Below are 57,251 nucleotides of genomic sequence, written 5' to 3'. Positions count from 1 at the left end.
ATCGCATAGCACTCCGAAAGCGAGCCTCCATTTCATCCACCCTACCCCAATACAATGTGTGACATCATCATCAATCTCCCCGTTGCCTTGTATAATAGACCCAAGATACTTGAAACTACTTTTCTTCTGGATGACCTAGGTACCAAGCTTCACTTCCACGCCAGCCTCCTGAGGTGCTTCACTGAACTTGCACTCCAAGTACTCTGTCTTGGTCCTACTCAGCTTGAACCCTTTAATTATATTTATTAATTTTCATAAGAAGTTATAACAAAAGGACATTACTAGAAATAACTAATTGTAATAGAATAGGGTTGTAAACGTGGATGAAGTGGAGTTCAAATTGGTTTTGGCTTGAGGGATACATTAGTGAGATATATAATTGTTATTATATTGGAATATGATATACATACATATTAGAAGTCATAGTATAAGGGCTAAAGTAGTTGGTAGTGCGAGTTGTGATATAGATGTTCTTTTTCAACAAGAATGGCAAATTAGTGTGGATAGAGTAATTAGTTCGAGCATATAAGGTTATTGAACCCAAATATCCTTTATAATTTGACTTGAGCTAAATATGTTATCTAAGATTCGATAGACGTGGAGATGTCTGTATACGGCCAAATCGAGGGCAAGGTTACCCTCGATTTCCCATCGAGAAACTTAAGATTACGATGGTCGTTACTGGCTCGGACGAGCCCCAATCTGGGTCAAGATCAGACGAGGGATCGTAACAAGATCGATCATAGCTGAGCCCGGGTTACTGAACTCGGTTGGAATTGGATACCGAGATAGGACAAGAGGCGGTTAACAGTGATAAACGAGAGTCCGTAAGATCCGCTATCAGCCGGATATGGTGGCGTCGATTTCGCTAATCAGTAATTGAAGATTTTTGTACCTTATTTAGACTTGTACTAGCGTTAGGACTCCTCTACTATATAAAGAAGAGGACCCAATTTATTTTTGGCTGGATTCTTTTCATGCACAAGCATACTAAGCAATACAATTTGGTTTTAAGTGTTCTACAATTGTTCATTCATTGACCACTGAAACACGAGCCTGGTTCTGAAGACCCGAGCCAACCGGTCGGTCGCTTCTAAGGATCAATCGTTGTTTTATCGTGGTTTGATTGTTCTTATTCGCCTTTACATTATTTATTTATTTCCGGATAATCATTCATATTGAATTGACCGCATATCCTTTGAACGGCGTATAAATTTAATTATTATCCAATTTTAAGCGTAAACAGTTTGGCGCCCATCGTGGGGCCTAGGATAATAGTGGTGGTTTTATACGAATTTCGATAACGCACGTTATTTTACGCTTGCTCTTTGAAGTTTGATTTCAGGACTATTCAACATGTCAGACTCTCACTCCGTTAACTTTCATGCTGAATCAAGCCACCACGAGGAAAACGACAACGGCGTACCTAACAACAACGTGCCCCCAGTTGATCCAAATGAAGCCGATGCTCACTCTCAAAATGCTGTGAACACCAACCAGTCATCGGTGCATGACGCGCATGCAGATGAGGGCAACGGGGCCACATTGCAACAACTCAGGAATCAATTGGAGATGGTTATGGCACAATTGCAGGCCCAACAAGCGGTTATAGCACAATTACAAAACCAGAATCGAGCACCCAACGCTGTTAGTCCGAATAGATAGAGGAAACCGCCCTGAGGGAGGAAAGGACCATTGCTGAGAACAACGGGAATGGACCCAGGAAAACCGCTGAACTGATGAGAATGCTCGAAGAACTGACAAAGCGGGTAGAGGCAAATGATAAGAAAGTGGAAACTTATAATTCGAGGGTCGATCAAATTCCAGGAGCACCCCCGATATTAAAGGGACCGGATTCCAAGAAGTTTGTTCAGATGTCTTTCCCCCCAAGTGCTGCACCGAAGCCTATCCTGAAGAGATTTCGAACGCCCGATATTCCCAAATACAACGGGACCACTGACCCGAACGAGCATGTGACCGCGTACACATGCGCCATTAAGGTCCATGACCTTGCAAAGGACGAGATAGAGTCGGTGCTACTCAACAAATTCGGGGAGACCCTGTCAAAGGGAACAATGGTATGGTATCACAATTTACTCGAACATTCTATTGATTCATTTGCTATGCTTGCAGATGCCTTTGTCAAAGCTCATGCTGAAGCCACAAAAGTAGAAACAAGGAAATCGAACCTGTTCAATGTCAAACAACGGGAGAACGAGACACTCCGAGAGTTTGTGGCCCGGTTTCAAATGGAACGTATGGATCTTCCACCGGTCCAAGACGATTGGGTCGTTCAAGCGTTTACTCAGGGACTCAACCCAAGAAGCTCGATCACATCTCTAGAATTAAAGAAAAATCTGGTAGAGTACCCAGCAGTCGCCTGGGCCGATGTACACAATAGATATCAGTCAAAGATCAGGGTCGAGGACGATCAATTTTTAAGGAATGCATCGAGATCGTTACGTCCAGACAAAGAAAATGATCGATCGAGGAAGATGACAGATCGAGGGTCAAGACAATCTCGTGATGGCTATCAACTTTATCCACCCGATCGAAGAGGCAACGGACACGATTACGACTTTACCAAAAACGATAGAAGGAACGACCGCGGTCCGAGTAATCGAGGACTGATGAATAAGAATGGGTCCAACAAACCATCGGGAAATAAAGATGCCCCGAAAATATCAGAGTACTCTTTCAATGTGGATGTAGCAGGCACAACAACAACTCTCGGTCGTATGGAGAGACAAGGTGGCCGAGGCCTCTCCAGAACCACCCAGAGCGAAGAGATAAAAGCTTGATTTGCAAGTTCCATGGTACTTACGGGCACAGAACCGAGGATTGTCAGCAATTAAGGGAGGAAATTGCTCGGTTGTTTAATTTGGAATATCTTCGAGAATTCCTAAGTGAACGAGCTAAGACTCACTTCAAAAACAAAGATGCCAACAGGCATGCCAAATAGGAAGAACCTCAACATGTGATCAACATGATCATTGGGGGAGTGGACATTCCCCAGGGACCGATATTGAAGCGCACTAAAGTTTCCATCACAAGATAAAAGAGAACTCTGAGTTACGATCTCGAAGGTTTCATCTCATTCAGCGACGAGGACATAAAAGGCATCATTCAGCCTTACAATGATGCACTGGTAATATCTGTACTTGTCAATAAATTTCGAATTAAACGTGTGTTAGTTGATCCAAGTAGCTCGGCTAATATCATTCGGTGGAGAGTCTTTGAGCAGCTGGGATTATTACGCCAGATCGTGCCTACAGTTCGAGTACTTAGCGGGTTCAACATGGCATGCGAAACGATGAAGGGTGAAATCACCCTGCCAGTCAACATGTCTGGAACAACACGACAGACTAAGTTCTATGTGATCGAAGCAGACATGAGGTACAACACCTTGTTTGGAAGACCGTGGATACATAACATGAGGGCAGTACCCTCAACTATACATCAAGTGCTGAAATTCCCGACCCTAGAGGGAATTAAGACGGTCCGTAGTGAGCAGTGAGCTGCAAAAGAAATGTTCGCGGTCGAGGAAGTAGCTCCGGCCCCTAAGGCTCCGGTACTGAAGGATGGGAAGCCGACCGAGGGAAAATACGCTAAATAGCAATCACAGGCCCTGATCCCGATGGCCCCGGAAGATCGAAAGGAATACGTTGTAGACGAAGAGATCAACTATAGTGTCCCAAGATCATTTGTGGTACCCGATGATTCAGACGCTACTAAGTCCATGATCGAGAAGCTGGAACAAGTCATACTAGTTGTACATCTACCGGAGAAGAAGTTATACCTGGGCACGGGGTTAAACTTCGAGCTTAGGGAAAAATTCATTGAATTCCTTAAAACTAACGCTGATTTCTTTGCTTGGTCCCATTTAGATATGACAGGTGTTCCACCAGGGGTGACAACTCACAAGCTGAGCTTGGATCCAAATTGTCATCCGGTTAAGAAGAAAAGAAGGCCGCAGTTCGAGATCAAACACGCATTCATCAAGGATGAGGTATCTAAACTCTTAAAAATAGGGTCCATCCGGGAAGTTAAATATCCAGATTGGTTAGCCAATGTAGTGGTCGTGCCTAAAAAGGGAAATAAGTTCAGAATGTGTATAGATTATAAGGATTTGAATAAGGCATGCCCAAAGGATTCATTTCCTTTGCCTAACATCGACCGAATGATCGACGCAACGGTAGGGCACGACGTGCTAAGTTTTCTCGATGCTTACTCCGGGTATAATCAAATACACATGAACTCGGAGGATCAAGAGAAAACCTCTTTCATAACTAGGTTCGGTACGTACTGTTACAATGTTATTCCTTTTGGATTAAAGAATGTTGGTGCCACATATCAACGCCTAGTTAATCGCATGTTCGAACACCAAATAGGGAAACCAATGGAGGTTTATATTAATGACATGTTAGTTAAGTCCCTGCGAGCAGAGGACCATTTAAAACATTTGCAGAAAACTTTCGATATACTGAGGAAGTACAACATGAAGTTGAGCCTGGAAAAATGCGCCTTCGGTGTCGGTTCGGGGAAATTTCTCGATTTCATGGTATCCAACCTAGGAATAGAGATCAATCCGGATAAGATAAAGGCAATAGAGGATATCACCGTAGTAGACGACATAAAGGCAATGCAAAGATTGACCGGACGAATAGATGCGATGGGTCACTTCATCTCTAGATCATCAGACAAGAGCCACCGATTCTTCTCGCTATTGAAAAAAAAAACTGACTTCACCTGGACCCCCGAATGTCAAAAGGCTTAGAGGGGCTCAAGAAGTACTTATCAAGCCCTCTGTTACTGCATACACCTAGAGCGAACGAGCAGTTATACCTTTACTTGGCAGTATCCGAAATAGCGGTAAGTGGAGTCCTAGTTCGAGAAGAAGAAGGTACGCAATTTCCCATTTATTATGTGAGCAGAACCTTAGGCGATGCTGAAACAAGGTATCCACATTTAGAGAAATTATCAGTTGCTTTACTGAGTGCATCTAGGAAGCAGAAACCTTACTTTCAGTGTCATCCTATATGTGTTATAACGTCATACCCTTTAAGGAATGTCGTGCATAAACTCGAGCTCTCAAGCCGATTAGCAAAATGGGTCGTGGAGATCAACGGGTATGATATTGAATATAAAACCCCGAACAACTATCAAGTCCCAAATATTGGCAGACTTCGTGGTCGACTTCACGTCGGCCATGGTCCCCGAGGTCGATAGAGAATTGCTGCTCGCCTCGGGGACTAGCTCGAGAGTCTGGACCTTGTTCACGAACGGTGCCTTCAACGTGAAAGGGTTCGGCCTGCGGATCGTTCTTAAACCCCCCTACTGGCGATGTAATAATACAATAAATTAATTTTGTGAAATTGACTAACAATGAAGTCAAGTACGAGGCTATTATTGTATGTCTAGAATTGGCTAAGAGCTTGGGAGCCGAGGTCATTGAGGCCAAATGCGATTCCCTCCTCGTGGTTAACCAAGTAAACGGGACATTCGATGTCAAAGATGACTGGATGCAGAGATACTTAGAAAATTTACAAGTGGTATTGCAAGATTCAAAGAGTGGACACTAGAACACATACCTCGGGATCAAAACAGTGAGGCCGACGCCTTGGCAAACTTAGGCTTGTCGGTAGAATCTGAAGGATTTAATTCCGGGACAGTGGTGCAGTTGATGAGTTCGGTAATAGAAACCGGCGACGCTGAAGTAAACTCGATCGGCTTAACTTGGGATTGGAGAAATAAATATATGGACTACCTCAAATTGTGGAAATTGCCTTCCGATCCCAAAGAATCAAGGGCCCTTCGAACCAAAGCTGCAAGATTTTGTTTGATTGACGGCCAGTTATATCGAAGATCATTCTATAGCCCCTTGTCAAGGTGCTCAGGCCCCCGGGAAACCGACTATGTGATGAGGGAAGTCCACGAGGGAACTTGTGGAAACCATTCGGGTGTACAATCGTTGGTACGAAAGTTGATCAGGGTCGGGTATTACTGGAGTGAGATGGAGAAGGATGCGAAGGACTTCGTTCAAAAAATGCAATGAATGTCAAAGACATGCCCCTTCGATACATCAACCGAGGGAATTACTTCATCCGGTCGTTTCCCCCTGCCGTTTATGAAATGGTGAATGGATATAGTAGGGCCTTTACCCTGGGCTCCAGGCAAGGCTCAGTACATTTTTCTTATGACGGACTACTTCTCTAAATGGGTTGAAGCACAGGTGTTCGAGAAGGTTAGAGAAAAGGAAGTTATTGACTTTATTTGGGACCATATAGTTTGTCGACTCGAGATGCCAGCAGAAATCACATGTGACAACGGGAAGCAATCCATAGGCAGCAAAGTTAGTAAGCTCTTAGAAATAATAAAATCAAAAAGATATTGTCAACTCCATATCACCCAAGTACGAACGGTCAAGCGGAGTCAACAAACAAAACCATATTACAGAACCTAAAGAAAAGGCTGTTCGATTCAAAACACAGATGGAAGGAGATTCTGCCGAAGGTCTTGTGGGCATATTGAACGACTGTAAGATCTAGCACTGGGGAAAACCCGTTCTCCCTAGTATATGGAGCTGAGGCATTGATACTAGTCGAAGCCGGTGAACCGAGCTTAAGATTCCGATACACTACGGAGGCTTCAAATAATGAGGCAATGACCGCCATTCTAAATTTAGTGGACGAAAGACATCAGGCTGCCTTTATTCGATTAGCAGGTCAAAGTAAAGGATGAGAAAATACTATAACCGGAGGGCCAACCTCAGACATTTTCAAGTCGGGGACTTGGTCCTGCGAAAAGTCACGCTCCATACCAAGAACCCCAACAAGGGAAAATTAGGCGCGAACTGGGAAGGACCGTACAAAATCACTGATTTAACCGAGAAGGGTTCCTACCAGCTAAAGTCCGAAGACGAAAAACAGCTACAAAACAACTTAAATGTTGCCCATTTGAAATGATACTACTGTTGAGGTATGAATTATTCTTTACATTTCAAGTTTTTGAGGCTAACCCTTGTAGATATACAACAAGGATGGACATCGAGAACAACACAATGGAAGACAAGAGGCCATAGAGCTAGGACTGAAAGCACGTGCTGCACTCTTTTCCCCTTCGTTCGGTTTTGTCCCGAGGTGGGTTTTCTGGCAAGGTTTTTAACGAGGCAGTGCCGTACAGCGTGCTACCTAAAGTTAGAGAGATCGGTCAATAGTACTCGAGCCCTCATACTTCAGCCTCCAATAATTGAGGACTATCATACCTGGGGAAAAATGCACAACCTCCAAGGCAACCATGCTCGGTACCTATTCAAAGCCAAGGCTTGAACGGTAGGGTTCATTGTAAGGGTCAAACGATCGATTGAATCATGCCCACTTAGTCTGTTCTTGCCATGGCAACTATGGTAGGCATGAATGTAATTGTTCGCCCTCGATCCGATCAATAAACTTAGAAATTTCCTTAAAGTATCATTCTTCTATGACTATTTCTCTTACATTACATTTGTATATTCAGTTGCCATGATGCATCTAAAGGTTACCGGGCCTCAAGAGTCCGAGGTATAAAAATCGAAGGCTAAATCCCAAATTATTAAAGACTACGGTCTAAATTATTAAAGACTAAGGTCAGAATTATTAAAAACTGTTGTTTAAGACATCAAAGGCTATGGCCGAACGAGATCCGAAGCCATAAAGACTTCGATCTAAACACATAGTCCAACTCGAAGACGTCTGAGTATGCAAACAGGAAAGTAAGGCTCTTACATATTCGATAAACTGCCACTGGTTAGAACTAAGAGACTACCGATCTCAGAATTGTCTCTAAAACTTCTTGCCAAGGCAATATTGCACACCGGTCTGAATCAGAACCAAATGGCCGATTGTTCTAAATCCTAAGCTGAAAAGATAAACGAATATTGAACAATGAGAGATATTGAATAAAGCCGAACAAAAACTTTTGTATATATATATATATTCAAAATATTTACAAAGGCTTGAAAAACGGCCTGAAGCTTAAAAAGGCGCAAAAATTACATATAGACAAAAAAAGGAGTCTAAGGCTTTTAAGCCTATTCTTCATCCGAGCCACCGGAACTTCCGTCCGACCAGCATCACTGTCTGAATCCTCGGGCTGATACTTAGCCTTCGCCTCTACCTCGAGCCTCTTGGCCTCTATGATCATGGCTGATACATCTACTCCCCCGACTTGGACCTCTTCTAATGTCTCCCTCCGGTATAAGCACCGCATATATTTTGCTCTGTAACTGCTCCAGCTGTTGGTCGCTTCGACATCGGCCTTGTACTGAGCCAACATCTCATCAACATCAGAGATTTGTTCTGAGGCCTCATCGAGTTTGAGCTTCGGCTCGATATTCTCATGGCCAAGAGTGCCACGCTCTAACTCAGCCGAGGTAAGCTTCTTCTGGAGTTCTCCATTAAGCTGAGACCATTTATCAGCCTTATCCACTGCTACCCGGAGCTCCTCCTTGAGTGACGCTGGACCATCCTTAAGGGAGTCCCTATCTGAAGCCAGGTCGCCCGTCTTGCTCTTGAAGGCTCCGAGCTCAGCTTTGAGTTCATCAAGCTAGATCGGAGTTGCTCGATCTGGGTAACTTTATCCCGGGCCTGAGACGTGGTGGTATTAGCATCGGTTGTTAACTGATTGTTGTAAACTTCAAAAATCCTTACCTTCTCGGCCAGAAGGTCACGTTCTTCTCGGGTTTTCTCTAAATCTGATCGAAGGGTGGAGGGGTCGGGAATACCCCTGATGTACTCCTCTGTTTGATTTGCTCTCGAAGCCTATTCCCGAGATGGTCCACCTCTATCCTTAATCGAAAAAAGCTTTCGTGATGAAGCACGGAGGCCTGAGACAAAAGGAGTCAATTATTAGGACGAGAGGAAGAAACAAGAACTTAGTATAAAATAAAAATAAAATAAAACATACCCAGTTCATGGCCTGCTGGGCCTTCTTAAAGAGGCACGATTCATCGACCTCATTCATTCTTCACAGGTCCTCCTTGGTCTCTGAAACGCACAAATAGTTGGCCACTCCGACTGGACCGGATAACATGTTCACATCTGCCGGCACCCAAAAAACGTAACCCTCTTCATATGATTTGGATATGTGCTCGGGGCAGGGAACTACTTCTATAACGGGGGTCTAGAGGTGACCCCAAATAGGGCGGCCTTCCTACGAACTGTCAGGTGGCCAAACCCGGAGTAGTCGTCTACCACGCCGGCTTCCCTACTTCCAAACCGGTGATTGTTGGTTTGATCGAAAGACCGAGATGGATCCGTTGGTTTCTCTTCTGCACCAACGCCCTCGGAATGGGCAGGTGTTTGTCGAGACGATGACTTCGGTTTATGTGTGGTGGCCCCAGCCAATATAGATACATCCCCGGCCGGGAGCAGTAAGTCTTTCTTGTGAGGATATTGGGCCGGGGTAGGAAAAGCCCCCTTCGGAATAGCAGCGGAAGCATCCTCGGGGGCTCCCTTCTTTTGGCCAGTGGTTTCCGGAACCACTGACGGGGGAGTTGCATCCTTTGAGCTTTTCAACTCTTGGTTGGTGTTCTCCAAATTTTAGAGGTTCGGGCCGACGTCTTCCGATATCAGGGGATACACCATAAAGGTTAACATCACATCCTCGTCCTCATAATGGTCTTTGAGCCTACCCTCGGTGTTATTTTGAAAGACGCTCCTTTTGGCCTTGATCACCATCCTTCTTTTCTTCTTACTTCAGCAGGATCATCGGAAGGATCGGGAGACTATTTTTTCCTCTTTATGAGTTTCTCCTCCTCTGTAGTGGCTTCTCCCTTGGAAGATGAGCCCGATGCATCGGCATCGGCGCTTCTCCGAAGTATGGTGGTCTTCGGCAGGCCTGCAAAGCAAAAAAAAAAAAAAGACAAAAGGCCCGATAAATACCGATGTATTGGGCGAGGAAATAAGGGATATATTGGCCTAAGGTACTTACCATGATGAAGAGCCTCCCATCTGTTTTTTGAAAGTAGGCACCACTTGCACTCGACATAAGGGAGCTGGATACATATGCTCTCGATCCAAAGGTTCCATTTTGGAACCACATTAAGAACTTGAGGAGTGGCTACAAATAAAAGCAAAGTTTGCGGTCTTAAAAATACGGTACCAGAAGGATTTTCATTTGCTTGGAGGGAGATGTACTTACCCTTTGGATTCCACTTCTCGGGAAATGGAAGCTGATCGGAGGGGATGAGGTCATCGGTCCTCACTCGAATGAACCTGCTCTGCCATTCTCGATCCCTGTCCTCGTCGATACACGAAAAAGGGAGCTTTCTTTGCTCGTAGGGCGAGCTTGATTAAACTACCCCGGAACACTCGGGGACTGTATAACCGGATGAGGTGGTCAACCGTGAAGGGCTGTTTCGCCTTGACCGTGAAGTAACAGAGGAGTGTTACAATTCTCCAAAAGGAGGGGTGAATCTGACCGAGGCAAAGGTCATACCTCTTGCAAAATTATACGACCACCGGATCGAGAGGGCCAAACGTGAAGGGATAAGTGTAAACACTTAGATACCCTTTCACGTACATCGTGATGTCCTCCTCAGGGCCGGGAATGACGATGTCTCTCCCTTTCCAGTCATAATCTTCCCGGACCTTTTTGAGTTTGTCCGGGGTAATGGTGCAAAGATATTTCCATGCTTCTTCACCCTGATCTCCTTGCGTCGAGCGTTTTTCGATCTTAAAGTCATTATCCGATGAGTAGTTGCTGGGAATAAAATCCGACATGGGTGGTTCCAGTTTAGCAGTCGAGGAAGTTCCCTCTGTACTCGAGGCCGGAGCAACGTCTTGGGGTTTGGTTTTTGAAGCCTTCGCCATTTTTCTAAAAATAACAAGAATTGAAGATTGGAAGATGAAGATATGAAGATATGGGGAAAACTTGATAAAGATACGAAGAAGATCTGGGCGAAGAGGATGAATATATGAGTGTATGAGACGAAGGTATGAAGATTTGAAGATTTTGAGAATGGATTGAAGAATGACGGTAAATTAGGAGAACTTGAGATCAAAAGTAAAAAAGGTGGAGGTAAAATTTTTGAACTTTTATATAGCGGAGCCGAGACGGTTGACATTCCGTAACTGTTGAGGTAACCTATCAGAGTTTGATGTGTGTCCGGTGTCCGAACAATGTGACTGATGCGACGTTTGGTCTTATCCACTTGTGTGAAGCTTACAAAGGAAGGAACCAAATCGGATCAATAGTACTTGAGCCCTCATACTTCGGCCTCTAATACTACGGGACTATCTTTATACAGGCCAAATCGAGGGCAAGGTTACCCTCGATGCTTCGTCGAGAAGCTTAAGATTACGATGATCGTTACTGGATCGGACGATCCCCAATCGGGGTCAAGATGCCCGGATTACTGAACTCGGTTGGAATTGGATACCGAGATAGGACAAGAGGCGCTTAACAGTGATAAACGAGAGTCCGTAAGATCCGCTATCAGCCGGATATGGCAGCGTCGATTTCGCTCATCAGTAACTGAAGATTTTTGTACCTTATTTAGACTTGTACTAGGGTCATATGTACGAATTGGATGTTAATGCATTCTTTTGTCCAGCTCCTACCTGGCTGTGGGATCAATAGATACACCGTCTTGCTAGATAGCTTTGAACAGTGGCGGATCTAGAGCATACGATATGGATTCACGAAAAGCCAATATAGAAGAAGGTTACAAAATTTGGCGAACTTCTCAAAAGGTATTATCAGTTCTATCATCTCTATTTATATTTTTCGTCGTCAAAATTGTGGTTTTGGTTTATAGTTATAAGGGGTCATATATATATGAAGTAGATGTTAATGAATACTTTTGTTCGGTTCCAGCCTGGCTACCAAAGGATTAGTAGATATAGTGTCCTGCTAGGTAGCTTTGGACAGTGCAAATCTAGAACACAGGTTACGGGTTCACGAATATTAGGTAGCTTTTGCACAAGTTTTGTTTATATATAGTAAGAAATTCACTAAATATCTTTAAATATTTGGTGTGAACCCAATTATTATTGTACATTAATTTGAAATAATTATAGAAATTCATTAGCTTCAAATCATGTATCTGCCTCTAACTTTGGATTTTCGTCCTTTTTTTAGGTGTCCAATATTGGATTCTCTAACCACATTAGGCGTTTTTGTTTCTCTCTTTCTCCTTGAAAGAAAAATATCTATTTTTAGATTGAAGCACTTTAGGAGTCCTTATATGTTAAAAAGATATTACTATATTGAACTCAAATATTGTTTGGAGAAAAAGAAAAAAGAAAACTCAAATATGGTATCTTAGGAAAATTCAAATTCCAAATCATCTTGGACACGTTCATTCTCCACAAGAATTATTGTCGACATGATATTTCCGTGTAGACCAAATATTTTATACGCTTCAAAGATTATGTAATTATCTTTTCAATCTTATGTAATTATCTTTTCAATCTTATGACTATTAGCTGGAGGCTGTTAGTTTGTTTTTGGGAAAATTTACTTGTCATAGCTACTTCTAAGACTTATTTATGAATAATAACTACCTTAGTGTTGACATGTTTTTTCTGGAAACTAAATTTCATGTTAAGAGTCATCCTCAAGAGGCTCCATCGATGCAACGTTACACGAACATCAAAGTGTTACAAGAAACTCAGGAAAAAACTAACTGATATAAGTTAGAAATAAACTATTTTAAAAAAATTCAGGGGTTGTCGTGTGTATGTGGCAGCTTTTGCTGAATACTTGAGTTCGGGTGAAGGCATTCCAACTGAAATTGATGCAAAGTTACTCCGTAAGAGATACGGTGCACTTCTATGTGACTATGCATGGCGGAAGGCAGACCAGAATGCTTTCAGCGATAACAAGTTGCCACCAAGACTAGTTAGGCCTGCCATAGATTATGATGCAGTTGAAACAGTAGATGTTAATTAGTTCAGTTTGGTTTTTAAGTGTATTTTTGATGCACAGTAGTGCTTTGATTAGTAATTGGTACATTTTGACACTTTTTGTTTTGTTAAGAATACACCAAGTGTGGTGTATTCTTTGAATGAACTATTATGATGTATATTACAATAGCACTTTGGTCAGTTTTTTATGAATTTCAATTCTTTGCAAACAGGATGGTTCTGTATTTTCAACTTTTATACAGTGTGCTTTACAAGTATGTATTCTATTTATTCCTGTATATTGTAGTGTTTTTTACACTATTGAATTTTATGAGCACGTGGATAATGTATTTACCATGTGAAGTCACATGTATTCCAATGAACTCAGGATGCAAAACTCTGTATTCCAATGGATTTATCTTCAATAGTGTCAAATGTATGTAGTAAAAAAAAAAAAAACTCAAAACTGATCTTCACTATAACACTCTATATACACTCGTGTATTATCGAGTGAATTTCTTCGAATCTGATAGTTGAAAAAAAAAATCAAAGCTGGATGAAAGTTTTCTATATTTTGCTAGTTATCATATTGTGTTTTTTGAATTCAAAAAGGTTGGAATGGAATAATAGGGGAGATAGAAAAGTGATGAAACATCAGCCGTTATGCGTGAAATATGATTGATTTAATTTGACTTACCATCTAAAAAAAAAAATCTGTTAAAAAAATGGAGCCTATTTTTACTCAACCCGGTCATGTGTTTATATGCATTTCAATGTATTTAAAAAAACAGCCGAATCCCTTAAAAGCAGCCACAGTTTGAAAATATTAAAATTATAGCTATAAATTATTAGAAGATATTAACAAATAGCTGTTTATGTAGGTTTCACTTTAATAAATATAGTAGATCACAAAAATCAAATAGTTATGAGCCAGTGCTGATCACTTGTTACAAGAAAAGCAAATCTAAAAAGCTATGAAGTATTATTCAAGGGAAAAAACTGACAAACGACCTTTCCGAAGGATTAGAAAATGAGAAATTAAAGTATTCACAACCATCAAAATGATAAAACAAATTATTCTTCGTTATTAAATTAAAGCAGACAAGAAAAATACATTTGTGATCTTTGGCATTTCATTGTTTTTCCCTTGTAACAGAGCAAGAATTACAAAATTGAAACTTTTTGTTAATACACATTGGCATTCTAAAGCCTGAATCTTCTATAGCTCTGTTCCTAACCTATCTCTGCCTGCTTTGTTACAAAATTACTTAACAAACCTCAAGCAGTAAAGCCACTCATCGAAACATTTTGGGGTAAAAAAAAAGATATAGACCTTCCAAAAAAATTATACATTCATGGTTCTACCTAAGCAATTCTAACGACAACGTACTCTGTTAAGAGGCGCAAGCCAAATGGTGGACTCTCTTTTACTACCTCCTTCGCCGGTTAATATTGGACTCAAAAGCCAAATGGAGACTTTCTCCTACTTCCACCTTCGCCGTACTGATCATTCCATTTTCTCAGCTCATTCATGCTTGCGGCATCATACGCAACTGATGGCCCCACCTGAGTATTGTGAACATGAAACAGTTTGAGAAAACCTAAAAGAAACCTTCACGATCATAACAGAGAGCTACTGTAATAGATAAGACCAGCAGATACAATGCTTGCACCATGTAATATGAGCCATATCTGTTAATAGCACTTTGCTAAAAAAAATAAAAAAAAATACACTTCCTCCCACTTTATTGAGATACACAATGACATTTAGCTTTTTACAAATTTAATTTCAGGCCCTTCAATTAGAATTTCCAGTTAAGATCATTTACCTTCGCTTTTGACTGAATAAAATCGTCTACAGTGAGCGGTCTTAACACTGGAATTCCATCTTTTTTACCTCCCACTGATGATTCAAGCTGAGAAAGTAAATAGGGAAGATATTAGAAGCAAGACAATTACAATTCTTCATCTTTGATTGAAAAAGTAAATGGCAGAATGTCTCCGTCCAAAAGTTTCATTTAGAAGAAGAAATTCTACGACAAGAACAAACATGTATAAAGGAGAATTAGAAGGCCATGTGGAATAGCCACCTATAATACGCAGGCCCAAACTTAGTCATACATAATTTATTCAAGTCCATGCAGGATGAGAACACTAAACTACAGGAATAGTCACCTAAATTACGTGGTTTGTGAAAAGGAACATAGCAGTGTACTTTCTCTACACATAACATGATTTAATTGTCAAAGTTGGGCAAAATATTCACTGTTAAACAGGCAAAGATTTGGAGGAAACTTTCCGCCACCACTATGAGAGATCAAAGTGGAAGGTTCGAAAAGGAAGAAACAATTAACACCTTTAAGACCAACCATAGCTACAGTACCTTTCATGCAGCATCATAAGACTCATACGTGGCTATCCTATATAGGCCCACTTTCCCAAGACGAAGGACAGGTCACTCCTTGAAAAAGTGCTAGATAATATTACAGCAATGACCAATTACAGATTGGACTTACCTCCTCTTCTTCTAGTATCTCTTGAACTGGTCTGTAAGCTGCCGCAATGCACAGGTTCTGTAGATGATGCCAGAGCAAAACAATTGGTGATGAACAAGTCGCAAATTAAAATATTCCAGCATATAATAGTTTGACATGATAATCAGTTACCTTCAAATCACTCCCAGAATAACCGTCAGTTGCATTTGCAAGATTCTCATACGGGAAATCCGACTCCAAATTCTCCCTAGAAAGAATTATCTTTAGTATCTTTAAGCGATTTGCTGCATCTGGTAGGTCCACATATATCCTGCAAAATAACCACATACTTATTAGCAGCTTTACATCTAAGCCTATTTATGGTTTTATCCTGTTAAGATTTAACATGAGTCCATTCTTGGAAACCGATCCATACTATATGCATGTGACGCCCCAGATTAATGAGGAAGCATACGAATTTGTGGCTAGGAAGTTTGAGTGACCATTTAGTAAAATATAAGAAAAAGATACCTCCTAGGTAAACGACGAATAACAGCATCATCAAGGTCAAAGGGACGATTTGTTGCACCAAGTATAAGGATCCTCTGGTTCTCCTTTGATCTCAAGCCATCCCATGCAGCCATAAACTCATTCCGCATTCTTCTAGTTGCCTCGTGCTCAAATGAACCACCACGAGCACCAAGTAAGCTGTCAACCTGTTTTGATCCCAACGCAACAATAACAGATGAAGAAAACACACTTGAAACATCTTATGTTGAGAAGCATGATCTCAGTTTTAAGAGACGAAGAAGCATACAGCTGAGCATTAATCCTATGCAAAGATTAAAAAATTTCGCGCAGTACTTGCTTTGTTTAGAGCACTTATATCTTGCATGTAAAGAGTTCTTTATGACCGGGAACTGTTTTACTACTCAACATCTCCACAATCACATGACAGTGTTCTAAAGTGAAATAGAAGTTATTAGAAAAATGTACCGTAAGTTTTATCCTTAACAAGCTAATCAAGGACCCTACAGGTCTACTTTCCTAAAGGAATTAGTTAAGCAACTACACAAATAGCACATGCTTCATGTGAATGCCAAAATGCATCCTGAGTTTGATATCCAAATAAAAAATAAGGTTCTGATTATCTAAGTTTTTACACATTCTCCAGCTTGTGTTCTTTCCTTCCATCTTCAAAGCTACTAACGAAATTTGATCCATATTATTAGTGCCTGAAAAGTACTTCCTGTTTATACATATAAAAGCAGCAGACTTATATGAATTCACGATAAAGAATTAAATCATGTTTTTTAATATCTAAATTCTCCCGACAAGAGTGCATATCAGATTTTACTTGAATGACACCTTCTAAAAAATGTAAATTGACAAGGCTAAATATGAAAACTATATTAAATCAATTAATCCAACTATGCCTTCATCTAAACTAGTCAAAGATAGGCTACATGTATCCTCAATATCCATTCGCCTCTATCATCCCCCTCAGTCAATCTCATACACAATGAACACTGAAAAGTAAATTGCAATATTTTCCTTTACAACTTATGTTACATGGATTCCTTTAGGGGTGTGCATTAGCTTAGGTGTTTGTAAGTATCCAATACGAGTACGCCAAGATTTTTACTAATTTTGAGAGTGTCTGAAAGTGCCTCACTAAGAATGCAGATTCTTATTACACCTATTTGACATGTATATGCCAAGGCGAAAACGAAGGATCCATATGATCCAAACACAACATAAACCAGGTTTAAAAAAACAGTTCAAGGTCAGCACTTAAACCAATTGTGTGAAGTCTTCAAACCTTCTTATTACAATTTTGGACTGCATGAAAATTCCAGTCAAAGGTTCCTTTGACGCGCTGTTGTGAATAGAGAGGGCCCAGCTGAGGTGGACGACATGCCAGCACAAATAGATAATTTGGGAAGAGGCAAAAGGGTCACAATACCAAATACTAGGCTTGCTAGTTATGATTGGAACCATGGTTTATAGTTTGTTACAATAAAGCTAGTAGAAGGGTGTGGTAGGCTATAAATAGCAAGAGTTGTGGAGCGTAGCAGAGCATTCTAGAAGTTGATGTTTGCCTCTAATTATCTCTCATCCCCCATTCACTTTGTCTATTTCCTCATCCCCTTTCTAAGTTCTATCTTATTTCCTTGTAATTCCTTCCTGTTGTAATTCGTTGAAGCACTGTTTCAACATATATTTCAGCTGTCGAGTATTACTGAATCTGTATGCTTCACAAGCGAAGCAATGGATTCTTATAGAAAGAACATAGCTATTATTAATAAGCTATTCTAACTCTCATTTATGATTTACAAGGAACACCAGTCAATAGGCTCCTTGATTAAAAAAATGCTTGTCCTCTCTTCAGTTTCGACATCTCCCAGCCCCAGACACCACTTACATAAATAAAGCAGATGTATAGAAAGTTCAAGATTGAACCAAAGCCTATCGTCATACTGCAGTATGTGTGTGTGTGTGTGTGTATATATATATATATGTTGCAGCTGCACTGCATGCTCCGGCATTCAGAATTTAGAACTTAATAATTGATTTTGTCGCCTAACTACCTAGTTTCATCTCGTTGTTCCTCTATCGTCTATCTAACTCCTTTTTGTGCATCTCTATCAAAGGTCTCTCTTTCTATATATTCTGTGGATTGGGGGGTCTAGGCCAGCTTGCTCACTTTGACTATTACACCGGGTACCTTGGATCCTCCACAAGTATAGGTATATCAGGTTGGTAACTCTGCCCACAATATTAAATCAGTTATTTCCCAATTTCTCTCCCTCCTAAACACACTCAAGCACAAAGCCAGCCATGTTTTCTGTTGCAAAACCGTCGAATAGAAGCTTTCGTTTTGACAGAAATAAAGCACCACCGGCAAAAATATCCAGACCTAACGGAGAAACAACAAAGCTTAATTTATAGGGGAGAGGGTGTCAACCCATTTTGGTCTGAGCTGTAGAATGATTGAACCATCACTGAAATTTTCGGACAGATGCTTTATAGAATGGTCAACAGGAAAGCTGATTAAGTAATGGTTATCTATTAAAACAGCTGACCTCACCATGTCTCAAATAAGAAATGTTCAACATTAGACCCTCGTGTAGTTTATGAACTATAAGCAATCAAATGCAAGTCATAGCTCCCATAATTAGAGGAATTAGCAGATAATTCTTACAGTTCAAAATACATTAGTAACTTAATGCTAAACGTGGAACTAATCAGGATCCAGCACACTAGGATTATGTCAAGAAGGTGAGATGAACAAAAGGAGTTCATGATCATGATGTTTAAGCATAATGAGAAAAAGTAGCATCACATGAATTAGGAGTTTTACCTCATCAACAAAAATTATTACAGGAGCCAGCTTACTGGCAAATGAGAAGAGTGCCTTGGTAAGCTTTTCAGCATCTCCAAACCACTGCAGAAGGAGAAAGGAGGTAAATATAAAACTAGTTCAATAAAGTTTAGGAGGAAGCAATAAAGCTTTCAGAAAACATGACCATAAGCAACATTGAAAAGAGACCCAACACACACCCTTGAGAGGAAGAGGTAGATTGGCAACAACAAATACGCCCCAGGAAGTTGGGGTTGGCTAGATTGCCAACATGAATACTTATGTCGTCTTGATAGGCGGTAACAAGAACTTTATGATGTTAACATGATTAAAACAGAGTTCCAGTGACAATATACCTTCATATACTGAAAATTGCAAACTAAGACTAATTTTTACCGCAAACAACGTTCAAGTTACCACTAAACATCCTTTCAGCCTTTTCTGAATAAACTATAGGAAGGAGGATGGAAATACTTATGAATCTAGAAAATTAAAATAAGACTCCTTCCTTTGTGCAATACAAACCAATTTCAGTCAGTCAATTCAAACGAACGAGTATTATGCCAAATAAAAGAAAAAAGTTGCAGCATACAGTAGTACTTGCAACTCTGGATTTCCTTTAAGAAAAGTCTCTAACTAATAACGCCATTACTATGATAAGATAAGCAAGTAATAACAAGTAGTTGACTCTTATGCCAAGAACTTCAAGAAGGTAGGTGAACCCCAAAAAATGGCTAAACGGACATATAATCCAGGACAAAGGGAGCTTCTTGTTCCCTTATCATTCATTAAGAAGACTAAAGTCATCTTGTAGCTAAGACTCTTATATGGTCTCCAGTTCATGAAAAGTTGGCTGCCAACTTGGTACTCCCTCCGGATCAAAAAGATTGTCTGCTTATCAAATCAAGAAAGAATTAAAAATTATTTTTCCAGGTTTGCCCCTATTAAGTGCTGTGATCAAATCCCAATACCTATTTAATTAGGGGCAGTTTAGTCAAATTACCTTTTTTTTCTCTAGGGAGTTAGTATTTACTTAAGAGGTGTGCAAATGCCTAAGTGGACACTCTTTTTGATCCGTAAGGAGTATTATTTAATGCTGACTTAACATAATTTAGTTGTCAGATCGTGTAAGATGTGTAGCAAACAGAAGGGACACACTAGCATTCATTTTACACTTCTTAATTCCAGCAGTGATATCATGCAATTTGTATATACATCCAATGACTTCCGAGCAAAGATTTAAGTATTTGAAATGTTTGGTCAGCTAATAAAATTAAAGCTCCTTTCATGGCTGTCATACTTTTTGAATTTTCCAGCAACGCTAATAACTGCAAGGCTACGGTTTGTCATGACAAATATTTGCCTTCAGCAGGGATTTACCATGATTAATTCTATCCCATTTGCAGATAACAGGACACTTGATTACCCATACTTTTTCTTAATTTTTGTATGAGTTTGAATTACACTGTTATACACTTTTATCACAAGTGTATAATATTGTATACCGGGTGTATAAACACTGTTGCAGAAAAAAGTTAGCTATGCAGGAGTAAACTGAAAAAATGGCTACGTGGGTGCAATGTGTTGTGTCGGGTGGTATATTTTTGAAAAACTTCCTTCTTTCTCTTTAGTATAAAAACATGTTAACATCTGAGGTATGCTCTGCTCTAACTAAGAATTTTAATCTTTTCTGATGATGATAATAAGTTAATAACAAAAATCACAAGACAGTATGTAACAGGAGATTGCCCCAGCAAGATATAATGAATTGAAAACAAAAGACAGGTCATTTGCTCAACTTACCTTTGATGTAAGGGTTGAACCAGTAATACTAATGAAATTAGCCCCAGCTTCTGTTGCAAGCGCCTTAGCAACAAGAGTTTTTCCAGTTCCAGGAGGCCCAAAAAGTAAAATCCCCTTGCAAGGCTGATATAGAAAAAATGATAAAAATAACTAAACAGTACCTAAAACACCTTTTTTAGGAGGGGTACTAGCAAGACGAAAAAAATACCCGCAACAGATTTCCACGGGAGAAAAGCTCTGGTCTCCGCATTGGTAGGATTACAAGTTCATTCAGTGCCTTCTTTACTTCTTCAAGAGCACCAATATCATCAAATTTGACTCCGATTTCACCTGATGGAACGACTGCTGACACAAAGTTGTTCTCATACTCATCCTTGGCAAGATTCTGCAAATTTGAAAGTGATCCATGCTAATAAGCTAGATCCCTGACTATATTAATTTATAGGCAGAACATATAACTTTATGTTGTCCTAACTACCCCTGAAATTGACAATTTGATAGTCTCAACCCCCCTGCACGCTGATGTGACAAAGAGAGCAAATACACACTCTTTTAGGTGTGTGGGTGGGAAGAAAATCGAAAAATCAACTTCCAAATGGAGTATTTTCCAACTATTAATTAACACATAATCAAACAAAAAAAAAGGGCAGCCCGGTGCGCTGAGCTCCCGCTATACCCAGGGTCCGGGGAAGGTCCAGAGCACAAGGGTCTATTAAAAAGGTAAAAATACATATTTTATTCTAAGAAATGCCATGTGGACCAAAAAAAAATCCATGTGGCAGCGCGCGTGTCACTTCCATGGGTTAAGTTTATCTAGGGGGATACTAAAATGTCTTGCTCAGGGGGTAATTAGAAATGAGGCCAACATAAAGTTCAGGTGTGCACTGAATAGAAGTCATCAAGTTAAGAGGGGTCCCAATCTTTTTCCCTATTTTATAGCATTAAACCAGGTGATAATACCTTAAGATTCTGTGACGGCTTTTTTGACATTGATTCCTGCTCCTTCAACCTCAAAATTGCAGTTTCAACGCTTCGCAGGATAAACAGCAGAAATGAGCTTCAAGTTGTGCAAAACAAAAGTTGGTTTCACGTACAGAAAAGTAAAAACAGAATTACCTTTCACGAGGCAGATACAATCTATCCCCTTTAATAGATGGATGGAGGCACGTATACAAGTAATGATTTTTGGCCCAACCAATAACTTTCTCAGCTTCTGCAGATGTAAGAGAAACCAAAGATTAATGAAAAACCTTTTAGCTTTCCCTCAAAATTTATGAAATTATGCTTTACATTCCATATAAAGTAACAGTATTCTTTATTTTGATGCAGGTTCCTTCCTAAACTGTTTCCCATTTTAAATGACACTATTACTATTTGGGGAACCCCACACCTTTTTCTTTGATGATAATTTTTCAACCATTTCTTAAATATTTTTTGTTTTGATTCAATCATTTCTTACATACTTTCAATTACAAAATTTAACTTTAACAGTAATTTTAACAGTGTTTTTTAAAGCAGCCAAAAGCAGAAAACATGACTTCATGAGCCTTGGCACGAAATAGAGAATTTAAGTGCACACTACAACAAAGTGAAGTGTAAAATTCATGACTTTAAAAGGACTTAGTACTATAGTGATCAAATTAAAAATAATTCAATATACAATATGATATTAATCCAACTCCTCAAATTTGAGAATCAAAACACCAACCACTTACTCATCAGGACCACTTTTGCACGTCATTTCAAGCATATATGGCTTCATCCATAAAGTGATAATCCGTCACTTTGCATCACAATGGTTCTTAATAACACTGATTTTTACATAATTGTAAAATTAGAGGAATCGTAGTTCTATGAAGTCTAGATACTTCGACCCTGTACTTTGAACCATGTCACTCTTTTCTCGATGGAGAGTATAATTTTAAAGATAACTCCAAGAAACCATAATATAATCTCAATATTATCTAAACCTATATTCCTTCCCAAAAAAATATTATCTAAACCTATATTTTCCAGATCTGCACTCCTATAAAACTGGAGAAAGCCACAAAAGTTGAATTCCAATAGAAGTATATCTATGACCAAGTCAGAGCTCAATAATCTATTGTGATTTTTTCAATTAAAAGAATTACAGAACAATATATTCTGATTTCACACAAAACACTTACTCTGCTTTGTCAGAATTACATCATCAGTATTTACATGCAACAAATCAATGCATGAAAGCTCGTGCTCTTCCAGAACCTGAAATATAGATAATTATAGTGATAAGTCTATCAATCAAAAAGAACCACCAATACAGAGACAATAAAATGTGCGACTAAATCAACATATAGAGGTACCGAACCATTTGTTTAGAAGATCTTAAATAGAATAGAATTCAAACGAATACATCCAAAAGAACATATCTTTCTCCATACCTTGTACAATTCATTTAGGTTACTACGAGCTATTACAATTCTCCTGTCTTCTTCAATCTGTTTATTAAATGTACTAAGAAGATCTTCCTCCTGTAAATAGGAAAACCACAGTAGGATGAGAAACCACCAAACTGAATACAATGCTTTAGAAGATAAATGCATGACTGGAATAACTTGAAAGAACTATTTTCACGAAGGAGGCATTGAACAACAGCACAGAGAAAGTGCTGTGACAAAGAAAAATCATATGTTTTAACCTATTAGTGTCCCGCATGTCGAGCGTATGGAAGCAAGAAGTGTAAGTATGCATTCTACTCACACTAAGAGTAAGGAAGTGAAAGTCGCAATATCTCTCTTCTCTTTCCACCTAGCAAGATTAAAGCAAGAACTACAGGGAGTGAGGTAGAGTTCCTGGTGCAGTCAGCTGGGAAGTCCTCGCATCACTTGACATGTAAAAGTCAGGGACATCTCTCTCTCTACACACTCACACACAAGTCTTACCATCTTCAGAATTAAAAAAAGCTATACATGGATCATTATTTTAAAAAGTGCTATTTATAGAATCACAGCATGCTAGCACCCGCATGGGTCTGCATTAGAGACCGAGAGATAGAGATGGAGTAGAGATAGTTAAAGGCCAGCAACTCGAACAATTACTTCAAGGTGGGCTAGGTAATCACTCATCAATGCAAAGGTCGTAAACATCAATTATGCCTAACCATTTTACTATTAAAAAAGGCTATACATAGATCATTATTTTTAAAAAGTTGATATTACAGATTCACTGCATGCATGCTGGCCATGCCTTGAATTGCTGTCCTTGAGCCGAGGGTCTACCGGAAACAACCTCTCTACCCTTGCAGGGTAGGGGTAAGGTTTGCGTACACACTACCCTGCCCAGACGCCACTTGTGGGATTATACTAGGTATGTTGTTGTTGTTGTTGTTGCATGCTGGCCACGGGTCTGTATGAGCGACCGAGAGACGGAGGTAGTGTGGGGATAGTTTAAAGACCAGCAACACCAAAAACTTCTTCAGGGTGAGCTAGGTAACCACTCATCAATGCAAGGTCTTAAACATCAACTATGCCTAATTCTAGTGTTCAACTGATTGTTACTCTGCACTAAATAAAAAAAAGAAGAATGAAAAAAGGCCACCTCCTGAATTGGAGTTATGTTATCTAGATTTATGCGCTACACAATACAAGATATTTAGAAGAGAAGACAGGCAGAGACAATAACGGCCATCCAATATTACATCTTCTAATAATTCAAATGAGCTGGTTAAAAGTTATGGAGCCCCGCTTATCCTTTTGTACTACTAGTCGCAGTTTTGCTCTTTAGTTTCTTGTCCTTTGATTTGTGTTACTATCTGTTGTTTCCAGTACTTCGATTTATCTTATTTATCTGTGGTAGCCACTGCTCCTTTTTTTTCCAGACTGCTTTATCATGACTTTTTCGCTTCCGCTATTTTCATTTTCATACTGCTTTGAATTGCTTGTCCTTATCTGACCTTTTTTGCCTTGCTTGCTTGAGCCGAGGGTCTTTTCGAAACAGCCTCTCCACCTTCCAAGGTAGGGGTAAGGTCTGCGCACATTTTACCCTCCCCAGACCCCACATTGTGGGATTTCACTGGGAATGTTGTTGTTGTTGTTGAGCTAGTTAAAAGTTGAAGATCTTGATTGCGTTTTCAGTGTTCCACCAAGTTCAATTAATTGTGCAACTTCAAACAGACTTTGGTACAGATAAAAATCTTATTAGCAACAGGCAGGTACAGATAATATATTTTGAGGTACTTCCCAAACTAAATCACCGTCACTGAAAGAGAGGAAGAGAAAAGGGGTTGGGGGTTGAGATTTAAACTATCAAATTCTTGGGGATATGAATACCAACTTCAACTCTAGAAATATTACAAAATAACATGATTGAGTAAGAGAACAAAATGAAATGATATAACGCAACATTTCGTCTAGTTAGAAACTACATCAAAGAGAAATTCAAATTTCACTGGAACAGAAATCATTAATATCGCGACTAAACAATTCCATATTTATGCTTCATTTAGCTTAAATGCACAGTTTCAAAAGAAAAAAGAAAATCTTCGATTAATATGAGGAACAAGTAAATTAGCAATGATAAGTTGTTTCGTTAAAAGTATAGGAAAACAATACAATAATTATGAAATATTATAAGCACTGCCACTGTTTCTGGTAACACACCACACACCCATAACATCATCTCAAAAGTTAGAGGACATAATTCATTTGCTTTTGCACTGTCTGCCAACAGATTGTGGAGCTGCTTGGAATTTACTAGATAGAATAGGTGAAGTTTAGTAATGTTAAGGTTATGCTATTGAGCTGGACGTATAAGGGAAGAAATTAAATATTGAAAATCTTACACAATTAAGGAATGAATTCTTTTCCAGACTCTAGGTATGGGGTATATATCTAGTTTCGGGGTCTTCCCTTTTGTGGAGCCTTGGAGCAATGCAAAGTTGTCTCTGTGTGACCTATAGGTCATGGGTTCGAGCCGTGAAGCCACTAATGCTTGCATTAGGGTAGGCTGTCTACATCACACCCCTTAGAGTGCGGCCCTTCCCCAGACCCTGCGTAAATGCGGGATGCTTTGTGCACTGGGATGCCCTTCTTAATGTCTTCCCTTTTGTCTTATCATTAAATATTAACCAAAGACAACAGACATGTCTCTTGGGGAACCTTTTTATAATATGAAATATTGACAAACCTTTGGTTTGCGTAAAAAGAAAATTATACACAGAAAAATATAGCCAGCTAGCTGGCTCCCTGATATATGGATCACATTTAAGGAAATTTACAAATTGCGCAAAAACTAGTTTCCATATTACACTGAAAATACAACAAATGATCTCATTAACTAGCGAGATTGCAGAAAGATTTCCAATATAATAAGGTTAAGAGGCAAGAATTTAGTACAAAATAAGACATGGCAGATGCGGTTTCTAAACAAATCTCCTCCCCCCAGTGGCTCCAGCAGTGGCCAATACATCTATAATTACTATGAAAATCTAAGTACAGCACACAAAGAAAACTAACCTTTGGAGGATGAATACTCATAACATTAGAGAAGAGCTTATGTATATCATCATCTACAGAACGTTTTGTCGCTCTTAATCCCTCCGTTAGTTGCTTCAGAGAAAGAGGCTGCAAACAAAATATTGAAAAACACAGTGAATAAAATATTGGGAAAATACATCAACAAAATGTAACAAATTCAGGTAAATATGAAAAAACCCAATTTACAAGGAAACCATAGATGAAGCCTCCTATAGATGGTAGAGTAAAAGCCAGTGCACTTGAAATGAGATATCAAGTACAAACTAGGATATGATTTTACAGCATGACAAACTAGTCACCAATACGTAAAGAAATTGAGTTCAGCACTTAGTCACTGAAACATCAACTATTATAGGAAGGTCATCATTCAATACCGAACTCAAAAGCAGCTACAGCCAATATTCAGATGCCACGATGATTTATGTCATGAAGTACCCATCACACAACAGAAAACAAATGGTAGGACCTTAAAATGTTTAGACAACCATATAATTTGACTAAAGATCATGAACATTACCAATTTCGCGAGGCGGCCCAAATTGGGAAGAATCATGGTCTGTTGATAGACAAAAAGAAGTTAAAACGCAAAATGAAACCGAAAAGAGTCAAGGAATAAGACGGGTCAATTTATGGACTTACAAATTTCTCTTTTTCTTTTGACCCTGTTTCAACCTTGTTTCGACCACAGATCAAGACAACAGGTCCTGATAATTGGTCGAACATTTCTTGCACTTTGTGCACAAACTCTTTCCTATTTGCCTTAGAAACAGCTCTAGACAGCCATAAAGAAGAATCTGGAAAGTACACAATAATAGGTTGTGCAGACTTCAAGACCTGCACACAATTAAATTAAGTCTCAAAAAAAGGATAGAAAAGCTCGAACTTGAAATCAATGTGGTAAAAGAACATAGAGACTACTGATCAATTAAGCATCATACCTCACATAGTACCTCCATGGCAATGTAGCAGTCTTCAGCCTGAGCATCGAGATCATGTTCAATCTCGTTGGCTGTAAACAAAGGAGACGGTTAAAATTTTAATTTTTTTTAATATTGCATATATGTTCAAACATAAAGTACCAGTGTACCTACTCAATCTACAGACTAAGTGTTAAATCTTGGTAATTCAATATAAATAATTTCTTTATCTCAAACAAAATTCATGTTGAGCAGCCCATCCGAGAAAGATAAAAAGTTGACAAGTCAAATAAAAGTCTCCTACAAATATTATTATGACAATTGCTTGTCATCTATTAAGACTGATAGTTTTTTAGATCATCCAGCGTGAAGTCACAATCAGCAGCCGACAAGTTATACCAGAACCAAATTATATCTTTTATTTATTGAGTAAAAAAGATGACGTTATCACCAATTTCACTGCAATCCAGATGAAGAATACAAACCAGGAATCCAGTATATTGATGGTTTCACATCCTGTGCTTTGGGTTTCTCGTCTTTCTCTTCTTCCGTGGTTTGCTTTTCACTAACATCAAAAATTACAGCAACCTGATCACCATTCACCTCATATATCTCACCACGTTGACCACTGGACATGGACCTGCAAAAGCATACCGGATGTAACAACTTACATTCATACCTCTGTTAGACATGACATTCAAGCAACTCTTTACTTGAATACCTTTAAGGCAGATACATTCGTAAAAAACATTAACTACCAAATAGATGGTTCAAGTGTAAAAATAAAGCGCGTTAAACCTCTTAAAAGAGCTAGGTGCATAGTTATTGGCTATAACATTGAGAATAACAAACAAATAACAAAAATGATCAGGACAATGACAATGATGGCGACAACAATGACTAAATGCAGTGACAACAACAACTTATTCCACTGCAGATGCCTAGACCAAATGCAGAACCTTCATACTTCTCTCATATCTTAGATATAAAACCGAGAGCTTGCACTAGCACAAGAACATTGCACTATATCACTATGAACATCAGGAGGACATTACGAGAGGCCAGAAGAATTCTGGTGGATGATGAGCAAAAATGCCCCACCACCAGCCCAAATATTCTATATTTTTCCAGTGAGAAGGAACGTCAAAGATACAATCATGCGTCCAAGCACCAAATGGAGAAATATTTTCTCTATAGCACTTGTCACGACTTACCAACCCACCTTCCATGAATAACAGTGTAAGCATTTGTCGGACCACCAGAAGTAGGTATCGTCCCCAATAAAATCCTGTGAGAATTGGAGTCAATTACTAAATGTCGCTTAATCAAGTTCACATGGGTTATGTTAATGCTAAGACCTCCGCTCTACGACAAAACTCTCAGCTCTATAAGCAAGCAAAGCACGGACAGGAAAGCAAAAAAATAAAGCTGCAGGACTTTCTGAGAGTAACAATCTCTTAATAAAGCGATAAGGCACCCAAGATTGCTTTAAGTAGAGTAAAGAAAACGAGTAAAGACTGCTTTCTAACTCCAGATTTTAGTAAAAAGACTGCTTACTAACTCCTAAGCTTTAAACATGATGCACCTCCTAATTCTTTATCACTTTCCTTTTCCCTCTCTTGTCAGTTTCCTACAAAAGCAAATCCATAACATTCAAAGAAATTCAGATATCCATTTAAAGTTACCCAACTCCAACAATTTCCATCAATATGCAACAATCTATTTATACTGTTTTGGCCTTGCTATGATATCTGTTCACCAAATGATCACCACATTTATCCATTCTAATATTTGTGCCCTAATTGCCACTAGTATATATAAGGGGCATATGAAGTGTGAAGCACAAAGCATGACAAATACTTCAAAATAATCTGTCCTGGGATCAAGAATGAATTATGTAGGACATTATTAAGCACTACAACTCATATTGGAAGAAAAGGAAGCTGATATTTTTATTTTTTTTGAACAGGTAACAACTAAAGCTGATATTTCATCTTATTAACAATGGATTCTTCCACGTATAACACTGTGAAACGAGATATCATATATAAGATTGCATTCAGCTTCAGATTGGGAAAGGATAGTTCAAAGATGACACCACAGAATAGGCAGAAGGATTGTTTTCCAGGATAGCGTGCTTAGGGACCTAAAAGGGTCTTCACACATTTCTTTGTTTAGAGCTTTTACTTTCCTTGTTCTACATCTTCTCTACTAGTGAATTGAGGAAATTTCCTCCTCCGTGTTCTTCGTTATCTATTGGGTGAAAAATTATTTCTTTTTTTAAAAAAAAAAAAAAAAACCTCCCTAGGAGCTCCCTCTTTTTGCTCCCTTTGTGACTCAACCCGCAACCTCAAGGCTGGAGGCGAAGGGTGCTTAGCATCTGAGCAACCTTTTCTTGTCTTTTTGGGTGAATCATTCTTTCAGAGAGTCGATTGAACATCTTAGCAATTGACGGGAATTTAGCCCGCATCTGATCCTAAGAGCAGCTAGGATTTCCAGAAGATGTCATCAATTGATGAGAAATAAAAAGGAATATGAAAATTCAAGTGCATGAAACTGAAGCACTACTTTCGAAGTAACAGAAAGAGAAGCAATGAGTGGTACAATTCGATCCTTCTACATCCAAATCTTAATTTGTGGAAAGCCTTGTGAATTGCCACGCTTGTTTGCGCCTATCAGCTGTTGCCCGCCAGTTAGCGGAACTTTTCCAATAGTACAAATCACTACGCTTCACCTCTTTCTGTCTACAAAGGTACCTTGAGCCAAACAACATAGCAGTCTTCTGGATCAGGAGTTAACCAACAAAACAAATCCAACAGATAGGTCATAGGTTGGTCAGTTTGTCTGATTTGGTTAAACTTAAAAGCAGATTCTACCCTCTTATTCTAACATCAAAAAAGTCATTGTGCTAGTGTATTCAAGAATCGCGGGAGTTCTTAAGAATTACTACAATGTTGCACAGGTGAGCAATGCTGGTTACATTCTTTTTTTAATGAAGTCTTGCTGTTACATTCTCCTAGCCAGGCACATCCAAGATCTGACCCGGAAGTGCGGATCAACTTCCAAGTAGAAAAATAGAAGAGAAAAACCATACAAAGTTATATACAAATCACAACCCTAGACAGGAAATATATCATTATAATGGTCAGAGTAGCTTATCAACAACTTGTTTTGCGTTTGATCTATGCTTGATCAAAAGATTAAGCCCGCATAGTTTAGTACTAGAGAAATAGTAACAACAAAAATGATTGTTCAGTAGCCTTATAAGAAATTCAGAAGACAGGGAATTTGGATTCTTCCTATCAAAACTACATGTTCTCAAGGTTTAATTATCGCTGTCCTAGTCTAAGATATGACACGACAGTAAATTTATGATTTTATTTTTGATGATGGACAGCAAATCTATACATAACCCGCTTTAATACTACTCTTTCGCTCGGAGTTAACCTACCAGCTCAGACAGCTTATTGGATTATTGGTTGCTCATTAAAAGCTTAAGCGTAAGTTTTTGGAAGCAGAGAACTCAAAGCCTAGATGATTATGCAACAATCCATAACTTCCGTCCTCTTTCTTAAAAATATTTAAACTCATAAAGGCTGTAAGCCTGTAACAAAAATTGGAGGGAAACATGAAAGCACAAGTTAATGCAATGGGACTCGTGAAAATATAGATGAACTGCCTAAGAAAATTGGAAAGAAAGATTAATCCTGTGGATGCAGCACACCTGAATAAAATTTACAAGCTAATTTGCAGAAAGTTACGACTCTTGAAGCAGTAAGATTTTGATTATTTAAGATTCTAAGAAAACAAATACTTGAGAGATGTGCCACATAAGGCCACTAACCTGTTATCGGCTTTAACAACACCAGAAGGTCCAGTATATTTTACTCGATCCCCTGTATGTAGATTAAAATGTAAATATAAGAATGGAAACTACCATCACAAAGTTAAAACAAATACTCCTCAAAAGATTTGTAAGTATTGCAGTTATCCAAATTGAAAATCACGTTTGCTGTTTCAAGCGTCAAACTCAAAATATATTGCACTGAAGCTCCCAAATGATGTTTTAATGATTATCAATCATCTTCCAATTGAGTTACAATTGGAGAACTTGTGCTTTTAGTCCCTAAAATATCGACAGATTCTGATCTTAGTCCTTGTGAATTGATTTGTGCACTTTTGATTCCTTTTAATGTGAATCTTCAGAGACATAACAAATTATTAAGTGCTAAACCGTCTACTTTTTGATAAAGTGTGCTTAACCATTTGCTTTTTTTCTTTTTCTTTTGATAAGGGTGCTTAACCATTTGCTTATCGATGTGTTATGTTAAACTTGTATTGTTAATCCATATTTGAGGAAAATATAATTCTGGAAATAATCTAAATATAACATATTTCCCATAAAGGGACCAAAATGACACATCTTAGTTAATTGAAGGTTAAATGTTTTTAGCCAAATGTTGCAAGGACCAAATTAAAAATTTATCAACTTTCTTTTTTTTTATTTAAAAAAATCAACAACTGAAGGACTAAAAGTGCAATTGTCCTGTTGGTGGACAATTTGGCAGGAGAGAAATGACAAGTGTTTTGAAGACAGAATTAACATCATCCAGAAAGTCAAAGGAAGATGCATTGCTACATTTTATTTTTGGTGTAAAGAACATTGTATAGAAGAAGCTGAACAGTTGGCAACTTTTTGGAGGTCTCCAGCATGTCCTTAATGCTGAGGAATACAACTTTACCAGTTACACCAAAAACAAAAAAAACAAAAAAAAAACCGCAATTATCCCATTAAAAGTTTTCTTCAATGGAAAGGTCAAATATCATGAATATATCCAGAACCAACATAACTAATAACTGCCACAATACAAACTACCGATCTCTTACTACTACTACTAATAACAATGGTTTAGAAGGCAAACGTGTGGGCAAGGTGATTTTCTTGTGGTGAGGTAAGTTGTATGCCCCAATAAGTGACACAGACCTTTTTTTCTTAATATCTTCAGGAGTAATCAGCTTTTAATGTAGTAACAGAGGAAACAGAGGGGGAAAAAAAGCATAGTAGCAGTAATGAGCACTATCAGTGGATTAATGGGGGTTCTGAGAGAGCATAGAGGTGGTGATATGAACCTTTCTTGACAATCAAAAATGGTTTAAGATAACAAAACTACCTCTTGTTAATCAAAACTTTGAAGAAAACAACCCCGGCGAGACAAAAAATTACATATTTTCCTATTTATACATCTGGTGTACTGATCTACGAAGTATTAAATATCTTTTTTTATATTTATACTTTTGATATAAAGAAAGAATACAATATTGTATATAGTTGGCCTGATTAAATAACTGATTCTAAAGCACCACTACTTTGTCCGTATTTTTTGACACACTCAAGTGTGCCATCAATGAAAGATCTTTGATATATCAAAAAGAAAAACGACTCAAGTATTGCATACACCTCACATCTGAGTAGTGCTGTAAGGTGAACACAGAACCCTTGACAAAGGTTCAAAACTTCCCAAATTCCTTAATCTTCTCATGTTGCAATATATAAGAGTACTCCTTCGCCTTTTCTTTCTTTCTTCCTTTTCTTTTGTCATTTTACTAGCGTCTACACTTTCATCCATCACCTGAAATGCATTGTTTCCTATCCATTCTCTATTTGCCAATCCTAAACATTATCACTAGTTGCTTCTTATCACCTTCATGACTGTCCATTCCCCACATTTCTTCACCAATAAGTTTCCTGGCTAGACTCAAGAGAGTACTCTCCCGTCTCACATGCCTCTCAAAATCAAGATTGTTGCATGTCCAAATCAGTACCACCACATGTTCACTGTTTTGGGTGATCTTTCCTTTTTCCATTAAAATGGGAGGTTCTGAATTTTCGCTCCCTCTATCCTAATCAATACCATATCTCTCTATTCACTCATCTAAAGGAACTAATGAATTCACTTCCCTTCTATTATATGTATATATAAACGTAGTAGTGGTACCTTGAGCAGCTTGCCGCACCTCCTATCCAGTGTTGTCAAAGGGGCGCTTTAGCCCTGAAGCGAGGCTCAAAACATGTTGAGCGCTTCACCTCGCTTTATTTGCGCTTTAGTGTCATCAACAAGGCTCTAAGACATACTTTTCCTTGATAATGAGCTTCTCTTGAAGAAGTGACACTAGATAATTGATATTTCACTTTATCGTAATGTTTTTACAATCGTACAATTCGTTGTCCATATATTTGTTGTTCATGCTTATTATCATTAGTCTTGGACTAAACATATATATATATATATATATATATGTGTGTTTTTTTCACCATTGCACCTTTTTATATTAAAGCCCATGCTTTATTTGCACTTTACGCTTAAAGCCCCAGCTGACCTTAGAGCTTTTTTGCGCTTTTCGCTTTTAATAACACTACTCCTATCCCACCGGACACGACATTCTCCCCACCAATACAAGAATGGATAACTCTATCAACCAAGGAAGGGCAAATGGGACTAAACTTTTTTCGCGAATGCTACGATTTTGAATCCTAGTCTCTCATGGATGGCCTTCATCCCTCTTCATCAATCGCCAAGCTACATCCTTGAGTGCACAGTTTCTTTTCCAATATAATATTGGAAGAACTGAAGGTTTATTGTTCGGAATCAGAACTGGAGGATTATTTATTCACTTACACTAATCTATTAGATTTGTTGTTAAAAAGATTTTGGTTATACTTTAAATTTTAAACAAAGATAATTTTATCCTTGCAGTCGGGGCCACCTTCTCCTAATGTTCACTGCTCACACCCCTTTCCTAGGCCCCATTCCCGACTCAGGGAAGTCCTCTTATTTCCTTAGTAACTCCATTCCCCAACAAAGGAAATCCTTCAAGTCCTCTACAGTCCTTTCTCCACATGACCACCTCTCCAACCTCGCTTACATTGCCCATTCTAAAACTCAATGAGTAATATCTTTTTCCAATCAAAATGCAAATCTTAAAGTGAGAAATTTTTGAAAATGCAAGTGATAGTGGAGTGACCTGTTACCCAATCTTGATGCGAAGGAAAAGAGGACCAGATTCGAGTATGTGCTGCTTGGAAAAACCTTATTCATTCTTGATAATCTTTTTCTACTATATTCTCCTAAAAATGGAAAAGTTACCAACAATTTTTTTTTTGAGGAAGCAAAAGTAACCAACAATTAATTCCACATGTTCCCTCAAAAAATATCGTACATATACATTTTCTACTTCAATATTGTTTCAACCAAAACATGAAGTCTCAATTTGTGACCGAGGGAGCATGACAACCACTTCTTTTTTCCATGGCATAATTGGGAGTGAGGCCAAAAACTAGTCATTCGAAATCCCAGCAGAAACAAAACCGCTAGATGATTTCTTTTCCGTCTATCTAAGCGGAATAGTAGAGGTGCACGGCTAGGAGGTAGTAGGTGTGTGGCTGAATAGTACTGCTACGAGGTAGTAGGTACGTGGTGGAATAGTCGAGGTGCACACAAGCTGCCCAGACACCATGGCTATGGAAAAAAAGGATGAATTGAGACTTTTTTATGCCACAAGTATCTACAAATCTTTTGATCACTATCTTCTAGAATCTATCATGGAAAGCTAGGGCAGACATGAACCATTCCAGATCCGCTTGACCATTTCTCATAGGCATTGGTTACAACAACAACAACAACATACCAGTATATTCCCACAACTGGGTCTAGGGAGTGTGGACAAATTTCACTCCCCTTCGGCCTGCCAGCAAACCCAGGATCCATTTTTCTCATAGGCATTGATTAAATACCATAACTAGAATACCAACAGAAGAGGCAATGAATTTTTAGCAAATAAAGCTCAATGTAAGGTTAAAGAGAACTGAATTACTGTAAGAGATCAGTTTCACGAAAACAATAAACCAAACACACAAAAAAACCATGTTACCACAGCCTATGAGGAATTCTACTGAAAATAGCACTTCATACCTTTTTTGAAGGGCCGTTGAGTTTTCTCTGATTGATCAACAGCCTCTGAGGTTGATTCGGAGGAACTTTCAAGTTCTCCGGAAACTCTCTGCAATCCATGCAATGTTTAAAGTCAAAACCATGAGAAATCCATATAACATCTATACTGATGGATTTCTAATTACTGACATGTTGAAGAAATCGGTAACAGTTTAAAATATGGATGTAATCTCAACCAACTACTCCGAACTCCCACCTGTTGGTGACTCTTATGAAGAGTAGTCAAGGAAATATATCCTCTTCCCTTTTCATGGATCATCTTATTTATACACTTTGGCCTAATATTCCTACTCCTCAACCAACTAAATTACCAAGTTCTCATATTTCATGTCTGTGCTCATTACACAGTTTACAGCTAACGCATGTTAACTACAGATTTTTTTTTTCTATTTACCCAGATGTTGACTTCATTACGTTCACCCATTTCCGAAATTCGGTGTCTTCTTCTTTCTAGATATAATTTTGGAAACTTTCAGATTTACCTTCTCAAAGTCTTCAAGGTTGAACGGAATAAGTTTTTCTAAGGCTTCCACTGATGCCTCAACATCAACGTCTTCTTCACTAGCTTCTGACTTTGTCTCAGCACTGCTTGTCCATTCTTCCTCGTTACTTGCATCATTTGCATCTTCCATTTCAGAATCCGAGGTACATTCTTCACCTGATTCCGCATCTGATTCACTTTCAGATGAGCAATCTTCACCAAAGTCCTGCGCATAAGTACCTTTAGAAATATATGGGATAAAAGCATATTGCTGTTTCATGTAGAATCAAAAGGAATCAACAATAAAACAAATATATACAAGTAGCTTACATATGGAGCTAGAATGCTGCTATCAAGCACCAGTAATGGTACTTTTAAATCTCGAGCAAGGGTTCGAACTAGTCTTTCTCGATAAAGCTCCGTCCCTGCAACATCATCAAGAGTTCGGCGTGTTTTCTTTCTTAACAAGCAATAATAAAAAGGTACATTTGTCTGAAATCTCATACCAGTTTAGAAAACTCTACCTGGTATACTCTGAAGCAGGATTCTCCCACTAGAAGAACTCAAGCGGCCACCGTAGGCCTCAGTTACTTTCTTATGCTTTAAATGGGATGCTACACACTCCACCAAAACATTTTTTGTATGTTCACTGCAAGGTTGTTGACATAAATTAATCCAAAATAGCAACTTGGCAGTAAGAGAAAATAGATCTTAAAGGCAGAAACTCACTGGATATAATAAGGAAATGTATCCCATGACAGAGCAATTTTCTCCCATGGAACAACCCTCCGTAAGAATTCATTTTTGAATCTTTCCCGTCTACTCAGGAAAGGAGATTCTTTCTTCTTACTCTCTATAGACAGCTTTTCATTCCGAAGCCACTCCTTCTGCTCTTGCTCACCAAGTTGAGTATGTGCATCACAGTGTCTCACATTTTTTTCCTTCCGGACTGTTCCCTTATCACCATCTCTCGTGTGTACACGTTTATCCTCACTACCATCACCTTTAGAGCTAAAATACCTTAAATGTGTCCACCTCCAACTTGTAGGTGAACTCCTCAACAACCTTATATTCCCCCGTTCTGAAGCAGTCTGTATCGAGTTGGATGTATCTAACAAAGCTCTTCCTATCACACCGCCTAGAGAGTTGCAGTGCAAAGGTATCTGTGTAACGGTTGAAGTTTTTGCGGGGGAGTAAGTTCTGTAGCCAGAACTGACATAATGGTTAAATACAAGATTCCATCTTTGGTTGATGCTTCTTATTCTCGTCACATACATTGCAACTTATTAAAGGTATAATAATACCTAATATCAAGCAAAGTTTACAGGATTAGTCCACAATTATCTGAAAGCAAAATGCAAACATGCTATTTTCTACCACAAAACAAAAATAGCTTCACACTGCTTTTAGCTGCAAAAGAAATCATATTTCTTCTCTCTGAACCTTATTAAAACAATTTATCATATAAAATAAACAATTAAAAGTGATCAAATTCCTAATAGATGGACACAAAATCAAACAACAAAGCACCTGCAAGAAAAAGAATGGTGAACACAACATAAAATAAGACTCACAAGAAGAGTGGATTCACAAACACAATACAATATTGCATTTTTCAGTTACTATTATTTTCTCAAAAGTTGGGGGAGAATAGGCCTACTGTTGAGGAAATGGGGGATCCAGAAAACCAATATAAAGAAGAAAATCTATTAGAATGAATCAAAAAGACTCATTCTTTAACATGCCCAAGAGTAAAAATTCAATCTTTTGATAATTAGAATGCAAAATAAATGTGTGAGAAGCCAGTGAAACAAAGAAGAGACCTTTTTTGTTTTTGTTATAATGTTGATAATAACAAGGTAAAGTCAGAAAGCAGTGGCCATAGGGTGGGGGGAGAGGGACATGTTTGTAGAAGAAAAGGCAGTGAGTTGTTTGTAGGTAAAAGAGAAATAGGGATGACCCTTGAAAAGGGCAAGGTGATAGAAGGAGAGAGATTACCGTTTATGCTAAAGAGGTAACCTAGGAGGAACTTGCTTCTCCCATGTGTGTGTGTGTCTCTTTGCAAACACCAGAACTGTCTAACAAACAACCATCCCCACGTTTACCCACTTAGGCTTATGGCCCAATAAGGTTTGAGGGGCATGAAAGTTGGGGAAATTACGCTTACTGACCTTCAAAAATTAGTATGTCATGCATATCTCGTGTATATCAGCATACTAGTTATGTGAGGCCCGAGCCCAAACTCAAGATATAAAAGTAGATATTTTAACTAAAGAAATATAATAATATATACATAGTTAATGAACTTTTAAGACAAATACATAATTTAACTTGTGCAGCGGATAAAGCTGTTCATCTCTTAATTAGGGATTAGGGGTTCGAACATGGATATGGAAAAAATCTTTGGAGAAAGCGCTCCCCCCCCCCCCCCCGAATAGGCGCGATACAGTGCGAATTATCTGGATTAATTGGGTTCAAATGCGGATATCGAGCACCAACCAGAAAACCAAAGAACATGAAAAATGAGGTAGGAGGTTCGATAGCTTTTCAAAAGTAGACCTTAAAAATAAAAAACAAAAAAATTGACTTAAATGAATAAGATTAGGACCTAAAAGTAATTAATTAAAAAGTTTTAAAAAAATTTGGAAATTATTGTGAGGACTACAAAAGTCCCCAGGTTCGATAGCTTTTGAAAAGTAGACCTTAAAAACAAAAAACAAAAAAATTGACTTATATAAATAAGATTAGGACCTAAAAGTAATTAATTAAAAAGTTTTAAAAAAATTTGGAAATTATTGTGAGGACTACAAAAGTCCCCAGGTTCGATAGCTTTTGAAAAGCAGACCTTAAAAACAAAAAACAAAAAAATTGACTTAAATAAATAAGATTAGGACCTAAAAGTAATTAATTAAAAAGTTTTTAAAAAATGGAAAATTATTGTGAGGACTACAAAAGTCCCCACATTTGCTCTTATATATAATAGTAAAATCCACTATAATGCGTTCATCTCTTGTATATCATGTATATCTGTAAAAATACAGATATACCATGTGATATACATACTGACATCTTTGAAAACCTGTACGTGCGATATACACTAATATACGTGATATATAGCATGCTATACACACATAGTGGCATTTTTAGGTCTGATTGTTTACTCCAAACCATCCAAATTAACTTTAAGCTTCCTCATATTTTGTATGTAGCATCATCTAGGTGTTTACGACCAATTCCAACCATACCCACTCACTCGTTCAATCCAACAACAAAAAAAAGTACGTAGAAGACAGAAGAAAAAGAAAGTTCGATGGGTTAATATTTCGTATTTTTTCCTAGGCGAAACTTTTTACTGATACACGATTGGCACGATTGTTGTGAGTTCTGCAATAGCTAATTTGGTATAACATATTTGCTTTGCTCTTTCCTCCGTAGATTTTCATCGAAAATTTTGTGTCTTCCATCTTTGTTTTTGCTTCGATTTCTTGTAAGTCTTTTTGTAACATATTTGCCCTTCACATTATTTCTTCTCCAATAACGGTTGGTATCAAGTTTATTTTGTAGAATGAACAATTTTATTTGTGTAATTTTTTTCTAATATAAGTTATATATGCATGCGATTTTCACGGACAAATAGCTTTTTTTAATTTTCTATTAATTTGTTGTTACTATTATATATAGGTTTAGTTTTTACTATTATATATAGGTTTAGTTGAAAACTATTTTTCAAGGATGAGTAGTGAAAAAGGTTTTAGATTCAAATTCATCTTAATTTTTTAGATTTTCTGATGTTGTATAAGTTTTTTTTAACGAAAAATTGTCGTGTAAAAATTTGAATTAAATCGATGTAAACATGTTGAGGTGTTAAAGCAACCAATAGATGCTGAGCAAGACACAAACAAGTTCATTTCCATTGCTCGAGAGGGGCATAATGGCAGGCAGAAAAATAGGAAGATTGATGTAGCATCTCCTTCACTTGGGCAGTTTACTAAGACCACCACTGGGTCTGATGAATCTTCCACGGCTTTGAATGTATTCAATACTTGTGGTTAGACCTCAACCATAGAAAATATGTGTATAAACGTGATAAATTCAATAAATAAGCATGTATCAAGTGTACAAAAGATTTTGAGTTGAAAAGAATCAGAAAGAAATAAACTCGGAAATATGTGTGAAGATGCGGGTGACACATGGACTGCATATCCAACATGCAGGCTGCATGTCTAGCCATATGTGATGTCTCAGAAATCAGTAAAGGTTTGGAAATTTCAAGACTCTAAACTCGATATATGAAGCCAACATACGAACAACATGTTGGACATAGGGTCTGCATGTTGTATCTTCTGTTGAAGCTAAAAATGTTAGAATCCCAAGTCTCTAAAGTTGACCTGTGGTGGCTACATAAGGGTCGCATGTTTGACATACGGACCGTATGTCCCACCGTCTGTTGGAGGTCTCAGAAGATGATTTTGACTTGGTTGAAGAGCTAACATACGGATCAACATATGGACTGCATGTTCGATATGCGGCTGCATGTGGCGGCCGTCTGTAGCAGGTCGAGCTAAAAACTATAGTACGGAAATTTTCAGGATTTTTAACTCTACTTCAATTTGGCTGACCCTTTTTATGAAAAAACCAACCTAGGTCTTTTCCAAACCATATAAGGTGAGTTCCTACTCAATTATTGTGAATATTGCCTTAAATTAACAAGGATTAACACCAATTCATTATCCCAATTCATAATTTATTGAAATTTACCGCAAAATCGTCTGAAGACGAATTTTTTAGGAAACTTCAAGAGATAATATCATTGATCTCTTACAATGTTTATTGGGTGAATTGTGGTTCGTATATCCTATTGAAAGGGATTAGAACACTGGGTGTTGACTTGAATTTATCAAGAACCCAATATTTGACTTAAAACCCAAGGGTGGAAATCCATAGAATTCGATCAAATTTCTAATCCTTATCGTGCTAATTGAATGTAGAGTGATTATTTGAGCGTTTGGAATTACATTTGAAGCGTTTAGTGGGATTTGAGGTATAATTTCTTTGAAAACCTCTTTTAACAACGAAGGCTTTATATGTGCGTCGGACAAGCTCGCATCGAGCCTCCTTATTTTATTCAATATTGTGACTTTTGTATGATATACTTGATTAATCCTAAGTGTGAGCTACTGAATTTGTAACTCGAATAATATTTTTTGAACTTGAAACTTGATTTGTGATTGTGAACATGATTTTTTAAATAGGCTATGGCTTTGAAATTGTCACGACGCGACCCAACCCGCCATGACTGTTACCCATCTAAATCCTAGTGGGCAAACCAACATACAAGGCACCTATCCATTCAATCCGGCTTTATATTAACCAAGCTAAACAATTATTACTCATTTAACAACAAAAGAACAAGGTAAATCATGCCATAAATGTTGAAATAAGTGCGGAAGTTCTAACTATTACAATCCCCAAAATTCGAAAGTCATCGTACAGGACTTAAGTTAAAAACATGTCTAAGAATCTGAAGTCTAACAAGTACGTAATCCATAATGTCCAGAGTACGAAAAGACATCATAGCAAGAAAATCTTTGGACGACCTGGAATGGGAAGAAGCTCACTCAAAATCTTTCAACGAATATCCTCCACGCTAGATGTGAGGACGAGCAACGATCTTTATATCGCAATCTGCACTCAAAGAATGCAGCAAGGTAGTATCAGTACAAACACTATGTACCGGTAGATATCATAGGCCGACTAAGATTAGTATCATGCATATTTCGTAAAATCAATAGAATAAAACAAGCCAGTCAACATCATGAATATCAATAAATCATAGCAAGTCAACCAAGAACAATCACAATCAAATCACCAAGATGTCAAGCATCACAATCACGCAAGCCACAATGGAAATAAATTTACCACAGTAACCTCACTCGCTATACATACATGCTAGTTGATGTCTTAGCTCAGTAGCTATGACCTGCAGGGGACTCATGGTGTCCATGTACCACCCGTTCTAGACCCACTCCTCGGACCCAAGCACAAACCTCCGCTCCGGAACGAACCTCGATCGCGGGATATATCAAAGTACCTCTCGTTTCAGGAATGATCCTCGGACCACGAGCCCATAATCTAGGTCACACGAGTGCCTTTCCATACCTCTTACAGAATAGTGTTTCTTACCTTTCCAATATCAACAATCAACTCATCATTTCATGTCACAATACCCTTGAGAAGATTGTATTAGCTTCTCATCACAACACATCCATTGTACATTTAATCACACAGGAATAATGGCACGGAGCCTACACAATCAATCAATCACATTCACGTAGGAATTTAACCACATAATACCATGCATGAAAACTAGATATGCTTTCTTCTAAGGAGATCACTAAACATACAATCAACTAACCAAAGTCTAACTTAAGTAAACCATAACCTACCTCAAAGTAGAGCTGGAACAAGCAGGTTACTCTGCTACAACCTTTCCTTTCCTCAAAGCCTCAATATGTTCACGGTCTAAAAATAGAAGGCTCAATGAGTCACATTACTCAATTTACAAACAGCCAAGCAAGAATACCCTTCCCTTTTCCCATTGTAAGGGTGGATGATTTTCCAGGTGATAAATAGCCTATCAAAGCCCCTAGTATTCATTTACCATCAATTTATACAACATTCTATCAAACATTCCCATTACAAACAATTTTCTATGGCAAAGACACCATTTTTATAGAATCCTAGGTCTCAAATCACTTAGTTTACGATTCTAAATGTTCAACTTATGACAAATAGCAAATAATCAATCCATTTAAATGATAAATAAGCGATAATAACCCCAACCCATCAAGTTTAGAAGGTTTATTGACATTCTAGGGTTTCTACTTCACTTTCACCATTAAGGACCCATGAAGATGATTACAATAACCAAGGGGAAGGGAATGATAGAATGAAAAGCAATGGAACTTACCTCTCAAGGTTATCTTGCCCTACTTGAAAATTCTCTCTAGGTGTTTGTTGGGAAGTGTGTTGGTGTTTTGTGAAAAGAGAAAATAAAACTGAGTATATAAAATTCGGGCTACTATTTTACGTCGACCGCTACAGCGATCATCACGCCGCTGCAGCGGTAGCGCTATAGCGGCCAACCATAAAATCGTTGTGATCGCTATGACGGTTCATCTACCGCTATAGCGGTACCGCCATAGTGGTACATTGCCCGCTACAACAGCCACTAAGGAAAATGGATGGCCGCTGGTAACGGTCCGAGTACCACCACAGCGGTACTCCTACCGCCACAACGGCTCATTTTGGGCAGTGAACTCGATTTTGTCCAGTTTTTCCCCCTATCACCCCACATTTCATCCACGGCCTCAAAAACACAACAAAAAAATGCACACATACAAAAAGACGCCCTACGAATCCACCCGCGGCCTCGAAATTCCCAACGGAGTCCTAATTTCCCATAACGATCGGAAGGGTCGTTACAGAAGTACCCCTATTAATAGAAAGACGAATATGAACGATTTCAGTAGACATGCCATGATTTTATGAAGCAATATGAATTGATAATCATTATATTTGTTCGGCCTTGTTATTAGGGGGGATGAGTAGCGTTATGGATCCTAACATATCACTTTGAGCAGTCTTGTCTATCGGGGGAAGATTGACCGCCATGAGTTGGTTCTCCGGTACATCGTTTTTTAAAATGGAAACCTATAGGGCTCTCCCATCTTTTGGTTCGCCCATGTGCTAGCATATGAAATTGTTTGGTTTGCCCTTTGTCGGCTCTTCCGTATTCTTTCCTTGACACTTTGTTTTATCTATTCTATTATAATTTGCTCCTTTTCTTTCTGGTTAGTTGTGTTTCTTCTTTAACTACTTGATTCTGTATAAATTCTTTCTTGCAATATTTTGTGGGAAAATATGACAACTTTTTTGTAAAGATAATGGATGTTTGTATATGGAAATTATACCTTGTCAATTTGTGGCAATGTCATTTTTATGTGCTTTTACACAGGAACGATTTTGTCACGACTCAATTTCATAAGCTGTGAAGGCAAGACTCACACCAAGTTAGTAAGACATCCACAACGAATACTACGGAAAAGATAAGTAAAGCTTGCAGAAATATCATATCAGTCAATTTAACGTCTTAAATACACCTTATAATTATAAAAAAAGGGAATAAGTAATACAACCCCAAAATATGATGTCACGAGTACTAGAACTGACTAAGAGGAATACAAGTCTGAAATAGTAATTTAAATCATCCTCTGAAATAAGAGGACAGGAAATAAAGGGAAAGGGAATCTGGTGCTATGAATCGACTGGTAGCTCACCCTGAGTCCCCCTAGACATCTAATCAATAGAAAGTGAGATCACGTGCTCCACTCGAACCGGGGACCGAATCTACACAAAAAAAAGGTGCAGCAAGTGTAGCGTGAGTACAGGAAATCAACATGTGTTACAGTTCATTTTTACGCTGGTGCATAAAAGCTACTACAAGGTTGTGGACTCTATTCAGATTTCGTATTTTTAGAGTCGCCACCTAATTTTATAATGGAAATTAGGAAACCAGTGGTGGAGGGTTTATTCAAAATACAGTGAAAAATCCTTCGTAATCTAGAGTTCTACGTAAGAGTTCTGATGATCCCCTGGGAACGGTGTCAGGCACCCTAGTATCAAGAATCCGCTTTAAAAGATATAATCATTGAATTGCATATCATTGGTTTTAAAAATATTTGAATATATTCCCTTTATATGTAGGGTAGTTTAGGTTGGATTTATAATATCCAGATAAGGATAGTTTCCTTTATATATAAGGATAGGGTATTTTGTTTAAAGAAGTAAAAGAGTTTTGGTTTAAGAGTATAAGTATCCCTTTAAGTCACACACTTGGTCTCAGATCCGTCCATATAATGCTTTAGAACACCGTATCTTAAACTTCATATTACAAATGAGTATAACTTATTCGAATAGGCTCGGGTTATAAAAAAGTGGTTTAATTTTTACTCTTTGAAAATTTGTTTTTCATATGGACTGCAAAAGACACTTTCGTTTTTTGGGCTTAGGCCCAAGATGTTTATTCTAAAAGACGGCTTATGGTGAGTTGGCCCAAAAGCCATATGCCTTATTTCTTTCTTTACAATCTAATGGGCTTTGGCCCAAAATATCCTTATTCTTTCCGCTGTTGGCCTTGGGCCTAAAGTCATTTTTGTTTTAGTTTGTTGGGCTTGGTCCAAAATCACTTGGTTTGAACTTAATCTTTCACCCTAAAACTTATGCTGTCTGTAAAATGTGACCTTTTGTTCCAACATTTTGAAACTCCTTTTGTCCTTGCTTATTAATTTGTATCACAATTCAATTTTCATTATATTTTTTCGAACTTCGAAAACATTATACTTAAATCGGTTTGTTTGAAATTCATTTGGGGACCTAAAGTAGACTAAACGACATAAGTACTGTTGTCCTAAGACATCTAGTTCAACCATAAAGGATTCCATCATAATACGAGTTTTTACAAGTACATGAATACAATACATCAATCTGGAAAATAAGAGGACATAAATAAAAAGAGAAAGGATAGGATAAGGGATAGGCTAGGGGCGTACGAAGCCCCTAGTTGGCCATTTTCACCCATGGCTGGGCTTTCGATGCACTTCTTCGACATATTTCTCATTTCCTTTAGCCCAGATGTCCATATTGTTGAAAGAAGTGGTATGTTCGGCCTTGGGCCTTGACCCAACAGACTTGACTTGACTCGGCCCAAGTGGCCATACAGTGGAGAGGAGAAACGAAAAGGGGAACCCGGTTAGAAATTATACTACCGAACTTATCACTATATATATATATATAATATACATATGCATAAAATGAAACACACATATACACACGTTTAGTTTCAAAATTGGGCCTAAAAGGGGCCATCGATTACACTTTAACAATTCTGCCCGAGCCCCCTTTGTTTGGCTGAGTATAGACCTGGGTTGTTCTTGTGCTAAGTGTGAGGGGCTAGGCCCAGATTTCTGCTATGTCTATATTGGGGCTGAAATTAACACCTATAAAGTTCTGTCTCCCTTTTAACTCCATTTTGTAAAGCTAACTTTTGTAGATACACCCCTGATATATCATGATATACACAGGTGATAAGCCAGCGTATATCATATGTATACTCTTTCTTCTTTATCAAAAGCTGTATATTTTATGTATACCTAATCATTAAACTTAGACCTCAGGCTTATGTCTTGGCCAACTACCAGGTAAATCTTCACACATTTTTAGAAAAAACTTCAGAATTATAACTGAGGTTAGTGAGAACTTAAACTAGTCAATTATTCACTTTGAGAAAGGAACAGTTTCACAATATAAAATAAAAAAATATTAAAAGAAAACATATGACCTTACTCAAGTAACAGTTGACCTAGCAAAAGGGTAAGATCATAGTAATATATATCCATGGAGTCAAACAGTTCCTAGAAACTTACCAGTGATGTATAAATCAAGAAGGATTAAACCATGATCAGAGTTTAGGAATCAAAAAATTAGGACACAAGACAATTTCAACTTAGGCAATATTAACTAGGCAAAATGGTACAAGATAGATAGGATCTAGCAGACTCAAACAATCATAGAAGACATAAAGGCACATATTTTGCTTCAGCTGATTCAACAGGGCAAAGGCGCATATAAAAAAAGAGGTGCAGGATTCATGTACATCGTAACTCAGATAACACAAATACTTATGGCCTTCAGTTTCATCAAGGCTATAAAGGAAACAAGATGACACAGAATCCAAACAGAGCTAAGTAGTTAGTGTTTTAATACCCCTTTTAAAGTAAAGACTTAATCAACAAGATTTCCATTCTTTTGTCTAGTTCCCATTTCTTTTCCACCCTCCCCCCCCCCCCCCCCCCCCCCCAAAAAAAAAAGTCAAGCTATTGTGGATCACTTCCTCTTTTGACTTTAGAAGTCTATTTAGACACCTAATGCACTCACTTCATTTTTTCAACCTTTGACATAGTGATGAAGTTTGAGGTGTCAAATATAATCATAAAGGCAAACATACACCCCATGGACTAATGGAGTATGCCGTGGCACCTCTTACTTGGAGGAGGACACTATGGACCAAATGGAACTTATTACTTCTCCATCATCTCTCTGAGGTGCCTTTTAAAAAGGCTTCTCCACTGTCAAGTGAGTCATGGTTTGTTCATGATCACTTACAACCCTACCAAAAAACTACCATTAAATTAAATCCCAGCTAAATGTTTAAACAACATAGACACAGAGTTAGCAATTTTAGTTAACTCAAACTAGGGCCTTGATCATGAAAACTGTTTTGAATTCCTTTTAGGCATGACAGAAGTTAAAACCATATAGACATCCATTTTGAAGTTGATATAAAACCATATAGATATCCATTTTGAAGTTGATCTTTGGGGATAGGGCAAATCAAGACAGAATCACAACAAACATATTTTTCTTCCTAATACAACCACTTCACCCTTCCAGTCTCATAGCATCATTTCATATCATCATTTTTTCTTATTAATACCAACTTCCAGGTTAATCATGACTAGTTTATGAAATAGTTTAGGTAGACCTAGTCAAGAAGGGCAAAGTTACACATAGAGATAGGGGGAAAGGGAGCAATGCATCAGAAAGAAAAAAAACAAAGGGGTTCAAACCTACACCTATTTTTTCTATTCTTTCCTACGCTTCAGACTCCAGATCATAAAAAAGAACCAATGGCTGATTTTGAGGACCACACAAGGTCAGTTTCATGTGTACAATTCATTTCAAAACATTCTAAGTCATGGACAAATCAAGTAAAGTACCCCTAGGATCTTCTAGTTTATTTTAATCAGCTATACCAGATTAGAGCTTAAAACAAGAGGGTTGAGTCTACCTTTTATTAGTGGTTCACTCTCTACCACTAAGAATCTCTACCTATTCCATGCTTTACCTTAATGTACAATAAACAACCATCATGTTCAGATCAATACACTCCGACAGATTTAGGCAAACTCAATCATACTCAGACAGACCTAAGCAAGTTCAGATACCACCAGGTCTATTCAGATACCTTCAAGTGTTTTCAATCATATTCAGACTTGTTTAAGTGCACTCACACTCATTAAAACCTTTTAGACTCATTTAATCAAATAAACAAGCACATTAAAGAGTGTTATGGGACATTCATAAATACTGGTAAATAGACTTAGATCATTTTAGGTGTTCATATAAACCTTGGCCTGGACAAACAAATACCAAACAACATGATTCATACACTAACAGACTCATATGAGAAAGGTTTTAGCCAGGTTCATATCAAACTTCTCATCCTCTTCTCTTCTTTAGGTTTTTTAACCATTGAAACTAAGTGATTGATTCATTGAGACAATCTCAGTATTGTAACTTCATTTGACATCTCATTTTAGTCTATCATGATTATTCTTAAAACCATTAAGGGGAGTTTTAGCAACATAAAGCCATAGTTCAAAACCAACAACAACAACTACAACATCATTAAACTACTTGAATTAGAAAGAAGACATGATTAATTACTCAAACCAAGCAGGACATAAATATCATAACACTTAACTAAGCAGCATATCATATAAACTAACACTTAAACTGAGCAAAATAAAAAAAGCAATAGCAAGATAAATTGTTACCTTTTTTATGCGCAGTCGATTCAAGAATGAACTTGGAAACCTCTTGTGCTCCCAATCCAAACCCAGATCACACAAGAAACAAAGGAAATCAAAATTTTAAACTAAGAACCAGCCTTTAAAGTTAAGTAAATTTTTTTGACTGAAACCCTAATCTTAAGTATAAATCCTAAAAATATGGGTTTATATGTGTATTTCCATCTCTATCCGTCCGTGTAAAATGCAAAATGAAAGAAAAACCCCAATTTCTCGATGTGGGTCTCGTTTGATTTTTTGTAAATTTTCACTTGTTTTAAAAAATGAACGAACAAGAGTGAAACAAAATAACAACAAACAGCTCGATTTGAGCCGACTTTCTTCGGTCCATTCGGTTCCCAACGAACCAATAGGTATCGAGAATTTCAAGGTGAAGGACCAACTTGCATACAAAGTAAAAACATAGAAAAGATGGAAAGAAAGGGATGATTGTACCTCTAAGCGTGTTTGGATGGGATTTGGTGGAGGAAAATCCGTGAAAAGGACGAAGCAATAAATGTTTCATCCTTTTTCTGCCATAACGACGCCTATACACACCTACCTCCTCTATGAGTATGCTTAAACAGCGATGGGGCAGGAGGGAAGGGGGAGAGGCAAGGCGGCGACGCTAGGGTTATAGAAACCCTAGCCGCAACAATGCAAATGACCCCTTAGGGGTCTCATTCGGCTAAAGGCTCAGCCATATATACTTGTCTTCGTTGGGCCGGGTCTAGGTCATTTGGACCTGGGCTCGGCCAAAATAAGAAGAGGAGAAAGGGTCCCTTTACATGTATATACACACAATGTATACATACGTATATATATATATATATATATATATATATATATATATATATATATAGTGTGTATATATATGTATAAAGGGCAAAACGGGCAATTTAATAAAAATGGGCAAAAGTAAAAGGGTTGATTATTAACCACAATATTTCAAATATAACCAAATTAATACATAATTATATGATTAAACCATTAACAAGCTGATTTTGCGATAATGACCTTAATTGTCTTGAACCATGGATGGTTATTTCAATTATCGCCATAATAAAAATAATTAAGGCAATTAAAAGCTAGTTTTGCAATAATGACACTGATTGGCTAAAATCATGAAAATTGGCTACTTTAGTAAGGCCAGAATTAAACTTAACAATTGATTATTTCAATTGTAGCCACTATTAGCCATATAGTAAGTAATTTATGGAATTTAACCATAATTAAACACTTGCTAATTATGATTAATTCTAATAATTTGTACAAATGCATATTGAATATGCAAAATTAAGAATTGAGGGGAAACAATGGTTAATTCATTCAATCAATCAGATCCCTTGAATCAATCAGAGTGAAATGCTTGTTAATTGACTTTCTGATAATTTTATCAATTAAATAGACAATTGTTTCAGATTACTCTTTCTTGAAAAATGCATAAATTATTTTCCAAATGATTCATAATTTTATCAGTTATTTTACTTAATAAAAATGGTGAAATTTTATCTAAATAATTTTATAAAATCATTTTGATATGTAGAAAACACACACTTCACAACGTTTGACATCCAGACGTTTTGAATAGTTAAAGTAAATTATGGGAGGTCAAAAATTAGGTGTCAACAACGTGTACTCGGCAGCATCATCGACTGACCCTAATGAAAACAGCGACCAAGGTTGGTCTTCTAATTACTACTTCCACACTTAACTGTTGTTAGTCCTTTATAATAATCATAATAAGTACAATAATCTCCAGTTAAAACTCTTGGTAAAAGCCTCTAAACCCTTAAGTCCGTCAAGAATTCAATTAAGCATTTAAGATAAACCAGAAAACAATTCAAGTAGGTCAAACGAACAAGAAACCAATGAGATAATATGATATGCAATGATAGCAATTCAAGGCCTCTTTCCATCACCTGGTACACACACGTTCAAATACTATGAATCGTGACCCATGGAGGACTAGTGAGGTCCATATACCAACTCGGTGTCATTTTCTTCCGGTTCCTAGTCTTTTAGGGCTTCCAAATCATCAAACTCAGTCCGCCAATCTGACTCATCTCATCAGCATCACTCCATCTGGAACCATTTCCCCTCGGACCTTACACACGTATCCTTAAATGCACATGAGCTACTTAATAAAGCATGAATATGACATGCACAACCATAAGAAATTAAGTTAAGAAATAAAGATTCAATCTTTAGCTCTTTTCCATTTTTAAACGAGTATTTTTTAGGAGTGATGAGAACATACAATTACCAACAAGGCAGGTAATAAGCATAGAAGCAATAAATAAAGGACCTTATATCCCCATCACAAACACAATCAATCTATGCTATCAGCTAATTCCCAAAACATGGTATTCAAACCGGACTATACAATTGAAAATACACAAATACCCATATCGAGACAGGGGTACCTCATACAAGTGCTCGTCACCTCACAAGTATGGGCCCCCCTTTAGTTACCCCATTATCCCCTTTTATTAATCCAATTAGACCAACCACGACACTCTAATTAAGGTCAAAAGTCTCAACTTGCTTGAATTAAAACTAGACGGTCACAACAAAGCCTTGCCTTTTCGTAAAGCCTCCGAACGATCCCAATATGTTCAAATACGGTGTTTACGTAAGTATACGAGTCAATCAGTACCCATATTTACATATAAAAGATTTGGGTCTAGAAAGTCAACCAAAAAATCACGATCCAAACCCCGAAGGCCAAAACCGTAATTTTATCGCATAATCAGGTTGAATATGGTCAAATTATTATTTAGGAAACTATGTGAATCCAATGATACCCAATTTCCTATACTTTAGTTCCAGACTTAAAAGTCACTCAGAAAGATAGGCTTCCAAGCCCCAAAGGGTAAAATGAGAAATTCGACTCATGAATAGTTTACCTATGATCTATGGAGTATAGACATCAAGAATCAATCAAATCCAACATCAATCGATAATCAATTTAAGAATTCCCAAATTCCAACTTAGGGTTCAAAACCCCAAATGCCCTTCCTAAATCATGATTTCTAGCATGAAAATCCTTAATCACTGGTATAATCGTAAAAGGAAGGTTAGAAGTTTACCCGATTGATGAATCTTGCAAAACCTCTCAAAAATCACCTTAAACTGAGACCAAAAGCTCCAAATATGGAAATGAAATGTGTAAGCTCGAAATGGGGAATATATTGTGATCTGACCAGTGATTTCCGCACCAGCTGCCCAAGCCTCGCGAGTGCGAGGTTCACTTAATCAGTCCAAGTCCACATTTATGGACCTATTCTCGCAGGAGTGGCCCCGCTTCTGCGTACCATGCCACAAAAAAACGAGCTATATCCCACTTAGCCAAGCACCGCACCTGCGGCCCACCTTGCACAGGTGCGGCTCCATAGTTACGAGCCATATCTCGCAAAGGCGAGACACCAGAAAATAAAAAACTCAACCACTTCCGAATTTCGATCCAACACCCGAAACTCATCCCCCGACATGAACCAAGCAAGCCAGTTCTAAAACACGCTAGAAACTCACCCTAGCCCTCTGAATTTCCAAAAGAGATCATCTTGACCCCGGCAGTGACCAAGGTTAGTTTTAATTCTCATAAAGCTAGATTTCCTAACTAAAAGACCAAAACGCCCCCAAGTCCCTCGAGAACCTAACCTACTACTCAACTTATTCATAATCGACATTTCGGACCTAATGGAATCGATGAAACTTTCAAAAAGATTCATTTACCCCGATGTTGACTTTAGTCAACCAAATACTTATGAACTTCCAAAAATCCCATTTTCTTACCTAAATCTCATTCGAATGCCTCGAAAATTGCGCCACCCATCCTCACCAGTCAAATATACCATAAAGAATCTAGGGGAAGGGTTAATAGGGGTAAAACAATAAAAACAACCAAAATGACCAAACAGGTCATTATATCATCCCACACTTAAGCACATGTTTGTCCTCGAACATAAAAGGGAAAGGAAGTACTTGAATCGCTAGAAAGCTGGGGATATCTACTCTGCCTGTCCACCTCGGTCTCTTAAGTAGCCTCCTCCACCAGACGATGCCTCCATTGATCCTTTACAGAAGCAATCTCTTTGGACCTCAACTTGCGGATATGTCTATCTAAAATAGTAACTGCCTGCTCCTCAAAAGTAAAGTTATGATGAAGCAACACCGAATCCTATTAAATCACGTAAGAACCATTAAAATGGTACTTCTTGAGCATGAAAATATGAAACATAAGGTGTACACCCAACAAACCCAGAGGCAAAGCCAACTCATAGGCTACCTAACCAATATGCTGAACAATCTCAAATGGACCAATGTACCTAGGGCTTAACTTGCCCTTCTTCCCAAACCTCATCACACCCTTCATGGGTGAAACCTTCAACAGAAGTCGCTCACCCACCATGAACTCCAAGTTAGGAACCTTACGATCTGCATAACTCTTTGGTCTACTCTGAGCTGTGAGAAGTCTCTCTTGAATCAACTTGACCTTGTCCAAAGAATCCCGCAGCAGGTCTGTACCCCAAGGCCTCACCTCAAATGCATCAAACCAACGAATTGGGGAACGACGACTCCTACCATACAATTCCTAAAACAATGCCATCTCAATGCTCGAATGGTAACTATTGTGGTAAGCAAACTCTGCCAAAGGCAAGAACTGATCCCAATGACCATCAAAATCAATCACACAGGCCTCCAATATATCTTTCAAGACCTAAATAGTACGATCGAACTAACCATCAGTCTGATGGTAAAATGATATGCTAAGCTCCACTCGTGTACCCAACTCTTTCAGCATAGATCACCAAAAATGAGACGTAAACGGAGTGCCTCGATCTGAAATAATAGAAATAGGTACCTGATGTGCCGCGTAATTTCGGCATATTTGATGCTTTTAACGGAGAGTTTTAGCTTGTTTTCAAGCAAGTTCATATCATTTTAATGTGTTTTTGTCATATTGCAGGTATTCAGTGCGTTTGTGGCCAAAGTCGGGGAAATGAGTAACAAGAGTAGCAAAAGATATGAAAAAAGTGAAAGTGATTGAAGATAGACTTTTACGGAGTGAAAGACGGTCTGTATAACTTTTACGGCCCGTCAATGATGGCGTAAAACAGTCACAGAAATAGCTGATGGAAAGGAAGGATTGACAGCAGAAATATAGGGACCGTATAATATTTACGGTCCGTAAAAACCCACTGTAGATCAGCAACAACAAGTCCATGACTGAAGCCTGGATTTACGGTCAAGATATACGGACCGTAAATGTTTTACTGTCCGTAAAAGCTGGGTGTAGATTCAGAAGACAGACAACCATTTTACGGATGAAGCAAGAGATTTACGGACCGTATAATATTTACGATTCGTATAATGATCCGACGGGGCCAATTTTGTCAACTTATTTTTCACGACTTCGACCATTATAAATACTTGATGTAGGATTTTCGTAGACTACTTTTTGACCAGATTTTAGTTTTTAATTTCCTTAGCATTGAATACTTATAGTTTTTAGAGCTTTTTGGGGTTACAAACAATTTCAATTATTTTCTCTTGAATTCCAAACAATCATTCTTAAGCATTATGATTTCAATTATCGTTCTTCTTTCTCTATGAGTAGCTAAATTCCCTACTAAGGTTGTGGACCCAAGGATGGGCATCATGCGAATGGGTTGTGATCTATGCATAATGGGTTATTAGTGTTTGTTAGTTCTTCATTATTCATTGTTAGTTGATGGTTGCAAACATTAGCTTTTTCCATAAACCTTGATTTATTTGGGAAAATAATTTGGGTTTGGTAAGAACTAATAACAAGAACTCAAGGTTTTAAACCTTGTTTAATAAATTCACTTAGGAATAAGAGGAGTTTACTTGGCATAATTAATCGTTCTTCATATAAACTCTTATGTATTTGGGAAAATCATAAAAAGATATTGTTCTTAATTATTGGGAAATATTAGGAACTCCATTAGAGATTAAATGCACTCATACATCGAGCCATTCGAAGTATATCATATTAGAACCCTAAGCATTGCATTCATCTGACTGGGACACAACCTTGGTTTCTTTTACCATATATTACAATCCATAGATGTTAGTCAGTAATTAGTCATAAATAACCAACTTTCTACAAATTCATCAGAATAAGACATTAGACCTAAATAAAGTATTCTACGATTTTAGTAACCTTTTCACACCATATTGCCTGTGTCATCCGACTACTAAAAGGGTACATTCTATTGAGTCAATCTGGTCAAAGGAGACGCAATAAAAGAGAACCCTTCTACAAAACGCCGATAGTAACCGGGGCCAATGAAACTTTGAATCTCGGTAATTGAAGTAGGCCTGACCTAGTCAATAACCGCCTCAATCTTCTTAGGATCCACATAATACCACCCTTAGTCACTAAATGACCTAAAAATGCCACATAATCGATCCAAAACTTACACTTTGAGAACTTAGCTTGTAATTGCTTCTTCTTCAGAATCTCAAGCACGATCCTCAAATGACGTTAGTGCTCCCCACTACTACGAGAGTAATTCAGAATGTCATCCATGAAAATGATCTCGAAGGAGTCCAATTACGTCCTAAAAACACTGTTCATCAAATCCATAAAGGTTGCTAGGGCATTGGTCAGCCCAAAAGACATAATTATAATCTCATAATGGCTATAACGGGTCCTGAAAGTTGTCTTAGGGATATCCTCTACTGTAATCTTCAACTGGTGATAACCGAAGTTCAAATTAATCTTGGAGAAGACTGACACACCCTTAAGTTGATCAAGCAAATCGTTAATAAGAGTATGATATACTTATTCTTGATTGTAATCTTGTTCAACTGTCGATAGTCGATAAACATACGCATAGACCTATCCCTCTTCTTCACAAACTACATCGGAGTACCCCAAGAGGAGTCACTAGGTCTAATAAACCCCTTACTCAACATGTACTGCAAATTTTCTTTCAATTCTTTTAACTCTATTGGTGCCATCCGATTTGGCAGAATAGAAATGGGCTTGGTACCCAACTCCAATCAATGTCACGATCTGGTGAACATCTGGTGAATCTATCAAAAACACCTCAAGAAAATCCCTCACTAATGGCACCGACTCAAGTGGAGGAGTATTGGCACTGTTATGCCTAACATAGTCCAAATAAGCTAAACACCTTTTCTCAACCATCCGACGAGCCTTAAGAAATGATATCACTTTCTTTGGCGCATGACTACTAACACCCTTCCACTCTAACCTAGCCAGAATGACCACCTCAACCTCTAGGTCAGCAATAAGAACCCTAAAAACCATGCCCCGAACCATGAGCCCCACGATCCGAAGAATCACCTAAACTGAGGACAATATCCTTTACCATGATGACCCCTACCTGCAGATAAGGTACCTCCATAACTGCCAAAGTTGTGGGGTATTTTACCCGACCTATCCTCAGTCACGCCCCGAACGAGATCCTAGTAACACGACACTCGGTGCCTGACTGCATGTGACCGAGTGAACCACATGACTTGCTGAATCAGTATGGGACCTGTACTGATACGAAATACAAGTTAAAACTTGAATTGGATGAATAGACAATGTGACATCTTAATAATATTGAAAATACTGTTTAAACATTAGTGCGAAAATATTCTGAAAACATGATAGTGTAGCCAACAAGGTTGACATAACTGAATACCCAACATGACTTACTGACTAGTCTATGAAACTTCTGAAATGAATCTGAAATACTGACTTGTTACTGGAACATGGCACCCAGCATACTGCCTACCTAACATGACATGACTACTGAAAAATAAAGACGACGCCTCGAAGTAAGTGGGGCTCACCAACTAGCTGATACCATAATTGTTACACTCCGTAATTTTGTATATTGAAATTTGTAGGTGTTGGCTGATTTAAGTATAGACATTGGAGTTGCTTCCATGGATACATGAGATTAGATGCCCTTATCTTATGTTTATGAGGGTTTAAGTTCATATAATGAGCTGCGGAAGGATTGGAGGACAAGTGAATCAAGAAAACTAAGTTTGTTGGATGTTGGCGAAAATATAAGGGGTAATTTTGGCACTACTTAAGGAAAGGATATCTTTTAGTATATGAGGAGTTTTGGAGTGAAACAAAAGCCTAAGTCGATGTTCGGGAAGTCTAGTTTCCAATTCAACAAACCGCGTATCGATTCGACATCGGAATAGAGAATTATGAGCTTTTTAAGACGGACTGCCAGTGCAAGGCCTAACCCTGCGCGAACGCGCCCAAAGGTGGCGCGAACGGCACAGAGTAGCACTGGGCAACCCTGTACGAACGCGCCCCAAGGCAGCGCGAACGCGCATAAGGATTTTAGAGTCAGTGCCAACCGACTCTAATCTGCTATACATGTAATGACCCTTCTGGTCGTTATGGGAAATTAGACTCCGGTGGTATTTTCGAGGCCGCAGGTGGATTCGTGGGGCGTCTTTTTGTATGTGTGCATATTTGGTGTTATTTGTTTGAGGCCTTGGATGAAATGTGGGGTGATAGGGGGAAAAACTGGATAAAAGGCGAGCTCATTGCCCAAAGCAGACCACTGTGAGGTGGGAGTACCGCTGCGGCGTTCCACTATGGCGGTGGGTGGACCACTTCTAGCGGCCTGCCATTTGTCAGGTGACCGCTATGGTGGACGATTGATAGCTATGGTTGTACCGCTATATCGGTGAGTCGACCGCCATAGCGGTGAGCGGATTTTCTTTAGGACCGCTATAGCGGGACTGCTGCAGCGGCGCGATGACTGTTGTAGCAGTCGACGGAAAACAGTGGCCCAAAATTTTTATACTTAGTCTCATATTCTCTATTCACAAAACACCAACGCACTTCCCAACAAGCATCTAGAGTGAATTTTCAAGCTAGGGCAAGATAACCTTGAGAGGTAAGTTCCATTGCTTTTCATTCCATCATTCCCTTCCCTTTCATTATGGTAATCATCTTAATGTGTCTTTAATGGTGAAAGTAAAGTAGAAACCCTAGAATGTCAATAAACCTTCTAAACTTGATGGATTGGGGTTATTATTTCTTATAAACCTTTTAAATGAATTGATTAGTTGCTATTTGTCATAAATTGAACATTT

At 38.2% G+C, this 57,251-nt stretch overlaps 1 protein-coding gene across 3 annotated transcripts; it reads right to left on the bottom strand.

Moving 5' to 3' along the window:
* Positions 1–13,998: 13,998 nt before the first annotated feature.
* Positions 13,999–37,594, bottom strand: LOC132621225 (uncharacterized). Of its 3 annotated transcripts, none has more exons than XM_060335404.1 (25): positions 37,447–37,594; positions 36,178–36,752; positions 35,973–36,097; positions 35,779–35,873; positions 35,450–35,674; positions 34,929–35,016; positions 30,803–30,854; positions 28,181–28,246; positions 27,444–27,598; positions 26,980–27,050; positions 26,681–26,875; positions 26,559–26,597; positions 26,021–26,128; positions 22,949–23,038; positions 22,697–22,772; positions 21,645–21,741; positions 21,489–21,558; positions 20,737–20,913; positions 20,529–20,651; positions 18,726–18,809; positions 15,893–16,077; positions 15,554–15,692; positions 15,404–15,460; positions 14,717–14,803; positions 13,999–14,453 (listed from the first exon to the last, which is right to left on the bottom strand). In XM_060335404.1, the coding sequence occupies exons 2-25, from the start codon at positions 36,723–36,725 to the stop codon at positions 14,346–14,348; spliced, it is 3,060 nt and encodes a 1,019-aa protein (XP_060191387.1). In that variant the 5' UTR covers positions 36,726–36,752; positions 37,447–37,594; the 3' UTR covers positions 13,999–14,345. The 3 variants fall into 3 exon arrangements, with proteins under 3 accessions (XP_060191387.1, XP_060191386.1, XP_060191388.1); XM_060335403.1 differs by lacking the exon at positions 37,447–37,594 and adding an exon at positions 37,272–37,434 and having other exon boundaries at positions 14,717–14,805; positions 15,403–15,460; XM_060335405.1 differs by lacking the exon at positions 28,181–28,246 and having other exon boundaries at positions 14,717–14,805; positions 15,403–15,460.
* Between the last annotated feature and the right edge of the window lie 19,657 nt (positions 37,595–57,251).

This window comes from Lycium barbarum, chromosome 12 (genome assembly GCF_019175385.1).
Source record: "Lycium barbarum isolate Lr01 chromosome 12, ASM1917538v2, whole genome shotgun sequence".
In the NCBI taxonomy this organism is placed as follows: domain Eukaryota; kingdom Viridiplantae; phylum Streptophyta; class Magnoliopsida; order Solanales; family Solanaceae; genus Lycium; species Lycium barbarum.
Note: the sequence above shows the minus strand (reverse complement) of the source record. Positions and strands in the feature narration are given on the sequence as shown.

Excerpts from the sequence above, each read along its gene's own strand:
- LOC132621225 (XM_060335403.1), bottom strand. The coding sequence starts at position 36,725 with ATGTATGTGACGAGAATAAGAAGCATCAACCAAAGATGGAATCTTGTA. Across the intron at positions 30,855-34,928 it reads TCAACGGCCCTTCAAAAAAG|GGGATCGAGTAAAATATACT; the intron begins GTATGAAGTGCT and ends ATCTACATACAG. Across the intron at positions 27,051-27,443 it reads ATCAATATACTGGATTCCTG|CCAACGAGATTGAACATGAT; the intron begins GTTTGTATTCTT and ends CTTTGTTTACAG.